General features: G+C 41.6%; 2 protein-coding genes and 1 pseudogene across 2 annotated transcripts; all 3 read left to right on the forward strand.

Moving 5' to 3' along the window:
- Positions 1-1,706: 1,706 nt before the first annotated feature.
- Positions 1,707-16,715, forward strand: IL36RN (interleukin 36 receptor antagonist). Its single transcript, XM_036751854.1, has 4 exons — positions 1,707-1,918; positions 13,475-13,560; positions 15,795-15,922; positions 16,240-16,715. The coding sequence occupies exons 2-4, from the start codon at positions 13,491-13,493 to the stop codon at positions 16,456-16,458; spliced, it is 417 nt and encodes a 138-aa protein (XP_036607749.1). The 5' UTR covers positions 1,707-1,918; positions 13,475-13,490; the 3' UTR covers positions 16,459-16,715.
- Positions 16,716-32,197: 15,482 nt separating this feature from the next.
- On the forward strand, positions 32,198-36,923 carry IL1F10 (interleukin 1 family member 10). The gene is made up of 4 exons (XM_036748149.1): positions 32,198-32,229; positions 34,585-34,670; positions 36,154-36,281; positions 36,711-36,923. The coding sequence occupies exons 1-4, from the start codon at positions 32,198-32,200 to the stop codon at positions 36,921-36,923; spliced, it is 459 nt and encodes a 152-aa protein (XP_036604044.1).
- A 31,782-nt stretch (positions 36,924-68,705) lies between these two features.
- LOC118842706 lies at positions 68,706-70,598 on the forward strand (annotated as a pseudogene).
- The last annotated feature ends 1,491 nt before the right edge of the window (positions 70,599-72,089 follow it).

Below are 72,089 nucleotides of genomic sequence, written 5' to 3' on the forward strand. Positions count from 1 at the left end.
ATTGGAGTTGGGCTCTCCGCGGTAGAGTTTGAATTCCTGGCAGTTCATCTTGAGAAAGAACCTCGGTACCCAGTGCCTTTTCTTGCCAGGTGACCTTCAGAATCTTCCTAAGATAGTTCAAATGGAAGCGATTCAGTTTCCTGGCATGGTGCTGGTAGACTGTCCAGGTTTCATAGGCATACAATGATGAGGTCAGCACATTGGCTCTGTAGACCTTCTGTTCGATCAGCAGCCTAATGCTTCTCTCCCACACTTTCCTTTGGAGCCTCCTAAATGCTGAGCAAGCTCTGGCAATGTGTGTATTAACCTCCTCATCTATGTGTACATCCCTGGAAAGCATACTGCCAAGAAAAGTAAACTTATCCATAGTATTCAAATCCTAAACATATTGGAGTGTGTAAATATATTGGAATATTCCTATATGCAATAAATTGTAAATGTTAGGAATACAGAGAAATATAAAAATGCTTATGTGGACTGATACAAAATGAAGAGTCAAACAAACACATACACACAACAACTCCAAAGCAATATCCATAAAGCCAATAACAGTGTAAATGGAAAGAACAACCACTCTAAAATAATCAGAAAATGAATGTTGCAAAATTACAAAGGACAAGCTTGGCCCCTGTAGCCAGAATGGACTTTGTTTTCTTTGAATGACTCAGCTTGCCTCGTTGAGCTTCCCTGGACACTGGGGCTTGCTCTTCCAGGGCAGGACCAGAGCTTCCTGTGTGATGAGTCGTGGGGCTGGCTGAGGGGAAGTGTGTTAACGTGGTCTACGCTAGGGGGAAGGGCCAAGTCAAGAACCAATCGGCCCTGGTCATTTAGGCGGCAGTTTGATGATGTCAAAAACTCTATAAGAGGGGAGAGGACAGCTTGAAGATCCTCCTTTCCTTTTCTGGTTGGAGCCAGAGACACCTACAGCCTGAAGCTGAGCTGCCGGTAGCAGGGCTGACTAGAGGCTAGTGGGTAATCTTCTTACCGTAGAGGGGAAGCATGTATACGATTTTGCCTTATACCATCTCGCTTCTCTGTGGCCTTCTGGTTACCCTTGTAAGGCGGACTTATTGGGCCTGGAAGCTTTTGATGAAAATATCAAAATGGGGACGCTGGTTTGTGGGCTTGTTATTGTGGAGTGTAAATACATGCTTTAGTTCTCCTGCCTTCTGCCTAGAGAATTCCTTGTATCCTGCGGTTCCGGACCTTTTAGGCACATATGAGATTCTCTTTGAAATCATAAATTCTGCCTTCCTAATATAGCCCCAAAGAAGAGATGTGAGAAGATACCTCTCCACACTCACTCTTTTGCAGAGGTGGGTGGGATCCAGGAGTAAAATGTAGTATTGATCGTTAGATTTTTTTCAATGTATTGATTTTACTGATTTTATTTTTTCCCTTTTAAAGTTTTTTCTTCATAAATACGTTATATGGAATGATTCTCTAGGAGAAGGGAGGACAACAGAGACAGAGTGAAAATGACATACAGAATCAAAACAGAAAAAATCAATAAAATTTAGTTTAAAAAATCAACATGATAGTAAGAACCCTTCTGACTTTGTGTTACACGTGGAGAGATTACTTCAGTGGCTGGTCATCAGCGGAGTGGTGGATAAGGAGAAGATGGTTAATATCAGGGTGGTACAAATGGCTTATTGTTTTTGGTTGTGCATTAAAAGTTTTAATGCTTCTTAGGAAGAGGCTGCTATCTGATAGAAGCTCAGCAGGTGGCAGTAGAGAGCAACCAATGGATTTGAAGAGCCTGAGGACCAGCAGATGGCAGCAGAGAGCAGTTCTACGTAGCCAAGCCCAGACACAGGGCAGGTAGAAGAGTTGCCCACCCACTCAGAAGGGATGATGTGACTCCCTACAGAGAGGAGCATAATGCTATCCTTAGGGGATAATGCTGCAATCACAGGTAGGGTTCTTAAACTTTTTGGTGTCATGGTTGTTGTTGTGTTTGTTCTTCATTCTCAAAGAGGCCCACGATATCAGGGAGATGATGACACGACTTGCAGTTGCCTTAAATTTGAGTGAGGGAGGGTTTTGCAAGGTCACCAGCCTCACTTTCTCCTCCAGAGCCATCTGGGTCCAGTGACCAGATATTCATCAGGACGACTGGAGATGGTCCAGCTGGTGTCACGGACCCCTTTAGCAGTTTGGTGAAACCTATGGACCCCTCCTCAAAACAGTGCTTTAAATAAATCAAATATAGAGAATTACAAAAGAAACCAAATATATTGAAATAACTATTAAAGTATTTTTTTAAAAAATTCACAGAACCCAGATTAAGAACTCCTATTCTACAGCATCAGAAATGTGAGTTGCCCCGCTATTTCTGCAATCCAGCCATATACCTGTGAGCCTTCCATGTATGTTCCCTGGTCATATGTGTTCTCTGTGTGCCCTCCCCTACTAATGGCCAGTGATAGAGTGTACCCCATGTATATGGGGGGGATCTTTATCCATCATTTAATTTGCCTTAATTGATTAAATGTCTTTTGTTTGAAGCCCTGTGTCCTCTGGGTGGAAGGAGCTCCTAAGCGATGAATTTGGGTGAATGCTTATCAACTGAGTGCCTCAAGCTTGGAATAGATTTCTAAGGGCCCATGTGTGAAGGAAACCCCAGATTCTACATATAAAGCTGGGTTGTTTTTACATAAAACTATCTTTAATTTTACATTCATATATATACATATATATAATATTATACACACATATATGGTCAATTATGTATAACTGACTCAAGACGCTATTTGGGGTTTTCTTGGCAAAGATACTAGAATGGTTTGCCATTTCCTTCTCCAATATATAATATTAGATCCGTATAATTAGAGAAGCAAAAGGAAACACTCTGGACTTTGTGGCAGAAGAAGAGATCTATTCCCATCACTACCACTTATTAGTTGTGTAATCTTAGGCAGCTCCCTTAACTTTGCTGAAACTGTTTCCTCACTTGTGAAATGGAGGCAGTATTATCTTAGATTACCTACTAGTTATTAGAATAAAGTAAAATGGCTGTATAGAAAGGACTTTGAAAATAACAAAATGCTATTTGATGAAAATGGCTGTCTGGTTATCACCAGTAAAATGCAGGATAACTCCGGAATCATTTAGAAAAATGCAGCAAAGCAATTAGCATTTCTGTGAATTTCAATCGGGAGAAAGAAGGGAAATATGCTCAAAGTACTTCTTTCCTTATCAAATATTCCTCAAGTACTTGTTTTTTCCCTCTGTTCTGACTCTACAGAATTTTCTATTTGTGTTCTTTGGTCACCTGTGTTCTCATCAGCCTTCATCATCCTTTTCTCCCTGGAGGTGCCTCTGCTTCTGGGACTCTCTCCTCCTCCAGTGGATGAGTTCTTGCCTGAAACCTCCATTTAGAGGAGTTCCCAGGCCAGCCATGCTTACTCCTGTCCCAGGTCTGCTTCTATCCCTCCAGACTTTCCTACATCTGCACGTATCTTCCCCATCTCCATTCTCTGACCCCTACCTCTTGTTCTTGTTTCTTTCTACATGTTGGCTCCCCCCATTTGAATGTAAGCTTCTTCAGGGTAGAGAATGTCTTTCTTTTTACTTGCATTTATATTCTCAGTGCTCGTAACAGTACCTGGCACATGGTAAGAGCTTAATAAATGCCCTATCTATCCTTCAGCCAGGTCTTAATTAGTGAGATTTAATTGGATCGAGTTCACACAAAAGTCAATATATCACCCTGTGATGTCATTGGTCCACTTTGAAAATGAAGGACCAACAACAATTAATGAGAATAGAATTCCCTGAAATGATTGTAAGAATTAGAATATACAGTATTCAAAGTCATAATTATGTAAAATATGATAACTGGTTCCAGCCCAATGAAAATATGACATGTAAATTCCAATAATTCGGTCACTTCAGAGGATTTTTTATTTGCACTAATTGAGATCTCTCTCTCTTTCTGTCTGTCTGTCTCTCTCTCTCTCTCTCTCTCTCTCTCTCTCCCTATCTGCCTGTCTATCCATCCACCTATGCATTTATCCATTCATCTATGTATCTATCTATCTGTCTATCTTCTATGTATGTATGTATCTATCCTCTATGTATCTCTCTCTCTATCTACTTTGTCTTGATCTCTTTTGCCTCTCCCTAATTGCATGTTAGATTATTCTTATCTATTTACCTTTTACGTGCATCTAACCACCCCCCCAGCATATTCTAAACTTCTTGAGGCACATATTGTTTCAATATTTAATCTTCGTAAACACTTATTGACTAATGTTTGTTCACCTGGCTTATTTCCTAAGCATTGTTATAGTTTCTAATGTCATTTCCCAATTCTCATCATGAGTCAGGACTGAGGCTGACAGGCGGGTGTAGGGGACAAGGAAGGCCCTAGCTAAGGCACTCAATATAAGGCTGGTTATTATATTCTCACCTAGCAATGAACCTGGAAAGAGGAATCTAGTAGGAGGAAATCTAAATTGGGAAGAGGTACAGAAATATATGTGCAGCCTGAAACTAAGCAGGAAGCTAGAGAGCAGTTAATAGCTCCAAGTCTCAATAAGGAAGTCAATTATTCAGTCAATCTACGAGCATTTTTCCAATAGCTCTTATATGTCAGGAATTCTGTTAGGCAACAGTGGTACAAAGATAAAAATGAAAATGTTCTTGCCCTCAAGGAGCTTGCATTTTACTGGGGGAAAATGACACATACATCTATAGGTATAACCCCCTCAAGGTGGTGAGGTGGTTCCCCAAAACCATAGCTACTCTTCCCCCACACCCTGCCCAGGTATAAGGTACTCTGTGAGTTCTCGCTCCCAAAACTATAGCTCACGCATCCACCACCAATGTGCTTACGTGTTAATAATCACCCAAGAAGACACAATTAGCTCACAACAAAGAATTTACTGAGATGACATAAGAAACAGTAAGAACAAAATGTTCCCTCCATAAAAGTGGGTCACACTCTCCCACAATTAGCAGTGTCAGTGGAAGGATTGGAGTGTTCATCGAGTACATCAATAGGTGTGACCAAGACAACTCACCCCCCGACATTGTAGCTCCCGATCATCCTTTCCCTTGTTTTGGCATCCTGGTGGTTTTCTCTGTGGGTGGAGTATCTCTTCTGGGCAGCCTGCTCAGCTGGTCTTCCTGGACCTATTTTTTTTCAGAGCTCAAATTCTAATAATAATAATGACTAACATTTCCGTAGTACTTACTGTGTGCTACGCTCTTTACAATTAGTGTCTCATTTGATTCTCACACCAGCCCCGGGGGCAGGTGTTATTAATTATCTCCATTTTACAAAGGACGACTATTGCCTGGCTCTCTTTTCTACTCCCAGAGGTCACATTCTTTGGAACCATCTCCTGTCTCAGTGGACTCCTTAAGCAGTTTGTTTCAGTTTTTAAAGGGCCACCAAGAGCAGGACTGATTTTCATTCTCTACTTCCATCAATTCTGATGAGAGAAAGTTTTTCATATCTTGTAAAGGATTAACATTGCCTACACTTATTTAAAACTTTAAAGACTTATCTGTTGTATAGAAAGAAAATCTAATGTGAGTGTGTATGTGAGTAAGAGAGAGACAGAGAGGAGGGAAGAGAGAGAGAGAAGACAGAGAGAGAAGAGACAGGAGACAGAGGGAGAGAGAGAGGAAGGGAGGGGTAGGAGGGAGGGAGGGAGAGAAGGGAAGGAAGGGAGGGAGGAAGGGAGAGAGGGGGAAGGAAGGAGGGAAGAAGAGGGAGGGAATGAGGGAAGGAGGGAGAGGGAGGGAAGGAGGGAGGGAGAGAAAGAGAGAACACTCTAAAGAAGTGATGGTTTGGTACCATTTTCTCTATTGTCAGCCTCACATCTGCTGTGAGAACAACTGGGCTGGGAGGAAATTAATTAGTCGATGATTCCCTGGTCTACTATCCACACCTCCCACCACCATTACCACAACATATATACAAAATTAAGAACAAAAACAAAACAAAACAAAACAAAGCAAGGATGTGATGTGTGGGTTAGGACCTTTTCCTGGAGAATGATGAAAGTTACAGATTAATTTGGCCTGGACAGTTGGGATTAATCTGCTTTGTGGACCAATTAAGGCACATCTGGGACAGAGGCATTGGTTTTAGCCTCTGTTGCTTTAGGGAACTTGATAGCATTCTGAAGCCTCTGTATTTTTATAACTCTTTCCCACATAACTATTTTTAGTCTTATAGCTTTAGTCTATTTTGATGATTCTCTAATTTTGTTGGCCCCTATTCAAATAGTTTTTGCCTTGAGGAATTGTGGGACACTGAATGATTAAGTTAACAACACTACAGGAGAGTAAGGACTCATGTATGCCTAGTTCCTATTTGATATGAGGAGCCTGTTCTATTGAGTTCTTTGAGAGACTGAAGGTCTGAAGCATTTTAAGGTTAGTATATGTAATAAGCGAGTTAATTTACTTTTCAGAACTAAACTTATGATAGCATGCTAGGTCAGTAAATTTATATTAAGCCATAATTATAATGTTTAAAATTTGCAATACCATAATTTCCAAAATTTTATGGCACACTTAGCAGTGCTCGGTGGTTTGAGAACCACTGATTTATTACCTTTATGGCTTGGAGTCATAGATTTCCCTCTTTCCCTCCACTAAAATTATCCTCTGATGACTCATAATGATGGGCAGTTAAAAAGTTTTTGCACAAGAAAACAACCAATGCATCTAAAATTAGAAAGAAAGCAGGTAATGGGGGGGAGGAATCTTTACAGCAATTTTCTCTGATAAAGGTCTCATTTCCAAGTTATATTTCCAAGACACCTGCAGCTAGGGAGCTCAGCAGATAAAGTATTGGGCCCAGAGCCAGGAAAGCTGCGTTTAAATCTGGCCTCAGACGTACTAGGTGTGTAATCCTCAGCAAATCATTTAACTTCTTTCTATCTCCATGTCCTCTCATGTGAAATGGGGGGAAAAGGAAATAATATTTGTAAAACATTTTGCAAACCTTAAAGTACCATGTAAATGTTGGCTATCATATTATAGATATTTTTATATGAGGAACTAATTCAAATTTGTAAGAATAAGAGCAATTCCCCAAGAGATAAATGGTCAAAGGATAGGAATAGGCAATTTTCAAAGAAAAAAAATCAAACTATCATTATTCATATGCGAAAGTACTCCAAGTTATTTAGAGAGAAATTCAAATTTTAAAAACTCTCGGGCTCCACATTGTACCCTTCAGAGTAGAAAAAGGACAAAAAGGGGAACGACAAATGTTGGTGTAGCTGCAGAAAAACAGATACAGTTCCTGCGCTGTTAGTGGAACTGTGATTCTGGAAAGTAATGTCTAGACTATGCCCAGCAAATTACTAAACTTTACATAACCATTGACTTAGCAATACCACCACTAGGTATATATCACAAATAGAGCAAATAAAGATGGAAAGGACCCAAAGGTACAAAAATATTTCTAGTAGTTCTTTGGGGGGGGCACAAACTACAGGAAGCTAATATCCATTAATTGGGGAATGATTGAACAAATTATGGTTATAGAATAATAGAATAGAAATGATAGAATACTCTTGCTGTAAGAAATGATGAAAGGAGGGACAGTTAGGTGGTGCAGTGCATAGCACACCAGCCCTGAAGTCAGGAGAATCTGAGTTCAAATCCAACCTCAGACGCTTAGTAGTTGTGTGACCCTGAGCAAGTCAGTTAACCCCAATTACCTCAAATAAAAAAAAAGAAATGATGAAAGTGATGGTTTTAGGGGATTGGGGGAAGAGTTGTGTGAACTGATACAGAGTGAAGTGGGCAGAACCAGGAAAACAATTCGTATGATAACAACATTGTAAAGACAAATAATTTTGAATGATGTAAGAATGTAATTGACCAACCATGATCCCAAGGAGCCAATGATGAAGCACGCTGTCCACCTCCTGACAAAGAAGTGACCAACTCAAAGGATGAGCCATGTGTTTTTTGGGATATGACCAGTGCAGGTATTTATTTTGACTATGCAAATTTGTTACAAAGGCTTTGTTTCTCTTTCTCTTTTTCCAATGATGAGGAGAGGAGAGTGGGAGAAAGAAAAAAATGATTTTGTTGATTGAAAAAATTAAATTTCAAAAATTCATACTACCCTCTTAATTTTTGTTTCTTGAAGGCTTTGCTAGCAGTAGGCTTAGAGTAGGAGGATACCTTGGAAGTTGCTGCATTTGGCCTACTCATTTTACATATGAGAAAACCGCAGGTGACAGAGATTAAGTGATTTGCCCAGTGTCACATAGTAAGTGTCTGAGGAAGGAATTGAACCTCAGGTCTTCCTTCCTCTAAAACCAGGGCTTTGTCCACCGTTGTCTCTTTACCAAGCTGACTGGCTTTGAGTACAACTCTAAGAATGGATCATGTATCTCCTGTCTGAAGACTAGATTAGCTAAGTTGAGGGGTTCAACCCCAGATTGACCACAGGTGATTTTCCCCCCACACTTTTGGCCATTCTTGTAGTCACAGGAGGGCTGTGATCTGTGTCAATGGAATGAGGATCCACTCCAACAAAACCACTTAGACCATAAATTATCAAGGAGGATGTAGGTTAAAGTGCAGGATAAAATATATTGTAGTGAGCCCAGAAAGCTGAGGGGACAGAGGGAGGTCAGGTCCACTTCCTGCCCCTTCCCCAGCCCCCAAAGGCTATGAGGGAGCTTGCCCAAAGAGGTTGAGATTCCAAAGTAACTGGGAAGGAAAGCACCCTGGACAGATCCCAAACTAGGGTTGTTTCCTTAAGCTATACTAAGACATTTGGGTTAAAAGAACAAAGGTTGTATCTCTGGAGTCTGGTCAAATGAGTGGATCTCCTTGGTTACAAGATCAGAGATTTAGACCTGGAAGTGATTATCTAGTCCAAATTCTTCATTTTATAGCTAAGGGAGACTGAGTACCAGAAAGATAATAAATAGCAGTGCCAAAATTCAAACTGTCATCTTCCAATTCCAGTTCCAAGCTCTTTCTCCCATGTCACAAGCCTCCCTGTCCCGAGCTGTTCTCCACAGGCAATGCTCTTCTAACCTACCACTAACACTGACTCACTAGGTATTCTGGAGAAATTGGTAAGTCCTTAAATTACTAGGAACGTTTGTGGTATTGTAGTGACATGTTCCAACTTGGGACTTCCCTTTACATGGAAAGGGGTGAGTCAGTGATTTTCCTCCTCCCCTTGTATCTTATATAGCATGAGTGGATCTCTTTTGGGAGCTGACGGAGCATTGACTTGGGGCAGAAGGCAGAAAAGGTATGGTCAGGGCAGACTGGTGTTTCATAGCTTTACTTTCTAATACCTTGATGCTTCCCAGGTGGCTTTGGGAACTGTTCTAAGTGGCTCCATTCCACCCTTCCTTGGTCTGGGAAAACATTTTTCTTTTCCTTCTTGTAGGGAAGAAGGGACAAAGTTGGAAAGGGGATGTGGGGTCAGGTTCCTAGAGGGGTCTCAACCTTCTGCTTAGCCTCAGAGGCCTGCTTCCTCTCCCTTTTCATGACAACTTAGACCCTATCCCCTATTAGGGCTTTTTTTCTAGAAGTCAGAAGATCTTCCAAACTGGGGAGCTCAAGATGGTTCTAAGCAAGGCCTTATGCTTCCGGTGAGTCTTCCCTGAATCAAAACTGTTCAAATTCTATGTAAAATGCTGCATGATCAAGGCAAAGCCTAATTCTAGAGGAAAGGTCTCCCACACCCATCGCATCCCTACTCCCTGTTGTCCCTCCAGAATTGGTGGAGCTCAAATGGGTGAGTTTCTAGGGTTTCTCTGTTTCCCTTAATATAATGCTTGTTTCCAACAGCAGGTGACAGTAACTATAAGCAAAACCTCTTGACCTCTTGCTACTGCTTCTTAAAATTTAGTACCCCCACTTCATGGAGAATCGACTTTTGTGGTTATTTGCATGCTGTCTCCCCAACTTGGAATGTAGATTCTTTGAGAGCTGGGACTGTGTATTGCTGCTTTCCTTTCCTCAACGCCTGGCTCACATAGCATGCTTCTGTGCTTGTTGACTGACTGCATGATTGCCCTGTTTCTTTAGGGGACCATAGGATCCTAGATCTAGAGCTGGAAGGGTTCTTTGGGATCATTTAGTTCAACCCCCTCATTTTACATATGAGGAAACTGAGACAGTCTTCACTGTGCTGTGAGCTTACGTAGTCTAGTGCTAAGAAATCTCCTGAGTTCAGAGCTCTAAAGCTAGAAGAAACCCTAGAGATCAAGTCCAGCTCTCCCATTTTATAGATGAAGAAACAGAGTCTCAAAAAACTTACTCAACATCACAGAGGCAATAAGTGGGATTTGAATCCAGATTCTCAGACTCTAAATCCTACGCCTTTTCCACTGCACCATAATGCCAGTGTGGAAGGAAGGAAGGGAGGGAAGGAGGAAAGGAAGGAAAACAGGGAAGGAGAGAGGGAGGAAGGAGGTACATAGGGAAGGAGGGAAGAAAGGAAAGAAAAAAGGAAGTCAAGGGAAGGAGGGATAGAGAAAAGAAGGAAGAGAAGGAGAGAAAGAAGGAGAGATTAGAGGAAGGGCGGGACAGAGAAAAAGAAAGGATTAGAGGGAAGGAGAGAGAGAGGCAGGGAGACAAGGAAGAAAAGAAAGGAGGAAAGAAGGGAGAGAGGGAAAGAGGGAAGGAAGGAAGGAGAAAAGGAAGGAGGAAGAAAAGAAGGGAGAACAGAAAGAGGAAAGGAAAGAAACAAGTAATCATTTATTTAATGCCTACTATATGCCAGGCACTGTGCTAAGCACTTTTACAAATATTATTTCATTTTATGCTCACAACAACCCTAGGAAGTAGGTGATATTATCAACTTTATTTTACACTTGGGAAAACCAAGGAAGACCGGATATTTTTTTAAGTGATTTGTCTAGGGTCATGCAGCTAATAATTGTCTGAGATCACATTTGAACTCAGGTCTTCAGGCTCAGTTTTATCCACTGTTCCCCCTAACTGGGGAAGGAGACAGAAGAACAGGATGTCTTTGCCATTAACTAAACTGTGTGACTAACCACAAAAAAACTTCTCTGTGTCTTAGTTTCATAGAATTCTAGAATGTCAGAGCTGAAAAAGCTTCTAGGTTTCATCTAGTCTAACCATTTCCTTTTTTAAACTTTAAAGACATAGATATCTTTTGTTTTAATGCAGTAGAGGCTTTCTAGCAAACATCTAAATAATGCCCCCGAAACAAAAACAGTGAACTTATTATTTTTTAAAATGAGGGATATAACTATTTTAACTTTGACAATATCAATCTCTGAACTTTAAAAAGGAGGAAACAGGCCCAGAGAGGTTAGACAACTTTCCCAAAGCCACACAGCTAACTTGTGGTGAAGCCAAGTGTTGAAATTGGAGTCTCCTGTCTACTGGTCTAGTTCCCTTTTTGCTTTCTCTGTCATCTCAGCTGTGAAGTGGAGATAATTGTCTCACCTCCAGTATGCGAATGCTCTTTATTAAGATAGGATCTTGTCTAATTTAATCTGAGCTTCTTTTTACTTCCCCCCTCATACTTTGCACAGTCCATTACACATAATGGGCACTTAAGAAACATTTGCTGAATGCTGTGGGCATCACATGAGGTAGTAGGTGGCGAGTGCTTTGAAATCTCAAATATATGAAATTGTTATTAGAGACACAGAGAAGTAATGGCAAAGAGGAGGAAGAATAAGGAAGAAAACTTGCTTGGAGAGAAACTTTAGAGAGCATCTGGTCCAACACTATCATTTTACAGATAGAGAAACTGAGACCCAGAGAGGTGATGGGGTTTGTGCAGAGCCACACATCTAAGTGATGGCAAAGCAAAGTCCAGAGGTCAAAGTTCCTGACTCCTGGGCCCTTCTATTCTACCTCTCCCAGGAAGCTGGTTCTGGCAAAAGAGATAGAACAGAAGAGGGAAGGAAAATAGACTTTGGTGTCTGGCCAGGGACTTTGAGGTGAGCCCATTGGGTTGTGCATGAGCTCAGAAGAGCTGGGAGAGAAATGTCTCATTTGGTGAAACGGGCACAGAAATGGGAGTTGGGGGGAAAGTCGGAGGAGCTTAGTAGCGATAAAAGTAAGGGGGGAAGTAATGGGACAAATCTTGAGGAAAGCAAAGAATCATAAGCTTCAGAGATCAAAGGGACTTTACATCTGTTTTTAATCCAGGGGTCCTTAACTTTTTTGGGTAAGGTCTGATGAAGTCTTTGGATGCCTTTTCAGAATAATTTTTATATGTATTTAATATTTTATTCTTCCCCAATTTACACATAAAGACTATTTTTAAGATTTATTCTTAAAATTTTTTGAATTCCAAATTCTCTCCCTCCCTCCCCTATCCCCTCATTGAGAAGGCAAGCAATTTAATATAAGTTATACATGTGCAGTCATGCAAAATATATTTCCATATTAGTCATGTTATAGAAGAAAACACAGCCCCTTCCTCATTAAAAAAACCAAGAAAAATAAAGTTTTTTAAAGTATCCTTTGATCTGCATTCAGACACCGTCAGTTCTTTCTCTGGAGATGTATGGCATTTTTCAATGTAAGTCCCTCACAGTTGTCTTGGGTCATTGTGTTTCTGAGAATAGCTAAGTCATTCACAACTGGTCATCATACAATATTATCATTCCTGTGTACAATGTTTTCCAGGTTCTACTCTTTCACTCTGCCTCAGTTAATGTGAGTCCAGGTTTTTCTGAGAGCATCCTGTCCATCATGTCTTATAGCACAATGGTACTCCATCACAGTCATACACCACAACTTGTCCAGCCATTCTCCAGTTGATGGGCCTCCCCATCAATTTCCACCACAAAAAGAGCTCCTATCAATATTTTTATACAGATAGGTCATTTTCCTTTTTGTTTCTTTTCTCTTTTAGATACAGAAATGGTAGTGGTATTAACCCTTTGGCCATAGTTTCAAGTTGCTTTACAGAATGGTTAAATCAGTTCACAACTCAACCAACAGTGCACTAGTGTCTGAATTTTCCCACATCTCCTCCATTTGTCATTTTCCTTTTCTATCATATTATCCAATCTGATAGGTGTGGGGTGGTACCTTAGAGCTGTGTGAATTTGCCTTTCTCTAATCAATAGTGATTTAGAACATTATTTCTTATGACTATAGATAGTTCTGATTACTTTGTCTGAAAGCTGTCTATTCATATCCTTTTTCCCATTTATCAGTAGGAGAAGGATGTTGTTAAGTGCATAAAAGAAAATACATAGGAATACAAATGAAGCAAGTTATAATGAAATAGTCATCAAAATATTTTTAAAACCAAGTTCATCTCCTGATCCTCCTTCCGCCTTCTGTACTGATATAGAGGAGGAAACTGAGACTCAGAACCTTTCTCCAGGTCACAGAGAGAGCAAGATGCAGAGCCTGGATTCTGACCTTGGTCCTCTGATTTGGAATCCGAGGCTGCTTTCACTGCACCATGGAAGGGCCTGTTGCTGTCTTCACCAAACTTAAATAGACTCTTGTATTTCAGAATAAAAGATGCTTCAATGAAGTTCATTTATGTGCAGAATGATCAGCTTCTGGCCGGAAGAGTGCAAGCAGGAAAAGTTATTGATGGTTAGTTACAAAATCAGCCCCGGTTTTGCCAGGCTTTCTCCACATTGCCTCTTGGGAGCACAGAAAGGTCCATCATGCAGATTAGCACTGGCTCACAGGCTCTGGTCCCAGAAATACTCGTTATATTTAAATTAGAATCTTAAGAGCTGGAGAGCACCTTGGCTCAAGACTTCATGAAGTCATTTATCATGACAGAACAAATCAAAAGTCCCTAACAAAGAAACTATATTTCAACAGGTCCCCAAATATTCTTATACGTTGTTGCTATGACATTGGAAGGATTAGGAACATTTTCTCACATAGAAGGACTTTTCTCCATATTTAGGTTTTGTCTTGGCTGAGCCCTCTGTTTTCCTGGGAAGAAGAGATTGGTTAGGGGCAGCTAGGTGGCTCAGTGAGTAGACCATCAGTCCTGGAGTCAGGAGGACCTGAGTTCAAATCCAGCCTCAGATGCTTGACACACTTACTAGCTGTGTGACCTTGGTCAAGTCACTTAACCCCAATTGTCCTACCTTCCCTCTTCAAAAAAAAGAAAAGACTGGTAGTGAGGTCTTTGTTTTTCTACTAGCTGATATAGATTAGCCTTTCAGTATCATAGTGGGGCATATTCCTGCCCTTCCCCTAATGTCTCCTAATGGCTGAGAGAATCTGGGTACAGGTAGGCATGTCCTCCGGAAAGAGAGGATATAGCTGAGCAATGCAAGTACATTTTTTGCTTTGAGAAGAAGGCAGAGTTTTATCTTCCGTGTTTCTCTGGCCTCTTGTGTCATCTGCTTATCCAAATATCTGGTGTATTCCTGGATGCTCAGATTCTGTAACTCAGCACCTCACAGGAGGAAGCAGGCACCCATACTCCAGACCTTCCATTCTGCCTTCTACCTTATAGAAACTTATCCACTCTGTGTCTCTAGCTGTCAGGCAAGAAAGTATCTGGATAAATAATTCCTTCAGGGATTACACACACACACACACACACACACACACACACACACACACACACCAGCCTGCCATGGTGCCTAGACTCCATGAAAATGCAAATACTCTCAAAGTGCTAGAGCATTATCAGCCCTGGAGGGGATATACATATATATATATATATATATATATATATATATATATATATATATAGTATGTACATATATATGTACGTATGTGTATATATGTGTATATGTATATTTATAATGTATATGTGTATATATATATGTGTGTGTGTGTGTGTGTGTGTGTGTGTGTGTGTGTGTGTGTGTGTGTGGTGGGAGGGATGTTCAGTAGAAAGAGGACTTTCTCATGGCATCCACATAATATTCTATCAATATTACATATCTTCTAAATGATGCTCAGGTGGCATAGACTCTTTTCACTGATGTTGCGGAGACTGGACACAACTTCAAAGTTATGTCTTCAACAAAGAACTAGAGAATTAAAGACTCCTAGATCTAGACAGATGGATACTTTGAGGTCATCTAGTCTAGCACTTCTTAAACTGTGGGTTGCTACCACATATGAGGTTGTGAAAAATTTGGCAACAATAAAAGGTTTCTGAATGCACAAGGACCAAAAATAGTTCCAAATCAAACACGTAACGAATCTGAGGTGTTTCTGGCAGTGCTTGCCCATACTGCATCATGCAATATCACTGCAGCCTTGGTTCTGAACACAAAGCCTGTTCACTTTGCATTGAGTATGCCCTCAGGCCGTGCAATGCCAACACATGCTGCCGAAACTCAAAAAGGGGTCATGAATGGAAAAAAAAATTTAAGAAGCCCTGATCTAGTCCAACCTGCTCCTTTTCTAGTGGAGAAGTCAAGTGCCATGACAAAAGTCACACAGGTTGTATGTGGCATAGCTGAAATTTAAAATCAAGTCACTTGACTCCAAGTCCAGAGCTCTGTGAATAACACACAAAATAAGCCAAACTGAGTAAATGAGTGGGTGGTACTCAGAAAAAGAGAAGATCCTTTAGTACAACACTCTTCCTCCTTGATGGAGGGCTCTCCTACCCCCTGATTCAAATGAATCCAACCAGCACTTTTTTTGTCGTCCTGTTCAGCCAGACTAAATGGTCTTATTCCTTGGACCAGTTAGGGAGGGAACATTTAATCATTCTGGCCAGGCAGCCCCTTGCCTTCTCCCAGTGCTTCAGGTAGGAACTCAGGAGTCATGCTCCCCAGGTTCACTTGTGGGAAGACTAGAGAGGGAGGTCCTCTTTTTCTCCATCTGGCCCCTTTTTCTAGGTGAAGAGATAAACGTGGTCCCCAATAGGTCACTGGATGCCAATCAGTCTCCTATTATCCTGGGCATTGAAAGAGGATCCCAGTGTCTATCAGTTGGGATGGCTCAGCAGCCTATTCTTCAGATAGAGGTGAGTTCTAACCTGCAGTGCCTCCAGGATACCTGAATCTCAGTTAACAACACATAGTCCTGGGTCAGGACCCAGGACAGCAGTCCACTGGGATTTGCCCCTCATTAGAGGAGTAGTGAGTGGTTGGGGCAGGGTGGGAGGGGGGTGGGAATGAGGAAGCCCCCTTTATGCTAACTTCTAGATGCCCTTGAAATCTACCTCCCCAGGGAATCCTTCAATGATCCCTTCTATCCTCAGGGAGGTCAGTAGGCATAGAAAATAGTCTGCCTATGTCCTCTGCCTTAACTTCTCCTCATTGTTCTTGCCTCCACACTCAGCATAAGAACATCATGGACCTTTATCGCAGCAAGGAAGAATCCAAGAACTTTACCTTCTATATGCATGACACTGGACTTACCTCTAGATTAGAGTCAGCCATCTACCCAGGTTGGTTCCTCTGTACTCTTCATCAGGAGAACCAGCCTGTCACCCTCACCAACCACCCCGAGAACTCTGAATCTGTCATAGTTGACTTCTATTTCAAGCGGTGTGTCTAAGATTTAGCTTCCCCTAGCAACCCATTGGAGGGATGGCTCAGCCTAGCATCTGGCTTTTAGCTTCTCTCTTCCTCGGATGATAGAATTTGAGTCAGCAAAGGACCTCAGCAGCCATCACTGAATCTAGAATCAGGAAGATCTGAGATTGAATGTGGCCTCAGATACTTACTAGTTGTGTGACCTAGACAAGTCACTGAACCTCTGTTTGCCTCAGTTTCCTCATCTGTAAAATGGGAACGATATTAGCACCTAGCTTCCAGGGTTGTTGTGAGGAATGAAGAGATATTTGTAAAGCACTTTGTAAACCTTAAAGAACTATATAAATACTGTTATTACTGTTGCTGTTGTTGCTGTATTCTTTAACATGAATGAATCAGTTATACAACATACCTGCCAAGCTGGCATCCATCTTCTTCTTGATGACCTCCAAGCAGGGGGAACCCACCACCATTCTACTTTTGGGCTACTCTAATTTCTAGGAAATCCACCCATCCAAAAGAAAACTAACTCCCACCTCAATTCACCTCTTGCACCCCTGACCCAAGTGATGACAGAGACAAAGCTAGGTTTTATCCGCTCTCCACTCTGACCTTCTGATCCTTACTCTCTTCTTCATCAGTCACCAACCCATGGTGACCATTCATTCTCTGAACATTGCTCAGGTTGTGGCAATTCCTCCAGCTCAGCCTCTAGAAGGATGGATTTCCTGTGGTTTTTTCATTCACTTCCCAGGTCTTTCTTACTGTTCAGGGAATCAGGGGCTCCTTGAATGTTACCGCATCATGTCAGATTTAGGAGGGTAGCAGCTTGAATCAGCTCTGATAGGCACTGCACTGTGAGTATCGACCTGCCCCTGGACCACACACTAGTCTCCACAGTTTGGTTCTCAAAGGCCAGATGCCTACATAATATATATGATACAGCATTTGGGAACTGAAATGCTCCCCAAGTTTTGGCACCATCAGTTTTCTAGGTGACCTTGAAAAAGTCATAAGATCATGGATTAAGAGGTAGGAGAAAACGTAGAGGCTATGTAATCCAATCCCTTCTTTTTACTGATGAAGAAACTAAGGTTCAGAGAAATTAAATGATGCGCTCTTGATCATATAGTATCAGTGGTGCCATAGTACATAGAGCACTGGGCTTGGAATCAGAAAGACTCATCTTCACAAATTCAAATCCAGCCTCAGATGTTTACCAGCTGTGTGACCCTGGACCAGTCACTTAACCCTTTTTTCTCAGTTTCCTCACCTGTAAAATGATCTGGAAAAATAAATGGCAAACTACTCCAGTATCTTTGCCAAGAAAACCCCAAACAGGATCACAGAGAGTCTGACTTGTTAAAAAAAATGACTGAACCACAACAAAAAAAGAACACTTTGCTTCTTCATCTTCAACCTACTGGCAATATGGAACTATAGCTAGAACAAAAGAGATTCATATGGAAGTTTCCAGGAAGTTTCTTGGAGGAGAACAGTATTAAATCAAAGTAGAACATAGTGAAACCCAGATTTCTAAAGAAACCTGGAATGTTTTCTCCCCAGAATCTCCTAGTTTACTCTAAAGTATTTATGTTATTTATTGACATTCACTGTGGCTTTGATCACTCACATGATAATAAGTTTCCAAAAATATTCCCCCATGTGAATTACTCCTCTTTCTCTGGATTCTAATTTCTTTATCCATAAAATAAGAGAATGAAATAGATTATCTTAGAAATCCCTCTCAGTTTTCTCATTTTGTTTCTATGGTTCCTGCATAAATAATTTAATTCCCACAGTTAAGTAAAATGGTTGATTGTTCTTTCAATATTACTTGAAGAAAAAAATTTTAAAAATAACAATAATAGAAAAAATCCGGAACTAATAATGAAATCACTCCAACTAGATAGAGAACTAGGTTCTTGATATTTCAAGGAAACCTATTTTTGATTTGTTTTTCTAGTTTTCTTTTTAAATTTTCATCTACTTATTTATTTGAAGAAGGATGTAGCAAGTCTCCCTCCCACTTCCTCTCCCTATTAACTAATTTAAAAAAGCCCTTACAATAGTTACACACAGTCTGGCAAACAAAGTTGCACATTGGCCATGTAGAAAAATGAATGTCTCACTCTGCATTTTATGTCTATTAGTTCTCTGGCAGGAGGCATCTTCAGTTCTCTGGATTCATGGTTTATGGTTGCCCAATCAGAGTTGTCTTTCAAAGTTGTTTTTCTCAATAATGTTGTTATGATTATATGAGTTTTTTTCTCTTAGTTGTGCTCACTTCACTCTGCATCAGATCATAGAGGTCTCCCCTGTTTTGTCTGAAACTGTCCGTTTCGTCATTTCTTATGGTATAATAATATTCAATTACATTTATTTACCACTATCTGTTAAGTCATTCCCTGAAAGAATCCCCTTAGTTTCCAGTTTGGGGTTTTTAGGAAAAGAGCTGCTATAAATGTTTTTGTACATGTGGGTCCTGCCTAGTGGTGGTATCACTAGGTCAAAGTGTATGCACAGTTTACTAACATTTGAGGCATTATTTTGAATTGTTTTCCAGAATCTCTGGACCAATTCACAGCTTCACCAACAATGCATTAGTATGCCTCTTTTCCAGCAGCCCTCCAACAGTCATCATCTTTCTCATTTAATTTTTGGCAATCTGATGGGTGTAACATGGAACCTGAGCATAGTTTTGATTTTAATTTCTCTTGTCATTAGTGATTTGGAGCATTCTTCATATGAATATTGGAAGCTTGTATTTCTTCCTTTGAAAATTGCCTGTTCATATCCTTTGGTCAGTTATCTATTGGGGAATGGCTCTTAGTCTTACACATTTCAATAAATGCTTCATATATCTTGGATAAAAGACTTCTTTGAATTCTGAGTACTTAGCACAATGGGTGGCACATAGTAAACTCTTAATAAATGCTTTTTGATTAATTGATAGAATGCCTGCAGAACTGTAAACTCAACAGAATTCTAGAGTTGGAAGGCATCTCAAAGGCTATGAATGTGTGGTATCCTTCTAAAATAATATAGGTTTTTGAGAGCAGGATTTATCTTTTTCTTGTATCTGTATATATTGTCTGATGTATGGTAAATGCCTTAAAAATATCTGGTGATTAATTCAAATTTCCCACCTATGAAATGAGTCTTATCTATACCATCCTTGGGAAGGGATCATCTAGCCTCTACTTTAATACTTACTTCCAGGAATAAGGCTCATTATTTCATAAGGCATTCTCAGTTGTGCAGTGGTTAGAATGCTGGGCCTGAAATCAGGAACACCTGAATTCAAATCTTATCCTCAGACACTTATTAACTATGTGACCCTGGGCAAGTCACTTAACCTCTGTCTGCCTCACTTTTCTCAACTATAAAATGGAGACAATTGTAGCATTTACAATTGTTATGAGGATCAAATAAGATAATATTTTAAAGCACCATGCAAACCTTAAAGGACAATACGAATGTTAGCTATTATTAGTGTTGGGAAATTCTTCCTTATGCTGATTTGAAATTCATCTTCTCGTAACTTCTACACATTGGTCTTAGTCTGCCCCCTAGAGTCATATCATGTAAGACCATTCATTATCTTTTCCCCTTGAAAGCCTTCACATATTAGAAAACAGCCATCAAGTCCCCTTAAATCTCTCCTTTAGACTAAACTGTCCCATGTTCTTCAAAAGTTTCTCATATGAATAGCATCAAATACTCTTATTGTCTTGGTTACTTTCTTCTGAACATGCTCTAGCTTGTCAATGTTCTTCATTAAAATGTGGTTCTCTGCCTTGGATTAATCCAGTCACGCTAGGTAGCAATTGGAAATTTTATCAAATAAGTTGCTATACTAGACATACCTTGTGACTGATTGACTAACAATGTTAGGCCTATACCTCAAAGCAATGAAAAAAGAGAAAAAGGTCTTATATGTACAAAACTTAGAAGCTCTTTTTATGTAGAGGCAAAGAACTGGAAACAAAGGTGGCACCTACCACATGGAGGATGGCTACACCAATTATGGTTTATGAATGTGATGGAATATTATTGTTCTGTAAGAAGTGATAAAGGGAATGGTTTTAGCAAAATCTGGGAAGACTTGCATGAACTGATGCAGAGGGAAATGAACTTAAAAACTCTGATCAATGCAATGACAAACCAGGATTCCAGAGGACCAGTGATAAAGCCTGCTACCCACTTCCTGACAGAGAGGTGAATTCAAAGAGCAGAATGAGACATACATTTTTGGACCTGGTAAATGTGTGGGTCCACTTTGCTTGTCTTTGCTTGCTTGTTACAAGGATTGTAGTTTTCTTTTTTCTATTTGGGTTTGGGGAGGCGTAAGTTGAGGAAGTGGAGCTAGTAATAGTTTTGACACAAAAAAATCAGAAGAGGAAAAAAGAGGGTCATTGAAACAATCTTTAGAATGTACAGATAATAGATAAAAGTTTAGAAGGAAACACAGTCAAGCAGGACAGCTTTGAAAAAGACAAGTTGAATTTACTATATACTTTTAAAAAAGCAATTTGTACAGAATAAAGACTTGCAATTTCACATGAAATCTTTTTCTTTTCTATTTTGTATATGGAAATCCTTTGTTTGGCATTTTGAAATTCAGAATAAAATTTGAAATATGGTGCTAGATTTAACACTCCTGATGTTGTTTGATCAGTACATAAGATTATAGGACCAACTATTTTCTTGTTTGGAAAGTTATTTGGGGGACATAAGAGAGGAGGAACGGGTATCCCATTAAGGAAGCTGAACATACCTGAATAGGAATTCCCTCTAAAACATACCAAAAAAATGGTCATCCAGTCTTTGGTTGAAGACATACAGTAATGGGGAGCTCACTACTTTCTAAGGAAGTCTCTTCCATTTTTGCACAACTCTATCAATCCAGAGGACCAGGAGACATCAACAAATCAAATAATAAGAATAGTTAAAATATTCAAGTATTCAAATGGTTAGGGATTTGGGAATTCCTACATATCATAATTTATCCATGTCTGTCCATCGGGTACAACTCTTGTTGTGGCTAAGAGTTAAGGTGGTGAGTGGTTAAAGTACAAAGTCAGTAAATTTTATAAGGGAGAGATTACAAATTTAGAGGCCAGGGAGACCAGCACAATTCAGAATCTCTAGTTGCCCCAGATGGTATCCACACTGTACAAGTATTTCTGAGAGTTTATGATTTCAGGATAAACCTCATGGAGCTTCTATTTGTTACCACACAGGCCACTGGGTACCATGTGTGCTACCAATCATCTATATGGCATAGTGGAGAGAACCTTGGCCTTAGAATCAGGAAACCTGGGTTTGAATCTCATGTTATACACTGGACGATCGTGAACAAGCTGGGTGAGCTTTCAGAGCCATGGTTTCCTCATTTATAAAACAGGAACTGTGGTACATATGGGGATGTGAGTACCTCTTTACAGGGTTGTTATGAAAAGAGACTTCATATATCTTAAACATTATATAAATGTGAGTTATTAAGTAGAATTCAAAGGACACCTGAAAGTGTCTTCTCACATGAAAATATCCTATAGGCCTACTGTAGTATCTGAAATTTCCAAAGGTTAAAGTCATCCTTTTTTATGAAGGAAGTAAAGTCCTTTCTAAAATGCAGACATAACCTGGTACCAACAACAACAACATCTCATTTTTATATAGTGCTATATGGTTTTCAAGATTTTATGTACATTGTCCCTTCTGACCCTCGTAATAAGCCTATGAGGTAAGGGCTAATATTATCCCTATTTTACAAATGATAAAACAGAGGCTCTGACTTGTCCAAGGTCACATAACTAGAAAGCATCTGTGGTACAATTTGAACTGAGGTCTTGTTGTCATTACATGCAAGCACTCCATCTACTCTGCCAACCTGCCTGTTATGGTATTGTACCGCTGGTACCCAGTAACATATTGATAAGAATTAATCCATCTAATTAGGTCCCTGTTACTTAGCAAAGAACATTTCCTGAGGGAATAGGGCATAGAACATGAAACTTTTATGGAAGGAAGGATCATAGGATCAGAACTCTAGAACTAATACTATCCCCTCATTTTATAGATGAGGAATATGAAGGCTAGAGTGTTAAAATGTTTGCCCAAGGTCACAAAGGCAGTAAGCATCAGAGATAAGATGTGGATCAGGTCCTCTGGCTCTGGAGCTAAGATGTTCATAAAATGTTGGTCCTAGGCATGAGATACTGTCAGGGATGACAGGCTTAAGTTAGCTGGTACTGTAAATCAATGGACTCTTTCCTGATTACCCCACATATCCAATCAGTTGCCTAAATATTTTAATTTCTTTTCTCTACAACGATTCTTGAATATATCCCCTTCTCTCTATTCACACAACCACTACCCTGATTCAGAAAAGTATTTGTTTACAACATTTAATAAATTTGATGACAATATATAATAAATTTATAACAAACAGACTTTTATTTTTGCCCCATCCTGTTAAGATTCATGTCTTCTTCCCAACTTTTAGTGACCCCAAAGGAAAATATATTCACATTCTTGTTTAGCAGACATGTATTATACACAGTTGAAGGGATAGGGACTAGAGTTCATGATTTCATTTGTGCAGGAAATTACAATGGTAGAGAGAGAATGTTGCTTTCCACCCAATCTCTATCTCTGGTAGAAAGGGAAATTCTTTCTACTGGTTCAGGGTGGCACTTAGAATGTAAGATGTTTTCAAGTGTTTTGGAAGGTTAGGTGATCTGCCCAGGGTCACACAGCTAATACGTGTCTGAGATGGGACTTGGACCCAGGTCTTCCTGGTTTCCAGGTTGGTTCTCTACCCACTACACTATGGCTGTCAGGCAATTAAAATGTTATGAAATATGGTATTGAGGCTCCCCCATGTCTGGACTGATGCCCTTCTAACGATGTCTAAGCCTTTGATTCAGTTCACAACTTTCATTTCCTAAAGTAACAGCAGTGGAACTCTTCATGAGTCTCTCACCAATGTGCTTGGGCATGCTCTCAACTCTACCCTATCCCCACATCCCTCATGGTGCCCCCAGGAAGTCTTGCCTCTCTAAATTCTAACTATTCTGTTTGATGGGACAATTTCATAGCAATCCCATCACTTTGCAGTTTGGGGTACTTCGATCATTCAGTCAATTTTCAGATGTTTATTAAGTACTTGCTTTGTTGGCTGGTTCTGTGCTAGGTATTAGGGAGACAAAGATAAGGGGATAGAGCACTGGTCCTGGAGACAGTAAGGCCTGAGTTCAAATCCAGCCTCAGACACTTACTAGCTCTGTGACCCTGGAAAAGTCATTTAAGCTTTGTCTGCCTCAGGTTCCACAACTGTACAGTGGGGATAATAATAGCCCCTTCCTCCCAGAGCTGTTTTGAGAATTAAATGAGATAATATTTGCAAAGCATTTAACACAGTGCCTGGTGTGATATGAAATGTTAGTTATTGTTATCCTGGTCATCTGTTTCTCATCGCTGGTCTGAGCAGAAACCAGGAGAATGTGAAAAATAAAAGTAGATGTGTCTAGGTAGGTCTTATACAACAAACATTTATGAAATACCAACTATATTCCAGACATGATACTAGCCTCAGTGACAAATAAGACACAGAATCATAGCAACTCAAAGTTGTGAGGGACCAAATAAATCTAACCTGCAATGGAAGGAGAATCCCTCCTTTGAGGTCCCTAAGAAATGGTAGTTTAGTGCAGTATTGTCAAACTCAAATAGAAATGGATCCATGCCAGCAACATATTGACTCTGAAAACCACAAATTAACATTATCTATGTTTTATTGTATTTGTATTCATTTTGTTCAACATCTCCCAATTACATTTTAATCTGTCTCAGAACTCACTCAAGAGTTTTGCTGGCAGCATGTGGCTGGCAGCAGCGAGTTTGACACCTCCAGCCCAGTCTAACCTGTCCTGAGCCAAGCAGCACTTGGCTCTCTCCAGCATCACTAACAAAGGTTTATCCAGCTTTCGCTTCAAGTTTTCCAGAAAGGCAGAGCCCATTTCTTTTTCAAGTTTTCCATTTCCTTTTTAGATAGCTCTAATTAAAGAAATTACTCCTTACCTGTCCCCATACCTTCCACCCACAGCTCATAGTGTAAGACTTTATGTATATCCTGATTAAGTTTCACCTTATTTAATCTGACCCAACGTTCTAGCCCTTTGATCTTTTGGAATCCTGACCCAGTCATTAAATTGTAAACTATCTGTTTTAGTTTTATTAAGCAGTCTATGCCCTCAAGGAGTGTACAGCCTCAGAGGGGAGCTAAGACTTGCAAAGAGAAATATAATGCCAATTAATATATACAGAGTTTAAAAGAGGAGTACAAACTACCCTGAGATTAGATGAAGGAAAGATTACTTCCAACAGAATAAGTATACTTCAGGAAATTCCATGGTCCTCCTCACACAAGGGCCATGAGAACTCTCTCTACCCCATTCTAATTTGATCAGAGGGCCTATCATAAACAATTTCCATAGAAAATTCATTCACGATTGATATTATAAGAGGGCTGCCTCACAGGTTTTGCTGTTTCTGCCTATGATAGCATCTGGGCTTACAAATCGAGAGCAATATCGGGTCCTCCGCCCACCATCTGTCAGCATCACCACCTCCAGTCCTAACATGTTTGTTATTTGAAAGATGACAGGTGGAGATACCAAGAAGTCTATCTGTCCAGGACTCTAGCTACTGGATCCGGGGTGAAGCAGGACAGTGGATGCCAAGGTGCTGGTCAGTGCTAAGATCTGGATCAGCTGGTAAGAGAAGAGGTATAGTTTTGCTTTTTCCTTTCTCTCTTTTAAATCTTTGTTACAAGAAATGGTTTGCTTGGCTGGGAGGAGTGAGGGATGGCTTGGGAGATAGGGAAGAGTGAGAGAGGCAGGGAGGAATGAAGGATATCTCTTCAAACAAGGGCAATATAAAAACTAAAGATAATAAAATAAGGTTTAAAAAAGAGGATGTACTCAGAGGCTTCATCTGGAGAATATTTGTCGAGCCTGAAGTAACAATAGAATAGTAAGGAAAGATCATATATGTGTGCTCACGAGTGTGTCTTGTAAGTTTGTTTCTCATTTCTATCTCTGGCAAGGGAAGTTCAAGAGTAATCATGGGAGGTGTAGATTCATATTCTGAATAAAATGTAATATACCATGGTCCTTAGAGAACAGCTAGGCAATGTGGTGTAGTGAGAAGAACTTTGGAATTAAAATCAGGTGACCTGGCTTCAAATCCTTGCTCTGATACTTACTAGCTATATGACCTCAGACTGGTCACCTATCTCTGTGAACCTCAGTTTTCTAATTTGCAAAATAGTAGGGGGGGTTTCATTCAAAAAGTACCTACTGTGTACAGAGCATGGGTTGGACACTGGAGAAGATGCTGAGTTTAAATAAGGCCTGGTCCCTACTGTCATAGACCTTGTAAACTCACAACAACGTACCTAGGAGATATAAGTAGTCACTTCAAGATTTTTATTTTTATTTTTATTTGTTTTGGGTTTTTGTGCAAGGAAAATGCTTTGTAAACCTGAGAGCAGTATATAGTGGTATTATTAACCCTTCCTACCTTTCCAGTCGTCTCGGACCTTACTTCACCCCACATTTTCTATGATCCAGTGACACCGATATCTTTGCTTTCCCACACAAGATCAGCTCTGGGAATTTTCACGGGCTGCCTCCTATGCCTGCAATTCTCTCCCTCCTCATCCTTGCCTCCTGGCTTCTTTCAAGTTATCACCCCAAATCCAAGAAGTAAGAAGTCTTTCCCCATCCCCCTTAATACTAATGCCTTCCCTCCAAGACAGCTCCAATTTATCATGTCTGTATCTTGCTTGTACATAGTTGTTTGCATGTTGTCTTCCCCATTCTAATGTGTGCTCCTTGAGGGCAGGGACTTTTTATCTTGGATCCCATCTTCAATGCTTAGCACAGTGCCTGGCACGTAACAGGTCCTTAATAAATAAATGTTTCTTGAGTTGATGTTATCTTGGACATGCTTGCAAAACAAACCCCCCAAAACCCTATGCTGCTCCCCTCCCAATTGGGCATTTTCCCTTTACAGTGTTTAAAAGAATCCTAGTGTCTTAGAGCTGGAGGGGACAGCAGAGGACATATACTCCAACTTATACCCAAACAGGAATCCACTGTACATCATTTCCCCTAGATCTATAGTTACTACATTCCTCTTCCCTTTTCCCTGTTCACCCTCCACCACCTCCATCTTTCCTTCCACCTCTTGCTCTGAGAACAGTGATCAAATCAATCACAATCAGTCAGTAAACATTTATTAAGCACCTACTATGTGCCAGGCTTTGTGCTAAGTGATATTACCATGGTAACTAGAAAGGACATGACAGTCCACCACCTTAAGACTCTCCTCATAACACCTATGACTCCCAAGACCAAAGGTCCTATCCGTGGCCACTATTGCCTTCTCTGCATTGTATCCCCTTATTAGAAGGCACGTTCCTTGAGGGCAGGGGTTATTTCACTTTTGTAGTGATATCCCAGTACCCGATACAGTACTTGACACATAGTAGGCATGTAATAAATGTTTTCTCATCCATCCATCCATTTGCTATCCTCTCACTGAGACCATGCAGCACTGTTTAGGACTTATAGAAAAAGGTACAAATTTCGCTCTGTGTCTGCCTACTGGAACAAGGCTAAGTTAAATGAAATCATCACCCATTCCTTGCTTGTGCCTTGGCACCAGCCTGGCCTTGAGGCATTCAGAGATCGGTCTGCCCTCTGCTCCACTCCCAGATGCTCCCTGTTATTCCTCGACCTCTTCTGTCCCAGTCTACGCAGCTGCAATGGATGAGGAGAGAGGGGTGGGGCTGGAGGCTTAGAGATTACCTGACTGGCCAATGACACCCAAGCCTAAGACAGGGCAAGAGAGGGCACAGGAGTGAGACTGGCTTGGCCACGCACCAGCCCATATTTGTGTATTTGATTACTGAAGCCACCAATGACAACAACCATGATGGCAGTGGCAGCGGCAAGGACCTAAATGCTTGGGATCTCAACCCTCATGGCAAACATTCATTAATGCTCCCATCCTGCTTATTATCCCCAGTGACCCAAAAGAGTTGGGAAACCCTTGTGCCTCTTCTTTTTGTTACCCTTCCTGAACCAATTATAGGGGGAACAACTGGTTTGACCCACATTGACCGGGACCTATAAACACAGGGCAGACCCTGGGACCAACAGACTGAGTTTCCAGGCCCCAGGATTTAAGAGCTCTACATAAGGACATACAGGTCAGTGATGATTAAGTATGTGGATGTGGAGGCGTGGGGGTGATAGTAACCTCTCAACTCACCTCTTTCTGCTGTTTCTATTTCTCTGTCTCTTTTCTCTTATTTTTCTTTTTTCTTTCTCCTATTTTCTCTCCCTTTCCTCTCCTTTTTCTATTTTTTTTTGCTTTTTTTTTGGCAGGGCAATTGGGGTTAAGTGGCTTGCCCAAGGTCACACAGCTAGTACATGTGTCAAGTGTCTGAGGCCAGATTTGAACTCAGGTCCTCCTGACTCCAGGGCCGGTGCTCTACTCACTGTGCCATCTAGCTGCCCCTTTTTCTATTTTTCTATCAATTCTCTCTTCTGTCTTTTCTTTCATTTCTACCTCCTCTTATTTCTTTTCTAACCCTATTCACTCTCTCTTCTATCTCTGCCTCTCCCTTTTACTCACTCTTTCTCCTTCCTACTCTCTGTCCCTTCTTTTATATTTCCCACTCTCTTACTGTATCTCTGTCTCTGTTTTCCTCCCTCTGTCCCTCTCTCCCCTCTTTGCTTTCCTCCCTCCTCTATTTCCTTCTGACTTTTCCCTCCCTCCTTCTCTTTCTTTCCTCCTCTCTCTCTTTCTTCCTTCTCTCTTTCACCCTCCTACCCATTTTGTCTCTCTTCCTCCCTCTCTCCTTCCTTCCCTCCATCTCCCTCCCCTCTATCTGTCTTCCTCTCTGTGTGTGTCCGTCTTTCTGTCTGTCTGTCTCTGTCACTCTTTCTCTCTATCTCCCCTCTTCCTAAATACCCATACTCATTGTCCTCTTCTCCTCATTCTCTCCAGGTAAATTTTTGAGCTCTCTATAGACCCCCTTCTAAAGACATGATTGAGTTAGAGAAAAGGTTTAAGAATTATAGGAGAGAGTGAGGACAGGTCAGAAATCAGTTCAAGTCTAATCTGGCTAAAGTCATCAGACATCCTTTTCCTGGGAGGCAGCAGAGCACAGTCTTTGGCAGGTACAGCCAAAGTAGAAAGGTTTTGAGTAATGGGTATGGATTATATGTTTTTGTCTAAGAGTGACCCTAGCAAAGCTAGAAGGGACTCATCTCCAGACTGGCTACAGAGTGAGACATTTTTTGACCAAAACTCAGAAGGTCTCAAAGACCTTCTACTAAATTGTGGAGGGGTCAGGAAGTGCCCACAGTGACAAAATTATGAATCTGTGACATATTTGCAGGATAGGAAGATAAATGCTACCAGCAGTAAAGGGTATTGTTTAGGATTCTATGGCTGCCATGGAAATAGATGGGGAAGGATGTGTCTGAAAGATCCTTTGAAGGAAAAATCAGCAGGGCTTTGATGAAAGCTTAGATCACAGACACAAAGACAGAGTCAAAGCTCTTGCCTAGAGTTTGAGCTCTGTTGACTAGGGGAGAACAGTGTGACCATTGAGAGAAGCAGTAGTATGGTTCAGTCGAATGAGCACTTACTCTGAGGCTGAAGAACCTGGGTTTCAAATGCTGCTTCTGACAATTACAACCAGTGAGACTCTGGGCAATTTGCTCAACCTCTCTGGGGTTTGGTTTCCTCATCCATAAAATGAGAGAGGCTGGACTCAGGTCCCTTCCAGCTTTTGATTCATGCTCTCAGGAGTCAGGTGCTGCAGTGGAAAGAGTGCTGGGCCTGGAGTCAAGATGACCTGAGTTTAAATCCAGCTTCAAAAACTTATTAGCTGTGTGACCCTAAGGAAGTCACACAATCTCTGTCTGCCATGGCTTCCTCAGCTGTAAAATAGGGTCATAACAGCACTTACCTCCCAAGATTATTGCAAGGATCAAATGGGATAATACTTTTAAGCTTCTTAGCAACATGCTTGGCACATAGTAGGCAATTAATAAATGCTTCTTCCCTTCCTTTCCCTAAAATGGGGAAATTGGGGAAAATTTAGTTTTAGGAGGAAGATAATGGGCTTGATTTCTGGACACGTTGAGTTGTAGGTATTGGCAGGAGACCCAAATGGAGATTTCTGGTAGTTAAATGAGTAAGAAGGCATTAGTGAAAAAGTTTCAGTGGAAATGATAAACATTGAGAAGTGGAAGACGGCACCGAAGTGTTCATGATAAAACTATTAATCACACATTTATACGGCATTTTTACAGCTCACAAAGCACTTTCATAGACACTATCATAGCTGATCCTAACAACAGCCCTGCGTGGTAAGTAGCCAGTAGCCAGGAAGCTATAATTATACCTATTATATAATGAAGACAAGGAAATTGGTGTTCAATGGTTTGCCTAAAGTCACAGGGCTAATAAGAATGAACCTAGGTTCTAGAGAAATCTGTCTAATCTGGCTAAGGTCATCAGATGTCCTCCTATGGGAAAGTCATTCCTGGGGTCTGACTTCCTGTCCCTCCTAAAACATCCCTCAGTGACATGTTACACACATACACACACACACACACACACACACACTGAACCTTTCCCTCTTTTTGCTTTCTTTCTGTCCTTGCTCATGGGGAATGGGATATACTTTCTAATCCAGGCTTCTTTTCTTATATTTCTGCTTTGTAGGGCAAATTTGCAGGTTGGGACCATCTTCCTCTTCTGACTGGTTGATCCTCCTCTTTCTGGCCACACCTACTATTCTTAGTTGGATCCCCTACCCCCACACTAACACCAATTTAGCAGTTTTTGTGAACACCTAAAGGGTTTGCCTAAATTCCCTCTCTCATGTGCCCTGCCTAGGTCCATCTGAAATCTGAACACTTTAGAGAAAATTCTGAGGGTGGGACAGAGTTTTAAGTTATATGGACTGGGGGAAAAAGCAGAACAGAAAGAAGGTAATGTGTTTGGGGGTTAACAACAGGATACCTTTGCAGCAAGGAAAGCTGGAGGCTGAGGGAGGAGGGTTGGCCAACCTTGTAATAGCATAATAGTGCTAAGGCTGGAAAGGATCTCAGAGGTCATCTAGCCCAATCCCCTAATTTTACAGATGAGGAAACTGAGGCCCAAAGAATTGAAGTGACTTGCCCAAGATCACACAGCTAGTGGAAGTCTTGCCACAGGACTTTCATGACTCTGGAGGAGAGAGTGAGGCTGTTGACTTTGGCAGCTCTGTCTCACATTCAATTCATGTGCAAGTCAAGACATCACCCTCATGGTATTACTGGTCTTCTTTGAGAAGGAAGGATGAACAACAGTAAACATCAAGGACAGGATCTGAGCCCATGAACTCTGACTCTAGAGACAGTACTTTATCCAAGGCATCACGGTGTCCTGTTTGGGTTCCTTAGATTCGAGAGCTGAAACGGAGCTAAAAGGTCACCTAGATTTTAAAAAGGAGGAAACTGAAGCTTGGGGAGTTGATATTACTGACCCAAGTTTACTTAGAACAGTCAGTTCAGTCCTCCTGACTCCCCCAATTTTAAATCCACACCAATCAGGGCCAGTCACAGCACAGATTCTCACATATCAAGCCCTCTTGTAGCTCTATGGTCTTCTTTCTGAGACCAAATGGAAGCCACGTGGATTTCTTTTCTTTGAAAACCTTAGGACAATTAATAGCCATCTCCAAGTTCATCTCTTGTAATTTACTAATTCCAGCCAAATCCTTGTATTTCAGTCTATAAAAAGCAGAACTCTCATCACCCCACTCCTGTACCTTTTTCCCTCCCCATAACCAGGGGCTAAGGGATGGGCCCCCTTCTTCTGGATGATACAAAAAGCCAGGACCTGATCAGAGAGGAAGAAGATAAGATTTCCAGCTGTGCCTGGCACTGCCCCCTCCCTAACTCCACTCCTGAGCTATATTCTCCAGGAATTTGGAATTTTAGAGCTAACCAGGGACATGGGAGAGAGGGCATCATGTTCCAACTTTCTCACACTACAGGTGAAGAAACTCAGACTGAGAGAAGTAAAGAGACTTTGTCCAAGTTCACAGAGCTAGTATGTGACAGAGTAGGGTTTCATAGTAAGAGCTCATATTTCTCTGATAATGCCTTATGACTTACAAAGGGCTTTCCTCCTAATTCTGTGGGCAGGAGCTCAGGTATTACATTCCCATTTTACAGATGAGGAAATTGAGGTTCAGAGAGGGTTCCAGCCTTGCTTGTGGTCGGGTAATACGTTCCTGTTTCAGCTGGTCCTCAAAACAAGATTTTTAGACCATCCACTAAACTGCACTGTGTCTTTTCTAGTGATACCAAGACCGAAGAGTAATGTGTATTCAGCTGGGGGAGGTCAGTCAGAGTCAGATTGTGAAGGGCTTTGCACGTTAGAGTTTGCGTTTAAAGGCTGTCCATTCTCCAGTTTCCAGGAACTATTAACATGGAATACATGTTCATTAATCCCTCAACACTGCCAGCTGATCTCAGTGTAAAGGGAACCTAGAAATCAGAATATGAAGATTGTCAGATCCATAGACTTCCCAATGCCTTCCTTTCCTAACCAGAGAATTCTCTTCCCTTCCTTTCTCAGCAGGGCTCAGGTGCACTCCGCCTTAGACTGCAGAGATGTGTTCCCTCCCCATGGCCCGGTACTTTATGTAAGTTTTTCCAATTTCCTGGCAGGGGCCCTCCTGACAATCCCTCCACCTTCCTTAACCTGCTGAAGAGAAGATACAGGGGGAACAAGAGAGCTCTCTTTATGTATTTGAAGGCTGCCACATGTAGAAGGGATTAGACTCATTCCATCTGGTACAAAACGACAAGAGCTTCAAAAAGGAAAATTCAGGCTTCTGTGTCAGGAAAAATTTCCTAATGAGATCCGCCCCAAGTGTAATGGGCTACTCCCAGGAGCAAGGGTTTCTCCCTTCCTGGAGGGCTGCAGGCATGGGCTTGATGACCATTTGTCCTATATCTCACAGTAGAGCTTCCTTTCCTGGATGCGTTGGATTAGTGGCCATTTAACTCTCGGATTCCGTGATTCCATCATAACAAAAGAAGCCCAAGGTGGAGCTCGGTGATGGCTCATAGGGGAACAAAAGTGTTACACACATAAATAAATGGAATAATAACTCTCCTGAGTCTATGAATGAATCACACAATAAGGCCTCTACCCAAGGTAGAAAATTCTAAAGGGAGAGATTCCGAGTCCTGACATAGGACTTTGACCCAAATTGGGTAGATGAAACTGACTTTGGCATACCTAGGTGTTAGCCAGGGTCCATACCTGCTTAGAGGAACCTCATGGGGAAATGGCTAGAATCTAGCTTTAGCACCTTCAGAATGAATGAGGAGTTCACAGGTCCTTAAGAGGTATGATTCATGCAAAGTGAAACCAGCCCAGTGGCCCAAGGCAATCATGGCATTACTTTGATGTCGCTCACACCCCTGTTTCCTTTCCTCCCCTCCTCCAAAGCCCCATATTTATCTCTAAGCCTATCATTATAACACAATGCTGGCCATGAATGATGATGAAGGAGCCTTGGCCAACTCGAGTGATCTCTTTTCAGCCACAGGAAAACACCTGGCCAAGCAAAGCTGTGACAGCCGTGGTCTTGTCCTATGTGAAAACACCGTATCCCCATGACTAGAAAACTAGGGACCAGGCTAGAAAAAAGCTGAAACTGACTGATGGGGGATGATCAAACCAGTCCCAATTCTTATCACCTCTGCAGTGACAGTGAATTTCTACCCTAGGGTAGTTCTAAATGTGTGCATAGATGGATGAGGAGGGGAGGAATATGGCAGAAAGTTCAGTCCCTGTAAAATGTCTCCATTAAGAGAAGCAGGCTTGGAGGAACAGGGAGGTAATAATCCTCTTCTACTCTGTAGCTTTATAATTGATCATTGTGTTTGGTTCTGGTTACCATATTTTAGAATGAGCATGGAAAGGGTGAAGACCTCCCAGAGGAGAATGACCTGTAGAGTAAAAGGGAAGCTAGGTGGTACAGTGCATAGAAGGTTAGAACTGGATTTGATAAGACTTAATAGCCATGTAACCCCAGGAAAGTCAATTTAACCTGTTTGCCTCAGTTTCCTGATCTGTAAAATAAGGATGATAATAATAGCAACTACCTCCCAGGGCTGCTCTGAGGCTTATTATTTGTAAAGTGCTTTACAATGCTTAAAGCTCTGTACAAATTCCGGCTGTTATTGTTAATAAAGGTCCTTGAGTCCTTGACATGGGAAGATCAATTGAAGGAACTAGGGATATTTAACCTGGAGAAGTGAAGCTATTTTGGTCCTGACTTTAGCAAAAGCTTCCTAACAATTGTTTAGTCAATTGTTTGTGTTTGATTCTTCTTGACAAAGATACTGGAGTGCTTTGCCATTTCCTTCTCAAGCTCACTTTACAGATGAGGAAAGTGAGGCAAACAGGTTAAATGACTTGCCAGGGTCACACAGCTAGTAAGTGTCTGAGGACAGATTTGAACTTAGACCTTCCTGACTCCAAGACCAGTGCTCTCTCCATTACACCATCTAGCTGTCCTCCCAACAATTAGAGATTCAAGTCAAGTCAAAAGTAGAGTGTGCTGCTTCTCAGAGTAGAGGGTTCCCCCTCATTGGAGGTGCTGGAGCAGAGACTGGAGGACCAATTGTTGGGTTGATTATAACGAGGATTCCTTTTCTAGTGTGGGTTGAATTAGATGGATTCCTTCGTCTGTAAAATGAATAGGTTGGACTGGATAGCTGCTGAGGTCCCTCCCAACTCTAGACCTCAACTCCCCATTGTACAGATGGAAAAGCTGAGACACTAGGGAGGTCAAGTGATTTGTCCTTGGTCACATGTTGAGTCAGAACACGAACTCCTGTTTCCCAGTAACATTCATTTTGATATTTTCTTTAGTGTATGGGGAAAAGGAGAGGATGACAGGCTTTAGGGCGGAGTAGTGTGTGTAATTGTGTATTCAGGAGGGTGAGATCTGGGGCCTAATGCTAACCTGAAGATCTTTCAGAATCAAGGATGCCCAACAGAAGCCTTTATACTTGAAGAATGACCAACTCCTAGTGGGAGACCCAAGCTCAGAACTCTGTGGTGCAGGTGAGCAGCAACTAGGCCTTCTAGGTCACCCACCTGGACTTCCCTTTCTTCTCCCCACCCTATTGGTGCCAGAATTGGGCCCCATTGGGCAACATGATCCTTTACCGGTACAATGGAGCAGCTTCAAGGGGCTATAAAGATGTGGATGAAAAATTCCATATTCTTTGGGGCATAAGTCTACTGGGGATAATTTTGTTAATTATTTAATAATTAAATTATTCTAACTCCAGAGGGACAGAGCAACACAGACACAGAGAAATACAAACATTGACAGATAGACAGGCAGAGAAACAGATAGACAGAGACAGAGAAAGACCAACACGGATGCAGACACAAAGACAGATATCAACAGAGACAAAAAGAGGGAGAGAAAAGGAGTGAGAGGGGCATAGGAAGAAAGAGAGAGAAGGGAGGAAGAGAGAAAGACAGACACAAAAGACTGACATAAGCAGTTTTGGATTAAATTAAAAATATCCCCAAGCAATGACATGACTCCATGATAAATAAAACAATTACAGAGATCAGGTGAAATTTTATAGAACTATTGTTTATTTATCCAATAGAATAATCACTTAAAATACCAGGGAATCTTGGAGAATCGTTTCCCTGAAACATTCAGTCCAGCAAAGTGTGGAGATAGGTAATGTCCTTAATTAGATTAAAGTGTTCTAGCTTTAAATCTGGTTACTCACCTGATCTGGGGTAGCTAGGTAGATAGTCAGGAAGACCCATCTTCCTGAATTCAAAGCCAGCTTCAGACATTTACTAGCTATATGACCCCGGGCAAGCCACTTAAGCAGTTTGCCTTAGTTTCCTCATCTGTAAAATGAGCTGGAGAAGGAAATGGCAAACCACTCTAGTATCTTTGCCAAGAAAAGCCCAAATGGAGTCAGTACCACTCCCCTAATCCTTCTTCCTTCCTATGCTTAGTTTCTTCCTAAACTTTGACCCAATTTTTCTCTTAGAAATTGATTAAGCCTTTAATAAGAATGAAGTAAAAAGATTTCCCAGTAGAACATTGATTTGGAATTGATAGTTAAAGACAGACTGATAAGGATGTCTCCTTCCACTTAGAAAAAGGATTTCAGACAAAAGTATTTTCCTAATACTCTTTTGTAAGATATAGCCTAAAGAGAGAATGGTGTGTGAGGAGCTCAGAATACTCCCTCAACTAGCTTTGCAGGACAGTAGCTAATAACCCCAGCAGGGTCCACCTGACCCATCAGGTTGGGCTGAACAAGGACATCTATGTCAAGAACACAAAGCCCAGAAAACAATGCCTCAACCTTTCTACCTTTAGTGGGCCAGGAAAGCAAAGGGTTAACTCTAAGGCTCGGGCTCCCCACCCAGACTTATGAGGCAGATGCCAGCAAATGGCCCTGTGTCTGAGGGAAGGGCCATGTCTGCCTAGATTCTTGCCTTTTTCTTGGTGATTCTTTTAGGGTCCCCTCAATCTCCAAGTTTATTTTTTCTCTTCTCCTAGAGAAGGTCTGCGTGCTTCCCAACAGATCCCTTGATCGAAACAAGTTCCCCATCATTATGGGAATTCAGGATGGAACTCGATGCTTAGCATGTACGGAATCAAGAGAAGGGCCCTTGCTACAGGTGGAGGTGAGAATGCTCTAGGTGCCCTGCCATGAGTCATCTGGTGTTGATATGGAACTCCAGCCTCCCAGTCCCACGTTCTTCTTCTGATGTTATGATACCTCCTTTAGTATATGGAAAAAAGGAGAATGTGACAAGCTTTGGAGTAGAGGGTCAGCATCCCTATTCCTAATCTTCCCATTGCCTATGCTCCAGTGGGGAAGGAAATGCTTGTGCCCTCATCCTCTCCTGCCTGTCTCTCTCACCATCCACACAATAGCAACACCTTCTTTCCTTAAAAACTAGCCCTCTCCCCTTCCCTAAAGAGCCCCTTCTTTATTTCTTTCTCTGAACCCCAACTCTTCTACTCTCCAGTCCAAAGAGACCTCGGAGGCTAATACTCCTCACTCTACCCCCATAACCTCCCTGTGATCAAGTGTCCCTTGTTTCCCATAGGACGTGAACATCGAGGACCTGTATAAAGGTGGGGAGGAGGCCACCCGCTTCACCTTTTTCAGGAGCAGCTCAGGTCCTACCTTCCGGCTAGAGGCAGCCGCCTGGCCAGGTTGGTTCCTTGGGGCTCCTACAGAGCCCCAAGAACCAGTCAGACTTATCAAGGAGAGTGAACCTTCCCCCAGAACGGAGTTCTTTTTTGAACAGAGTCGATAGGGTTGGGGAGACCAATGGCTCGGAAGCCCCAGCCCCATGTCTGGCTTCCAGACCCTGCTCGGTCTCCAGGCAATGCTCCTCTCTGGGCCTTACTCTGTGTCCCTTTGTATAATGGGAATGAGTCAGTCTCCTTCAGGGGTTGTGAGGGGTAGTGGGGGCAGGGTTGCTTATATCAAACAAGAAATCCTTGGAGAGATGAACCCAACATCTCCTCCCATCCATTTGGTTCCATTTCTCTCGGCATAAGTATCCACTGAGATTCAGAGTTTTCCAGACAGATCAAGGTCTTCCAGTTCCAGGAAGAGCAGCCTTGCACCCTAGAATTGTGCCTTTCTTATCCAGTACTACTCAGAGTCTCACGTTCTGTCCATATCAAACACTTTTGCCGATCAGTCAATATACTAATGACCAAGTACTTTTTGAGTGTCTGTGGTTTGTGGGAGAGGAGGATCTCTGCTATGGGTGGGTTGGATTTATGATGATGGTGAAATGTCTAATTGGGTTCAAGTCCTTGCCAGACTCAAGAAGGAATTTGCTAGGAAAAACTGGAGGTAGAGAAATGTAACCCAGGAGAGAGGGCAGGGCCAGAGAGACAGATTCAAGGGTCACTAGCCCAGAGGTGATAGTGAACCTAGGGGAGTAGAGAGGAGTAGAGAGCCAAAGATAGTCTCGGGGAAGGTGCATGAGGTGAGAAGGATAGAGCAGAAGGAGCCTTTGGGGAGGAAGAAGGAAAACCAGTCAGTGATCCCAAATTAGCACGTCCATTTTTCCCAAGGCCAAATAATATTCTGCTCCTCCAATATTCATTAAGAAGATGAGACAGGCAAAGGATAAGAGGATCAGCCCAGGCCATGAAGCCAATCAGTTAGAGAGCTTGGTGAATGATCAAGATGTTCATTTTCAACATTGTTGTTTTGGGTCTACACCTGTGACTTTATATACGTAGGCAACTCGGGACATGAAAACTCCCTTCGCTGGTACTGACCAGCAATTCAATAGAAAGAGAAGCTAGGTGACCTTCTCATGGTCATCCAGCAAGTACATCTCAATTAATAGAATATAAGTCCCTTGAGGGTAAATATTGTTTTATTTTGTTATCCCCAGCACCTAGTAGGCACTTAATAAATGCTTGTAGTTCGATTGATCAGAGGCAGCCCCAAACCCAGCTCTTCTGACTGTCCACCATGCTACACCATCTCTCCAGGTCAAGAATTAATATAATGAAAAAAGTGAAGCCAGAGGACCTGAGATCAAATCTTAACTCTGACTTACTTTCTGCATAAATTTGGGCCCTTCTCTGGGCCTCAGTTTCCTCATCTGGAAAATGATCAGTTAAGCCTTAATGACCTTTAAGAACTCTTCCTCTAGGATCTAAATCCTTTAATTATGGATGTTGATATCATTGCCCTTCTCATTTCCACACAATCAATATGTATGGGGTATCTACTGTGTACCCACCTCTGTGGCAGACAATACTTGGGGCACAAAAGAATTGGGAGGACAGCCCCTGCTTGCTTGAAACTTATGATCTTGTTGGGGAGAACAGGTAGAGACATCAGGACCAACTAGCAAAGAATTCAAGAGTCACACCTAAGTGATTGTGAAGGAAGGTGGTGGGAAGGATGAGTAATTCCCTAAGAATTTAAATAGTCATTAGGATTAGGTTAGAAAGGCTCCATGATGGAGGAAGAAGCACACTGGGATCCAGGTGAGTCAGTCTGCAAGCATTTATTAAGGACACAAGATGTGTCAGGCTCTGTGGTAAGCACGGGGCATACTAAGAAAGGTCAAAGTCTCTCTCTGCCTTCAAGGAGCTCACAATCTAATGCTGAAGGCAATATGCAAACACCTATGTACAACCAGAGGAAGGCAACTGAATTCAGGGGGAATGAGAAAGACTTCCTGCAGAAGAAGAGATTTTAGTTGGAATTTGAAGGAAGCTGGGGAAGTCAAGAGGCAGAGATGAAGAGGGAGGTAGTTTCAAGCAGAATTCCCAGTTAAAGGTTTGATGTCAGCAAAAAGACAAGATGAGCATGGCCTATGTGGCCTATGTCAGGAGCCTACTTTGATGAGAATGGACAAGTGGTATCAGAGCTGTGGCTCTCAAAGTGTGGTCTATGAACCCTTGGGAGTCCCTGAGACATTCAGGGGGTCTCTGAGGTCAGAACTATTTTCATAATAATACTAATATACTTAACTTTCTAAAGCGGCAAATGCTGATAAATCTAACCCACAAAACCAAAAACCAATAATTTTTTCATACTTGAGAGTAGTCATAAGACAAAAAAAAGTTGAGATCTACTGTATTAAAGAATAGTTGAAAAGTTAGGATGGGTTCAGTTGAAGGAAGGAGGAGAGAAGGGAAGGGAAGGGAAGGGAAGGGGAGCCTTGAATGCCAATCTAAGGAATTTGGACTTGATCCTATACTCAACAGGGAACCATTAGAGGATAGAAACCATATATTAAGGTAGGCAGGAGGACCTCAAATGATATTTAGCTTTGGGCCTTTTGAACTGAGGGGGAAATGTGTACTTTTAAATTTTTTCTAAAGGGTAAGAGAACCCTGGATCTCACTTCTGGAAATTGTCTAGGGGCCCAGCATCCTGGGAATTTGGCTGGCCTGCCTTGTGGATGTCCAACTTCAGCTCTGAAGAATGAGATAATGAACAGCCAGGACTAGCTGCTGCTCTCTTAAGGTCACTTCTCTCTCTGACATTCTCAGACTCTGGGATTCTAAATATGAGGCGGGACATTTCTACTCCCCTTCCCTCCTTATCCTGCTCTTTCCCTTCCTTACCCTTGATCTGAAGAATCTGGATTCAGAGAACTGTGCCCCCTCCAACAGTCAAGGCCTACACTGCTGACTTTGGGCTGTAGGTGGGGATAGAGACTATTTTTAATGAGGTTTTGCCTTCTCCCCTTTGGAAGGTGGGGTCCCATGGGAGTGTGCTTGTGTGTGTGTGTGTGTGTGTGTGTGTGTGTGTGTGTGTGTGTGTGTGTAGAATCTCTTCCATTGGCCCATTCAGGGCTGGCTCAGGGGACCCTGTGGGGTCTTCCTTCCAAGACCCTTCTCCCAAAGTACTAGATGCCACCAAGTCAAATCTGAACCAGTAAATTGTCCAGATTTCATCAAGGACCTTATTCTCACACAGGATGAGTAAACTACTCTACCCTCTTCTTAACCACCTTCACCCATCTCTTTTCTGTGGCCATGGGCTGCTAGGCTGTGGGGGATTGGAGCTTTGTGAGAGAGCAAAGCTGTATGACGGAAGGTGCAGTGTTTAAGAGTCAGAGGAACTGTGTTCATTTCCTGACTCTGATGCCTGCTACTTGTGACCTTTAGCAAGTCACCCCATGTCCTTCCGTTTCTTCATCTGTAAAATGAAGGTGCTTGTCTAGATTAGCTCTGAGGACCCTTCCAGGTCTGGGTCTATAATCCTAAGAGTCTCCCAAGCCTAGGAATATGTCAACAGGCTCATTGTTTCCAGCATCTTCTGCCTTCCAACAAGGCAATGCCTAAACCAATCTAGATAGGATGTATGAACCTTTTCTCCCATATTCTCAGAGAGAAATGATACTTCTGGGGGTGAAACCTAGCAAAACCCCAGGATTTCTTCATCTTCTCCACCTCATGCTCAACCCAAATTCCCCTGAACATACTCACCCCATGCTTCCTGGTCATACCCCACCTTTCCTAGGATACTTTCCCCATCCTCCTAGATATGGAATCATCCAATCCTCATCAAGTCACCATCATTATGTATATCCTTGGCCCCTCAGGTATGTTTTCTCTGCCCCCCTTGGGATAGCCATCCCTTTCATCCTACTGGAGGCCACTAGGTGGCTCAGTGGATAGAGCAATGGGCTTGAAGTCAGGAAGATCTGAGCTCAAATCTGGCCTCAGACTGTTACCAGTTGTGTGACTTGGGGCAAGCCACTCAGCCTCTGCTTGGCTTAATCCACTGAAGAAGGAAATGGCAAAGTACTCCAGTATCTTTGCCAAGAAAACCCTATCCAGGGTCATGAAGAGTGGGATGTGACTCAACAATACCCCACTATACTCTTGTGACATCCCTTCACTCTGGGAGAGTTTCATATTCTCTTCCCTGGAACTCTCTTATCCTGTCTTTGGAAGCAGGACTGTCTGTGAAGTGTCAGCTAGAGTTTATTCACCCACTGAAATTCAAAATTTTCCCCATTCTGTGAACACACACATACACATACATGCACATGCACATGCACACACACACACACACACGTATACACACACACACACACACACACACACACACACACACAAATCTGTGAGCCAAAAGTCTTAAGAGTTAAGATGGTGCAGTGGGATGAGGTAAAGGGGAAATACTAGGGATTCCTAGAGGCCATCCAGTCCAATCCCTTCATTTTACGAAAGAGGAAACTGAGACCCAGACAAAATGACTTGTCCAACATCACAAAGTGGGTCAACAGCAGAGTTAGAATTGGTCCGTGGTCACCAGATCTAGAACTCTCTCGACTATGCCGTGTTGCTTCTGGATTTAATTGGGACCATTTAGGAAGCAGTGATAGAAGAGTGAAAAGAGCGCAGAAGACTTGGGTTCAAATCTGTGCTCTGCTACACATTTTCTGTGTGACCTTGGGCAAGTCATTGATCTTCTGAGTCTCTGTTTTTTTAATTTTGAATGTAAAGGAAGTGAACAAACTGACATCCAAGTTCCCTTTGAACTAGAAACCTTGACCCTAACCCTGCTCTAATGTAGACCATGAACAACCCTCTTGGAGTCAGGATTGCTAACCAGCCAACTCATGGGCTCCAGTGGGGGCAAAGGCTCCCTCTGGGCCATAGGTCAAGACTTGACATGAAATAACTCTCATCCAAGGGATCATTGTTAGAGAGCTTGGGTGTATCTTTCTGTGATTCAACTCTTTTCGAATAAATTCAAATCAGCAAACATGAATTAGGTGTTACTGTGTGCCAGGCACCGAGGGTACAAAGACAAAAAGCAAGACAGTTCCAGCCCTCAAGGAGCTTCCATTCTTTTATGGCATGTTCCCAGTCAGGGAAATGCAATATGTATAATACACAACAATCTGAGGACCACTGACAATGGCAGCTAGGTGATTCAATGGATAGAATGCTAGGCCTGGAGTCAGGAGGACCTGAGTTCAAATTCAACTTCAGACACTGACTAGTTGTGTGACCCTTGGGAAGTCACTTAACCTTGTTTGCCTCAGTTTCTCATCTGAAAAATGAGCTGGAAAAGAAAATGGCAAACCACTCCAGTATCTCCCAAGAAAACCTCAAATGGGGTCATGATGAGTTGGCCATGACTGAAACAACAAACAGACAACTGGGGAGATGAGGAAAGGACCCTGGCAGGAGGTTGCTTTTGAACTGAGCCCCGAAGGAAGTGAAGGACTCTGAAGGATTCGAATAAAGAGGGTTAGGCAAGTCTCTTCTCTGCTGACATCAGCTTAAGTCCAGGTGCATTCAGGGGGAATTCTCCCCACTGTTGGCCACCAGTGACCAACGACCCTGTTCAATTTGACCCCTCCACATGAATTAGCTTGTACAAAGGGATGTTTACCTCACAGCTATAGTAAGGACAAAGGTGCAGGTATCTCATGTCAGCCCTTCAGGGGGCTCTCTCTTATGCCGCCTTGGTCTCAGAGGAGAGGGGTCTCAGAGTTAAGGCCATTTCTAAAGAGCATGTAAGTGCAGCATCCCTGCTGGAGGAGTCCTTGGAGTCCCACAGGTTGATCCTTGCTCATCAGGGCATTGACATTGGGCTGGTTACAAAACATAGCATGCACTTCACTCCTGAACCCCCCAGACTCAAATCCTGCCTCTGAGGTTTACTGCCTTGAGGTAGTAAGTGAGACCTTGATAAAGACCTTTCAGGTTCTGAGTTCCTTCATCTGTAAAATGAATGAGAAGGTTGGAGCACATGCCTCTGAGGTCCTTTCCAGTGAAGGCCAATAAAGCTATCACAGGGAGCCAGAAACTAGTAGCAGGCAGCTTCCACAAGATATTGAGACACACACTGGGAAGGAAGGGGATGGAAACCAAAATGGTGGAAGACAGCAATCTATCAGAGGGCAGGGACACCCAGTACAGCCATACTGTGACAGCTAGATGGCTCGGTGAATAGAGCACTGACCTTTAAGTCAGAAAGTTCTGAGGCACTTACTAGTGTGAGACTCTGGCCAAGTCACTTAACTTCTCTCACCCTCAGTTTCCTCATCTGTAAAATGGGATTAATAACAGCCTCTCCTTCCCAGGATTGTTGTGAGAATAAAATAAATTTGTAAAGCACTTTTCAAACCTTAAGTATTATATTATTGCTAGTTATTGTCATTTTACTATAATATCATATATAGCATTGTTTCCCTCCCCCCATTCATTCTACCAGTCTTCCCATGCTTGGGGCAGACATCCCTCCACCTCACTGGTGGGTTCGAGGCCTATTGGTTACTCTCAACCTGGTTCAGCCCATCTGCCAAGGCAGTTTTACTGGAGTGTGGCTGCTGCACATGCTACAGCTTCTTAGAGCCACAAGGGAGAGGTGGGGGACAGCAGGCACTATGGAGCGTCCGCTGCATCCCAGGCCATCGCCAGTCATCCGGACTTTTGTCCTGCCACCGGACTTCGATGCCTCTGGAAAAGAGAGTGGGGCTGATGATTCTGTGCAGCTGTGCCTTGTTTAAAACCAATTCACACACAAATCAGGACATCACCCATGATATCATTGGTCCTCTTCAGAAGTGAAGGCTGAACAAAAACACCAACAGTATCGTTACACTACCTATACCGTTTGTTCCTGTTCAGTCATGTCTGACTCTTTGTGACCCACTGGGGTTTTCTTGGCAAAGATCCTGGAGTGGTTTGCCATTTCCTTCTCTGGTTCATTTTACAGATGAGGATACTGAGGTTAAGAGACTTGCTCAGGGTCACACAGCTAGTAAGTGTCTGAGGCAGGCTTTGAACTCATGAAGATGAGGCTTCCTGACTCCAGGCCCAGTGCTCTAGCCACTGCACCACCTAGATGCCCATGCTACACTATGCTATACTATATTATTATAGTGCACCAGACAGTAGCCCAGCTGCCTGTGACCAAATTGGGGAGGAATAGTGGCACAATTACCATAAGCATGGAGAAATGCCTCTTGTTCTCTCAAAAATAACTATTTAGGTTAAATTATTGATCTCCCCAGTTCCATGTCATTCTGAGATAAGAACTTGACCTTCCTGCTGGCCTCTACTCCCCTCCCAGTTCTATTTCATCAGTAGCTGGAATGTTGACCTTTTCCCCCAATTACATGTGTGTCTGTTCTATTTGTGTTTGGCTGTAGACAAACGTCATCATGTTGTGATTGTGGATCTGCTTTGGTTAAAGAATGACCTTGATAGTATTGAGGAAGAAACAGGAACAAAGTGGGGAAGAGAAAGGATAAATTTGGCCCCAATATGACTGGGGGAACGGACAGAGGATGGCTACTGAGGGAGTTAAGAATGATCAACTCCAGGTTGAATTCAAAATAGGAGGAGATGGCTCATGGGAGTCAACCTTGGACAAACACTTATATAAAGAGACCACCAATTTGGTATCCATCCCCTCTCTTCCCAGTGTGTATCTTCATATCTTCAGGAAGCTGCTTACCACTGGATTGAGGCTTCTTGAGATAGCTCTATTTGCCTTCATTAGAAGGGTATCTGTTCCAACCCTCTCATTCATTTTACATATGAGGAAACCAAGGCCCAGAGAGGTCAAGTGTCTTTTTCAAGATCTCACTTACTACCTCAAAGTAGCAAACCTCAGAGGCAGGATTTGATTCTGGGAATTCAGGAATCAAAGAGTGAAGCCCATGCTGTGGGCTTGTGTAGACCATGAGGAAGCGATGCAGCCAGAAGGGAGAATGTAGGGTCTATGGTCTATGCCTGGGGATTTCTACTATACCTAGAGCTCAGCCAGAAAAGAGGTGTTTTCCTCATTGACAAGGAGTTAAGATAGATAATGCCAAGCTGATCTAGACTGAAATCAGAGTAGAACCCAGGAGGGAAGTCAGGCTTTTGTGCTAAGTTGTACAAGGCTTGCCTTTGGATCTAGGCTGCGGATCTATCGTTGGCTTACCAAAATGGAGCACCCTCTTTACTAGACTTTCTCACAGTGACTGTAGATAATGTGGTCACACAAGATGATCTCATTCAGGCCTGTGTCATTGATGGAGGGGAAAAACTCATCTTGTTTCTTGGAAATAATAAAGCAAGATGGCCCTGGTAGTGACTGGAACTCCTTCTTCATATGTCCTTGAATGTATTTCTGTAAAGCTTGTCTTCCTTAATGAGTAAATTAATTAGTCACAATAACTGAAATTTACATAGTTCCTGAATGTTTGCAGAATGCATCACCTAAATTGAGAGGCATCATAAGATAGTGGAAGACTTGGGTTCAAATCCTATCTCAGAAACTTAGTAGTGTGACTCAGACTTGAACTTCTATGGACCTCTGTCTCCTATCTGTAAAGGGAGGAGGTTGGACTCCTTGGCTTCTAAGGCCCCTTTCAGATCTAATTCTATGATCCTCTGATTTCATCTGAGATCTCACTTAAGACCAAACCGATCCCATGAGAGCATCGCTGCAGGTACTACTATGCCCAGTTTCCAGGTGAAGAGACTGAGGCTGAGAAAATTAAGTGGCTCTCATGATCATGAGAGAAAATATATTCACACCCAGGTTTTCCTGAAGACCAGTCCAACACTCTATGCCACATCATGGGGTAAACATAACTGTAAATTCACTTGTGACTCAGGACCTCCAAGAAGTCCTGGTCCTGAATGAGAATCCCTGTAAGGCATCACTGAAAGAAAAGCTGTGGCAGCCTCCTGGGCCTGTGAAGGGTTCTCTCCCTCTGAGGTTCCTTTTATCTCTGAAATTCTGTGATCTAGGGAGTTGTTTCTTAGGGATCCTGGGAGATCCTGGGCTCCACTGGAAATGGATTATTCTGTTTGGACTCAAGGACCCTAAACACCATCTTGGCTATAGTCCCATCTCTATGCCCAAGAGCCATGAGGAAGTCCATTTCATTGTCTACAAAGTGGAGATAACAAACCTGAAAGGATCAGTGAGAGAGTATGTGTGAAGCACTCTGCAAGCCTTAGAAAGGGGAAGAAGGGAGCAAGCATTTACTAAGCACCTGGGCCAGGCACTCGCCTGGGTTTGGGCACTGTGTTAAGCGCTTTACAAATATTATCTCATCGGGGCAGTGAGTAGAGCACCAGCCCTGGAGTCAAGAGGACTTGAGTTCAAATTTGGCCTCAGTCACTTGACACACTTACTAGCTGTGTGACCTTGGGCAAGTCACTTAACCCCAATTGCCCTGCCTTTCCCCCATGAAAAAAAAACAAATATTATCTCATCTGAATTCCTATGAGGCTTGGCGCTGTTATGACACCCCTTTTACAACTGTAAACTAAGGCTGATAGAGGATAAAGTGACATGCCCAGGGTCACATAGCTAATAAGTGTCTGAGACAAGATTTGAACCAGTTCTTCCTGGCTCCAGCCCCAGCACTCTGCCATGCCATCAAGTGCCTTTAAAATAAATTTGATCCCACTTAAATGGTTGTTATGGTTGTTCTCATCACTGTTATCGTCTGCCCTCTTACCATGGTGACATGAATAGGATTATCACTGTGGCAAAGCCCTTGTAATTGCCTCTATGACTGTCAGACCCATAAGTGTAATAAGAGAAGAAGGACCTAGGTTTGAGGGACCAATTGCTATGTGAGGAGCCCTCAAAAACATCCCCAAGTGGAAAGGACAGAGTCTTAGACAGGGAAGAGGTCAGTGATAGCTGATTTGAGGAAGACCTTATCATTACGAAATCCCCTCATTGCGTGACTGGCCTCCAGCCACTGGGGAGATATGAAAAAGAGGGAAAGAACATATTGTACCCAGAAGGAAGAGAAACAGCTACATAGGTGGCTCACCTTCCCAAGGATCAGCGTGCCAAGAGACATGCAGAAAGAATCCCACATTGGGGAAAGCTCCCAAAAAAACCCCACTAGCAGCCACATTTTCCCCACAGGAACTTCCTGGGTCTGGGTAGTTCTCCAAAAGCCTCCAAATCTGCCACACCACTACAAAGTAGCAGCCAGCTTATTGTCAGTAGCAAATCCTGCTCTTCCTCCTCCTTAAATCCTTTCCTATGTACCACGTACTCTACCTAAAGCAGCAGCACTACCCAGCTCAGCCACAAGGGGCTCTGCTCCATCTCTTGCCATGATGCTGAACCTGCTTCCTGCTTCCCCTTTTGCTACTTCTGGCCAGGGTGCTGATGACCAGGATGTTGCTGAGCAAGCCCTTGTGGCCCTTACTCCTTCCATTGGCTCTGTCGATGATGCCCAAGAGAGGCATGCTACAGCACATGTTTGAGCATGACTTGCCCTTGCTATGACTTCCTTTAAGAAATAGCTTCTATGTCCACCAATTAGGGGTTGGTTAAACAAATTGTGGCACATGAAAGTAATGGAATATTACTGTATTGTATGAAGTCAGAATGAGGTAAATAGTGAGTTTCCCCTTTGTCGTACAGGAGATTGGAGTCTGATTCTGATTCCCCAATGGGGACCCAGGGCAGTTAGGTGATGTCCTGAATAGAGCGACAGCCCTGGAGTCAGGAAGACCTGGGTTAAAATCTGTCCTCAGACACCTACTATGTGACTCTGGGTAAGTGACTTAACCCTGTTTGCCTTAGTTTACTCATCTGTAAAATGAGCTGGAGAAGGAAAGGCAACACACTCCAAGATCTTTGCCAAGAAAACCCCAAATGGGGTCATGAAGAATCAGAAAAGACTGAAACAACTAAAAAGCAGCAAAAAAAGAATTCAGAGAAGCATGTGAGGACTTTTATGAAGGGAAAAGTATCATGGAATAGTAGATAGAAGGCTGCATGAGAAGTCCTCTCTTGTTCCAGACACTTACTAGCTATGTGACCCTCCCAGGCCCTGTTCTAAGCACTAGAAAAATGAAGAAAGGTAAAAAATAGTCTCTGAGCTCAAAGAGCTCATAGTCTAATGGGGATTACAACCTACAGACAACTATGTACAAACAAGATATTTCAGTCATCGTTGTCCAGTCATTTTCATTTATGTCTGACTATGACCCCTTTTGGAGTTTTCTTGGCAAAGACATTGGCATGGTTTGCATTTCTTTCTCCAGCTCATTTAACAGATGAGGAAACTGAGGCAAATAGGGTTAAGTGACTTGACCTGGTTCACACAGCTATTAAGTATCTGAGGCCAGATTTGAACTCAGATCTTCCTGCTTCCTGCCCCAGCACTCTATCCAGCATACCACCTACCTGCCCAAAACAAGGTGGAGGCAGGATAAATTGGAGATAAGCAACAGAGGGAAGGCACTAGTATTAAGGAAGACTGGAAAAGCTTTATGGAAGGTTGGATTTCAAGTGGGACTTGAAGGAAGCTGGGAGGTAGAGATGAGGAGGGAGAAAATTCCAGGCTTGAGGGACAGCAGGTAAAAATGCCTAGGGTCAGGATATGGAGTGCCTTCCATGATGAACAGCAGGGAGTGTCACTCCTTGCCAGAGTCACTGGATCATATATATAGTATATGAGGGTGAGCAAGGGTTAAGAAGATTAGAAAGGCAGGAGACAGTTAGCTTCTGTAGAGCTTTGAGCAACAAATGCAGGATTTTGTGTTTGATTCTGTAGGTCATTGGAAGCCACCAGACTTTGTTGAATAGTGGGTTACATGATCAGACTTACACACTAGAAAGGTCAATATGATAGTTGAGTGCAGAATGGACTCAAGTGGTGAGAGGCTTGAGGCGGGTAGCAAACTACTTCAACCATCCAGGGGTGAAGTGATGGGAGCTCTCGCTAGGGCGGTGACTGTGTCAGAGGAGAGAAGATATGAGAGATGTTACAAAAGTAAAACCAATAGGAATTGATAATAGATTGGTTATGGGGGAGAAGGGAAAGGGAGAGTGAGGTATTCAGGATGACACTTTAGTTGCATGCCTGGATGACTGAGAAGTTGGGGGTATATTGGGCAGTAATAAAGAAGTTCAGAAGAGCCATAGGTTTTGGGGAGGGAAATAATGGGTACATTTTTGGATATGTTGAGTTTAAGATGTCTATGGGGAATTGGACATACAAGACTAGAGTTCAACGGAGAAGTAGGGCTAGATGAGTAGATTTGGGTGATGTAGTATTTAGAGCACCAGGCTTGGAGTCAGTAAGAGCTAAGTTCAAATCCAGCCTTAGACACTTTGTAGCTGTGTGACCCTGGGCAAGTCACTTAACCCTGTTTGCCTCAGTTTCCTCAACTGTCCAATGAGCTGGAGAAGGAAATTGCAAACTACTCCAGAGTCTTTGCCAAAAAAACCCCAAATGGGGTCACAAAAATTTAAACACTCCTGAAATGACCCAAAGACAACAGAGTAGATTTGAGAGTCATTAGAAGAGAGATAATAATTGAATCCATGGAAACTGATAAGATCATCAAACAAAATAGTTTAAAGGGAGAAGAAAAGAGGCCCAGAACAAAGACCCAGAAGACACCTACCATTATTTGTCCTTGTTTGTCCTTTGTTCTCAAAGAGGACCAAGAAATCAAGAAGGTGATATCATGACTTGTAAATGAATTTGTATTTAAGTGAGGAAGGGCTGTGCAAATTTAGCAGCCTCATCCTCTCTCTTCCAGATTCACCTGGGTCCAATAGATCAGGACAATACAGATCAGGATGGCTGGAGATAGCCCAGGACCAACTATTAATAGACATTAGCTGGATAAAGATTCAACAAAGGAGACTGAGGAAGGAGTGGTCTGATAAGTAGGAGGAGAATGAGGATAAAGAAAAGTCACACTTAGAGAGGAAAATATGAAAGAGGAAAGGGTGATTGAGGGTGACAAGAATTACAGAGAGGGCAAGATAGATGACTGCATTGAGAAAAGACCTTTAGATTGGGAAATTAAGAGATCATTGGTAACTCTGGAGAGGATAGCTTTGGTTGAACCATGATTTGGAAGCCAGACTGTAGAAAGTTGAGAGAGTGAGAGGAAAGAAAGTGGAGGTGCCTATCACAGACAGCCTTCTCAAAGTTACTTTTCCTCTCAGTTTCCACCATTATAAAACGAAAGCATTGAACTTGAGGCATCTAAAGTCCCCTCCATCTCTAAATCTATGATATATGTGAACTATCTACACACACACACACATATATATACACACATATACATGTATGTATATATACATACACATATGTACATATGTGTGTGTATATAGCCACACAAATATGTACATATATGCATGTGCATATGTGTGTGTGTGTGCTGTATGATAAAGTAAACTAAATCAGGAAAACAATATACACAATGACCACAACAGTGCAAATGGAAGGAACAACTGTAACAGTAGCCAACAGTCTTGGTTATCCTCATAACAAGCTTGGTCCCCAAGAGAAGTTGCCAGAATGCATCTCTTCATTGTAGAGATGAGTGGAGAGCAATGAGTGAAGGGAGGATGATGACTGTGGCTATCAGAATTTTTATATGCTCAGAATTTTGACTCTACATGAGAAATGAGGAAATGTACCTCTATCCCCTGTGGAACATTTTATACCATTTTATATCATTTTTGTAATTTCAATCAAGGGCCAGGGCCTGAATTAATGATCAGCTGGAAGAAGAGCCTGGACCTGGGCTTCTTTGTTCTCTAAAGTTTGCTCAGAGAATATCTTTTCTCTGTCAAAAAGGCCAGATCCTGCTGACCTAAGAACATTCTTTTCCCGTTAACCATTAAAGGATGAGACCCTAATTCCGAGAGACTACCTTGCTCAATATTTTACGAGCACATACTATGTTATGGAATGTTAATGAAACACAGAAACGCTGGGTTGTAGTTTCAACTGACCCTTGTCAACACTCTTATCTTATTGTATTTACAAATCTATTCCACTGAGGAAAATCCTCTTCTTGTATCATGGTTAAACATACATGGGGATCATAAAAGTGAGGTAACACAAGCTTGCTGAGTCTGCCAAAAATAATGTATATAAGTTTTCTCATTCCTTGTTCAGGCAGTCAGATTCAGGTCTGACTCTGTGCATGGATGTATCCACTAAGTTTAAAGGGAATGAATATATAAATAAGCAATATGAACTTTTTCTATCACCTAGCTTGTTTGCCTCCTTTAACTAAACTTTCAGATTAACATCCCTCAAAAAAGAAGTGATGGGCTATAGATGTAGAAAAAAGGAGGGAAGGGAGAAAGAAAAGAAGGGAGGAAGGAAAGAAGGAAGAAGGGAAGGAAAGAAGGAGGGAAGGAAGGAGGGAAGGAAAGAGGGAGAGAAGGAAGGAAGGCAGGAAGGAGGGAAGGCAGGAAGGAGGGAAGGAAGGAAGGCAGGAAGGAGGGAAGGAAGGAAGGAAGGAAGGAAGGAAAGAAGAAAGGGAAGAAGAAAGGAAAGAAGGAAGGAGGGAAGGAAGGAAGGAAGGAGGGAAGTAGTGTTTAAAAAAAAGCCATCTCTAGCACCCAGGGTCCCCCTCTCCCATCTGTCTCCCAAACACTACTCTTGGCTCTAGGTAATTTGTAGGTCAATATACTCTCCAAAAAAAATCTCATGAATCCCCACCAATGTGTTTAATTTTACTAATCAGAAGGATATATATGTCAATGAAAAGGCATTTAGAGAAATTACATAGTAATTAAAGTAACATAAACTTTAAGCTCACTCTCCACGAATTTCACCATTAAACTTTAAACTCACTCTCTCCACTCAATGGGAAGAATTGATATGCACAGGGATCACTCATGAGGTTATAAATACAGACATACATGTTACATGTGTGTGTGTTTGTCCAGTTAGTAAGCCCTTTCCTGGTAAGGGAAGGCTACAGCTTGACCAGCCAGGCAATAGCTCAGAAGCTTATCTCATCAGCCAGGCTTCCTCCATAGGATAATACATGTCCAGACTAAGCTCACCTCTTCTCTTTTAAATCTTGTCTTTCTCTACCTTCTTTCCTGATTCCTTCAATTCATTTTTCATGAGACTTGTGGCCAGAGACCTGCTTAACTTCTCATTTTTTTATTTCTTATTATACTGCCAAGCTAAGGTAAGTATATCCAGGATCCTACTTCCTTAAATAGAAAAATAAAAATGGTACTGAGGAAACTGATTTCACACACACCCACACACACACCCACAACCACCCACCCACACACACACCATCGGATTCCTCTGATCTATAAAAAAGACAGATCTGGGCTAGTGAAGACTGAAATGGCTAATGACCTTTGTCCCACTTTAACCCAGAAAATTATAGTCTGATCTCTTCCTGATCTATCTATACATCTTTAAAAAGTAGTTAATTTTTTTTCCAAAAAAGGGCCCCCTCCCCAATTCTGACTTTCTGAGGTCACTCAAAACTAGCCCATCATTCCAGTAGTATTGGTCATACCTACTACCTATGTGTGTTACTCCATTCATCCCTACTAGAAGAAAGCTGAGCCCTAGGGCAATAATGGGAGAGGTAGGATATACAACTCCTTGCTTTGTCCTTTTGCCACAGGTCAGTATTACTATCAGTGTATGAGTAGTGGAATTGATTAAGTCTATGGCTCTTGTTCCTTGAAATCTCTAAATAGTGGGACAGCTAGGTGGTACAGTGAATAGAACACTGGCCCTGGAGTCAGGAGGACCCCAATTCAAATGTGGCCTTAAACTCTTGACACTTACTACCTGTGTGACCTTGGGCAAGTCACTTAACCCCATTTGCCTCACCTCCCCCCTCAAAAAAGAAAAAAAGAAATCTCTAAATAGACTATAATGACAAAGGTTACTTATGGCTCTTCTGCAGAAAAGCAAAAAAAAAATCACTACTTTCAATACAAAAGCTGCTATAGTGAAAAGAGAATCAGGAAAACAGGAAGTCATAATCCAAAGCCAATGTCCCCACAATGGAAGCATGTGCAAACAGCATGCATGAGCTTTTCAATCCTACGTGGTCTTTGTTAGTCACTTTTCACATAAAGAGGTCATGGAAAAATTAGCCTTGCTTGTGGATCACTGTTCATCAGTCTTTACTTCCCTATGCAACTAGTGATAGAAAGTGGGGGTGGTAGTGAAGAGGAAATACGTGAAGACTTAGACCTGGGGATTCCCACACACACTACTTTGTCCATCAGGAAGCTGTGTTCACATCATGCCGTGGTTGGTCATAGCTTTTATTCTTGGTTGGTTAGCTCAGTTGGTTGGAGTATGCTATTAATGGGCCCAAGGTTGAGGGTTTATGATTCAACAGCAGCCTCATCATTCTCCAGGCTTTGACCAGATTAAGGTAACAGTGATGCTAACAGAAGGAAGAAGTGTTTGATACTCTAATTAATCAAAGGAGCTCTAATATACACCTTTGACCAGGTAGAAAAGAGAATCCTTAAAAGGGAGTGGTTAAAGAGAGATTGATGGTTTTAATTCTCTTGGATATGCTGAGATTTTTAAACTCAAATTTCAAATATTTAAACCTAAACTCTGAAATCTTGCTCAATCTTCATCGGAATTTTGCCAGTTATTTGAGAATATTATAAATTGTGACTCCAAAATTGTTTATATTAAAGAGATTTTTCAGAACCATGGGTTAATTCTGCCCATTATTAGTTGAATCTAAATTAATAAAAATTGTTTTTGGCATGCTTATGTCTAAAATGCAGAGTACAACATTTTCTTCTACAAGGCATAGGCTTTCAGAAGTGAGCAATGTGTGGGGGACTGGCTTTCCTGAGAAGGGGCCAACCAGCCCAGGTCAGAAACAGAATAGGTCAAAAGCTTCCATGCCAACCAATAGTGGGATTGAGCTGGTGAACTTTCAACCTAGGTAAAATACAGAAACTAGGTCTTTAAATCATAGTAATAAAAAATAATTTTTTTAAAAAAAGGTGGGTTCAAGCTTGTTTCTCAGAGGCAGCTGGTTAAGGCCTTTTCTAGTAATTCACGTGCAACCGTGAATCATTTGTGCCAGTAATAATGGATCTCAACTGTTCTGTTCTCTGTTATATTAAGACCCCACAAGCTTTCAGTTTCTTGTTTGATCTTACTTCTGTTTTGCTTTTATTTGACTTCTTATGACCGTATAGACCAGACATTTTCCACATCCTTCTTCTTCAAGGATTTCTCTATCAGCTTTAGTTTCTTTACTTCTTAAGCCTCTGTAGTGAATTTTCCTAAGATCAATATTGAATGGTTTATTGCATTCCTTATTCCGCTCTTTCACTTTTTTACTTTAAATTTTGTTATATTATTCTTAACTTTAACACCAAGAAAGAGTATTTAGAATTAGCTGAATCTAAATTAATAAAAATTGTTTTGTTGCATTGCATTGTAGAACACAAAAGAGTATTGAATATGAAACCATGAATCTCCGTTTCATATCTTTTGCTTTTTTAAAAGTATATAATGAGTTCCAAATGTTACTTTACAAACTTTCTTACTCACCTTTCTTTCCTTCTGAACTTCCTTCTTTTTTCCGTAAACTCAAAAAAAGTTTTCAGTGTCCCACTTCTTTTTACTTCATTATTGCTAATCTTTCTCTTCCACTTAAGTCTCTTCCAATTAAAAACCAAGAGAAAGAAAAGAAAATCCTTGTAATAAATAAGCATAGTCGAGCAAAATTAATTCTTGCAGCGGCCATGCCAAAAAATGAATCTCTCTTTGTGCACATTGAATCCATCCCATCTGTCAGAACATAGTTAACCCATTTCATCATAGATCTTTTGGGAGTACATTTGATCATTGTTTTAACTACAGTTCTTAAGTTCTTCCCTATCTCTATTTGTTTCCCTGTTAAGTTCTATGTATTCTACACCAAACTCTGTGTGTGTGTGTGTGTGTGTGTGTGTGTGTGTGTGTGTGTGTGTGTTAAACCTTCCTTTGTCCATTTCAGATAAGAGTGAGGTTCATCCTTCCTCTCATCAGAATTGGCTCAAAGAGGGAATAACTTACACACTCAATAGATAGAAATCTACCTTACTCTAAAGGAAAGTAGAAGGGGAAGGGAATAAGAGAAGGGGGGTGATGAAAGAGAGGACAGATTGGGGGAGGGGGTAGTCAGAAGCAAAATGTTTTTGAGGAAGGACAGGGTGAAAGGAGAGAGAGAGAATAGAATAAATGGGGCAGGGAATAGGATGGAGGGAAATACAGTTAGCAATAGTAACTGTGAAAAAAATTTTGAAGCAAGTTTTTCTGACATAGGCTTTATTTCTAAAACATATAGAGAACTGAGTCAAATTTATGAAAATAAGAGCCACTTCCCAATTCATATATGATCAGAAGATATAATTAGCTTTCAGATGAAGTTATCAGAGCTATCCATAGCCATATAAAAAATTCTAACTCACTATTGATTGGACAAATGCAAATTAAAACAATTCTACCTCATACCTATTAGACTGCCTAATATGAGAAATGAGAAAAATGAGACATCAATGCATTGTTGGTGGAGTTGTGAACTGATTCAAACATTCTATAGAGCAATTTGGAAATATGCCCAAAGGACTATAAAACCAGGCATACCTTTTATCCTAACAATATCACTACTAGGTCTATATCCCAAAAGATATAAAAAATAAAAAGGAAAAGGATCTATATGTACAAAAACATTTATAGCAGCTCTTTTCTGGGGGTAAAGAATTAGAAATCGAGGGAATGCCCATCAGATGGGGAATGGCTGAACAGGTTGTGGTATGTGATCATGGTAGAATACTATTGTACCATAAGAAATGATGAGCCAAGTACTCTCAGAAAAACCTGGGAAGACTTGCATGGACTGATGCAAAGTGAAATGTGCCACGTACAAAGTAACAACAATATTGTAGCTATTCTCAGCAATACAACAATCCAAGACAACTCGGAAGAATTCTGTCCATCCCCAGAGAAAGAACTGATAGTATCTGAATACAGATTGAAGCATACTTTTTTAAACTATTTTTTCTTGAGTTTTTTGTCTATGTTTTCTTTCATAATATGACTATTATGCATACGTTTTGCATGACTACACATCTATAACCTATATCAAATTTGCCTTCTCAATAAGGGTGAGGTGGGGAGGGAAGAAGGGAGAAAATTTGAAACTCAAAATTTTAAAAACAAATGTTAAAAATTGCTTTTACATGTAACTGGGGAAAAATAAAATACTAAATAAATACAAAAAAGAGTGAGGTTCATCTGATGCTCACTCCACACCCAGCCCTTCTTCCATGTTTGTATACTCTTCTCACACACCACAAGTGTAAAATATAGCAAGTTCCAACCCCTCTTTCTTATCTATCCTCATATATTTCTCCTTTTACTCAACCTTCTCTTCTCCCCACTTCAAAACTCTACAACAGAAGAAATCTACTCTCTGATCCTCTCTTGTTGTGTTTTTTTTTTACTTCTTTAACTCCTTCAATACACTATGAAGGGACTGAGATTATGAAGACCTTATTCCCCTATCAAAATGTTAGCCCTACATCATCATACAGTCCCTTCCAGGGGCTCAAATCAAGTTACCTTTCTAGGTTTCTCTGAATGTGTATGTTTGTATTTCAGAATTCCTTTTCAATTCTGGTCTTTTACATCAGAAATATTCTATCAAAGATTCATTTTTTTTTCTTTGTAGGCTCATAGTATGCTTTGAAGGATGAGCTATTCTTGGTAGTAAGCCCTTGTTTTTTGCCTTTTTGGAATATTGTATTTCTAGGTCTCTTTTCATTTTATTTTTTAATATTTAATTTATTTATTTTCAGTTTTCAACATTCATTTCCATAAGTTTTAAATTTTCTCCCCCTGCCTCCTCCCTCTCTCCCCAAGACAGCCTGCAATCCTATATGTGCTCTACACGTACATTCCTATTAAACACATTTTCACATTAGTCATTTTGCATGGAAGAATCATAACAAATGGGAGAAACCATGAGAAACAAAACAAAACACTGCATTCCGGCTCCATAGTTTTCTCTGGATGTGGATGGCAGTTTCCATTATGAATCCTTTGGAAAATTTTTAGGTTCTTGAATTGCTGAGAAGAGCTAAGTCTATCAGAATCAGTCCTTGCACAGTGTGGCCATTACCGTGTACGATATTCTGGTTCTGCTCACTTCACTCAGCATCAGTTCATATAAGTCTTTCCAGGTTTTCCTGAAGTCTGCCTGCTCATCATTTCTTATAGCACAATAGTATTCCATTACATTCATATACTACAACTTCTTTAGCCATTCCCCAATCGATGGGCTTCCCCTCGATTGCCAGTTCTTGGCCACCACCAAAAGAGCTGCTATAAATATTTTTGTACGTGTGGGTCCTTTTCCCTTTTTTATCTCTTTGGGATATGGACCTAGAAGTAATATTGCTGGGTCAAAGTGTATACACATTTTTATAGCCTTTTGGCCATAGTTCCAAATTGCTCTCCAAAATGGTTGGATATGCTCACAGCTCCACCGACAATGAATATGTAATACACATACAATATATATAATAACTATTCATGTTGTCCTTGCGGAAAATTTATTTTTTTCTTTTGATTTGCTGCTTACTCTTTCTTTCATGAAACCTCTCAATCTGCAATAATTTTTTGAACTGTGCGGTGCTTTCTTTGACTTACTCATTTTGCCAGGTTTAGTTTTTGAACTGAGATTTTGTACTAAGGTAAGGTACCACCTCCCCACCCCACCCCAACACTTGCTGCTCTTTTTGTTGGAGTGGTGAGTTCTGTGTGTTCTACTCTCAGGTCCCTTGGGTCTCCTGCACTAAAATTGAACTCTGGCATTAGGCCTCCCTGGGTCTTTGAGGTTCAGAGTTCTGAATCTCCAGGGCTGTCTGTGGCATCTCAGGACAGGTTTGAGTAGGGACAATCAGAAGTCCTATGATGCCTCATCTCTTAGACTTCTTAGATTTCTTAGATTCATATGAGCAATTTAGTCACACTGGATGGTATCATATCCCAAACAGCAGTATCAACAGGACTCCATTGGCTAACATTTCAGTGTTTCCACTAGTCTTTTACAGCTACCATAGCAGTCCCAGTAAATATAGAATCCCCACTCTACATCGCTGTGGCTGGGATTCCCTTTTCCAGCATTTCCCCTTTCTCCCACTTTCACATCCCCAACATGGAGAATATGTTCAACTTTAAATTGGTCATTATCATCATCATCATCATCATTGCCACCAGACACTTGGAGCCTTCATCATATTATGCCATTTGACTTGCCCCTAAATTTATATCCATGGATTACAGAGACATCAATTTTTTGGAGTTGAAAATATGTTCACTTATAAAAAGAAACATTTGGAACTGTTTCCTGGCACACCTTCCTGATTGTTACAGTTAGGTTATCTTGCCTACCACTATTCCCATTCTAGCTCCTGGCTGACCATCACACAAATAGGTTTCAGTGCTTCTGAAGAGGGCTGAGGAAGAGACAGTGCCAACATACTCCAGCAACTGAAAAGCACCACATTGTTCATGCATCTGCGACAGGCTTAGAGAACAGAATCTTTGTGCTACTGTATGAAGGACAGCACCTCAAAGCTGGCAAAGCTAACTAGGGTTGAGGGCTGGGAGAGAGGATGGGGAAGCCTGGGAGCAGGACTCCATCCCTAGTTACCACACTGAGCAATCATGGGAGAGAAGACTGTAGACTTCTCCAGATTGCTTCAGCCAATCAACGCTCTTGAAAAACAACAGTTGCAGGTTGAGATAAGCAAAGAGGAAGTGGTATACATACTCATCGACATCCAGACCTCTTGAAGGAGGCAGTTTAAGAGAAGCAAAACCCAACTTCCACATACAAATGCATGTGCCTCAGTTCTGACAAAACCTGGTAGATTCGGTTTGCCCACATTAGTCATTCAATCCGCGGGAAAATGACCTTCATCTGTGAATGTAAAAGGAAGTTCAGTTTCATAGCAAGTCCAATAAATTGATTCATTTCAAATGAAAGTGCCTACTATGTGTAAGGCAGTGTACTTGGCTCTGAAGATACAAGATGAAAGCAAAAAAAAATCCCTCTCTTCAAGAAACTTACATTCTAAATCAGTTGGGTCAAACTCAAATAGAAACAGGTGCCACTAAACTGTACATAAGGATCTCTGTGAGCCACATATTGACTTAGCTTTAAAATGTAATATTATCTATTTTTGATTGTATTTTCATTTATTTTGTTAAATATTTCCCATTTACATTTGATGTTGTATTGTTAAATATTTCCCAATTATAATTTAATATATAATATAATCCCAATATGATATTTCCCAGTTACTCTGGTTCAAGCTGCACTCAGGAGTGTAGTAGGCAGCATGCAGCCTACAATTTGAGGGTTTGACACCACTATTATTTAATTAAATATAATTAATTAAATATTTAATTTAAATAAAATTTAAGTAAATGTAATGTATATACAAAAAAAATAGCTAGGTAGTATAGTGTACATACAAGGAATATACAAGAGTATATATGAATGGAGAGTCACCTTGTATTAGTGGACAGAGAGCTGAACTTGGGAGTCAGGAAGACACAGGTTCAAATCTTGCCTTTTACACATATTGACTGTGGGACCCTGGGCCAATCACTAAAGCTCTCAGTTCTCTAGGGAACCCTCAAAGACATTGCAAAGCAGATGCTGATCTGCATTGGTAAATGGAGGTTTTGTACCTGGAGACCAATAATATCATGGTCAAGGCTGAAAAATAACAATAATGATATAAAGTAATTTCAAGACAGACAGGGGCAAACTACTGAGGGCATCAGGAAAGGATGCATGTAGGAGGTGGCACCTCAGCATCGTCTTGAAGGAAGCAAAGGATTCCAGGAGGCCAAGATAAGGAAGAAATATAATTCAAATATGGCAGACCATGTGCAAAGACATGGAGAATGGAGATGGAATTCAGTGCCCAGAGAGATGGGAGAGATATAAAAAAATATTGGTTCAAGAACTGTTTAGCTAAATCCATGGGCGAGAGATTAATAAGAGGTTGTTAAGGGAAGTTACATGTGCTTCTTTGAAAGTCACTTATATATTCGTTTGTCATTTACTGTGGACCCACTATGTGTTTGGCATTATGCTAGATGTTGTAGGGGCATACAAAAAGGATTAAGGCAGCTAGGTGATCTAGTGGAGAGAATACTGGGCCTGGAATCAGGAAGACCTGAGTTCAAATTCAGCTTCAGATACTTATTAGCATATGATCCCGGGAAAGATACTTAACTGCCATTTGCCTCAGTTTCCTCAATTGTAAAAAAACTTGAGGATAATCATAGCGTCTACCTTGCAGGGTTATTGTGAGGACCAAATGAGATAATATCTATAAAAATGCTTAGCACAATGTCTGGTGTGTGGTAGATACCATGCAAACGCTTATTCTCTTCCCTTCCCTGCCCACACGGAGCCTAGGACAGTCAGGTGGCACACTAGATAGAGCAATGGACCTGGAGTCAGCAAGATCATTCATTTCAGTTGTGTCTGATCCCATTTGGAGTATCTTGGCAAAGATACGAGAGAGGCTTGTCATTTCCTTTGCCAGCTCATTTTACAAATGAGGAAACTGAGGCAAGCACAATTTAGTGACTTGCCTAAGGTGACACAGCTAGTAAGTGTCTAATGCCAGATTTGAACTCAGGAAGATATGTTTTGCTGACTTCAGGCCCAGTGCTCTATCTGCTGCACCACCTAGCTGCCCACATATTAACCATGTGACCTTAGGCAAGTCGTTTCTGCCTGTATTAGTTTCCTTTTCTGTAAAATGGGTTCCCAGGGCTGATGTGGGGATCAAATGAGATAATATTTGTAAAGTGCTTTGGAAACCTGAAAGTGCTATAGAAATTCTGTTATCATTATGACTCTTGTTATTACCATCTTTATTTTTATTATTACTATCAGGGTGCAACATAGAGTGAGATAGGCCCCATAAGAAAGAGTTGAGCAAAGTACTTTGGGAATTGAAAAGCTCCATGGAATAAGTTGCATTTGGGCTAGATCTTGACGGATGGGTAGATAGAAATACAGGCAAACAGAAGGGTGTGATTTCACAAGTTTGGAGGCAGGAAATCATGTTTAAGGAATAATGAATTTTTCAGCATTGACTGGATCATAGGGTATATTTAGGAAGTTAAAGATGGAGAGGTGGGGTAGGCTCAGATCATGGAGGGTCTTATACATGAGGTTAATGAGTTTGGACTTTACTTTAGAGGCACTGGTGAGCTATTCAGTGCTTCTGAGAAGTGGGCTCTAGGAAGATAAGTCTGGTAATGGTGTGAGGCAATATGGAATTACAGAATGTCGGGACCAGAAAGGACCTCTGAGGTCATTTAATAAAGAAGGGAAGTGTTCTGTCTTGAGCAGCTGGGTCACTGTCTGAGGTTTAGGTACATTTTGATGAAAGACTAGTATTTATTGGAGAGTTTATTTACATAAAAACAGATCAAATAAAAAGTCTTTTTAAATTTCAGACATCTGAACCAGGCCACCAGATTCCCTTTGGGGGAGAGAGAGAGAGAGAGAGAGAGAGAGAGAGAGAGAGAGAGAGAGACAGAGACAGAGAAAGACAGAGACAGAGAGAGACAGAAAGAGAGAGAGAGAGAGAGAGAGAGAGAGAGAGAGAGAGAGAGAGAGAGAGAGAGGGAGAGAGAGGGGAGGGAGAGGGAGGGAGGGAGAGATTCTTTATCAGGCCACCAGAATCCCTTAACTAGACATACAGAAAAGAAGGAAGGAAGAAGCATAGCTTCTCTACCAAGAACTAAAACATTGAGTACTTTTCTTGTCTAAGATCCAATCGCTGAACTGTTCCCCAGGCAAAGAACTTAATTTCATATAAAAAGTACTACTCTGAATAACAAGATGAAAGAGCACTTCAAATAGTTTATAATAAGAGAGATTGCAAATCAAAACAATGCTGAAGTTTCACTTCATACCCAACAAATTAGTAAAAAGTAATAATAAAAATAATTTAGACAAAAAGATGGGAATAGTATTGGAAGGGTTATGGAAAGACAAGCATATTATTGCATTGTTGGTGGAGCTGTGAATTGTGGTAACCATTCTGGAAAGGAATTTAGAATTATGCATATAAAGTGACTAAAATGTCTGTTATCCTTTGACCCAGAGATTCTACTATTAGACATATGCCCCCACAGGGGTCATCGATGAGGAAAAAGTCCCCATACACACCAAAATATTTATAGCAGCCTTTGTTATTGTTGTTGTAGCAAATAATTGGAAACAAAGGAGATGCCATTTGAATGGGGAATGGCTAAACTAATTGTGTTACATAAATCTAATAGAATATTATTGCGCTGGAAGAAATTATGAGTATGATGCATACAGAGAAACATGGAAAGGTTTACACCAACTGATACAAAGAGCCAAGAAAACAATATACACAATGATTACATGGAAACAGCAACCACAAAACAACAAAAATTAATAGTTGCAAAATTACAAAGGCCAAGCATGGTCCAAAGAAGAGGTATGAGAAGTCGACTTCCTTTGCCTTCGACTCCTTTGTAAAGATGGAGAGTCTACAATTGGGGAGCATTGCACATAACATCAGATTTTTTCCCCCCTATATTTATCCATTTTGCTGATGTTTTTTCTCTTCTTCCTCTTATTTTCTATTTTAAAAAATCTTTGTTATAGGAATGACTTTCTGGGAAAGGGTTGGGAAAGGATAAAGGGGGAAATTTCTATAAAAGATATCTTAATCTCTTATTTAATTGATAGAAAAAACCAAAATATATCTGTAAAAATCAACTAAAGTGCTGCTCTGGCATGGCTCAGACTTGCTACTACTCATATCCAATCTATGATGATGAGCCTTCTCTCAAAAGCCAAACTACTCCACAGGGATGTTATCAGGCCTCTGCAGCTATTAGAAGCTTTAGCCCTCATTCACTTTTCTATCACTTTAATGAACTTATTTTTGCTATTATTTTATGGCTTTCATTGACATGATCACCATGATCCCTGAACTTGGGGTCTCCATGGCCCACAGACCAACCCCAATGGTAGCAGAGAAGTTGGCCAATAATCACCAGACTGAAGCCTGTTCTCTCTCTCTCTCTCTCTTTCTCTCTCTCTCTCTCTCTCTCTCTCTCTCTCTCTCTCTCTCTCTCTCTCTCTCTCTTTCTCAGCTATCTCTACCTGGGGAGCAGAGCCTACACCTGCTTTACTCAAAATTGAGTCTGGTCTCTTTTGATCTCTGCAATGCCAGAGTCTGTGTGTAATACAACATATACTAGAAGAGTTTGGAACTCCCTTGGGATAGCTAACACCTCTCTTGGTTCAGATGACCTCCCAAGAATCCTTGAGTTTTCTTTCATAAGAATTGTTTTTCCTCTAGGGTCCCTTATGCTACCTAGGCCTAGGGCTAGGGTTTCATTAGAGGGAACTTTAACCTGGGCCATGATAGCAATCTCCTCTTCAGGTAGTCAAGATTATTGGGGAATGCCAGACCACGTATGTGAATCCTTGCTTCTGGGGAGGCAGGCTGCTGGATCTCTTGAGTTTGAGAGTTTTGAGTTGCAATGGGCTAGACTCTGAGTGTCTACACTATCTCAGACACTAGTATTATAACTCCCTCATGAGCAAGAAGACCACCAGGCACCCCAATGAGGAAAAAACCAGTCCAGATCATAAACAGAGCACTTCAAAGCTCCTATTCCAATCATTGGTGAGATAAGGGTCATAAAATGCTGAGATAGGGAGATCCAGCTTCAAAAAACAAAACAAAACAGAAAGGAAAGCCAAAAACTAGTTAGGGTGTGAGTCCCCAGGTCCACTGTTTGGGCTGAACCCTTTACAGTCTATCAGATACTGTAAAGGTCTCTGTTGTACTCAGTAGTTTGGAGGGGCATAGGCCTGCTTGCTGGGGTATCTTTTGTCAAAATTATATTTAATTCAGCATATTAGATAAGATTTGCTGCTCACCAGAACTTCATCAATGAGGTCCTCTAAGGCACCCAAGTCTATTATAGCTCATGTACAACCTCGCCATTTCCATGGAAACAATAGATGAGCTGCTAACAGGGGATGAGGCAACGCACTGTTATATGTGACTAACTTGACCAAAACGTTCCACCTTGGCAATCTCTCTTCTATTGACAATCTTAGCCTGTTAGAATATAAGATTCTTGTGGCTAATGACGATCTTTCTTTTTCCATTTATATCCCCAGCACTCAACACAGTGCCTTACATGTAGTAAGTCCTTAATAAGAACTGATAAATGGATAAATAGAAGTATATATAGAATTCTTTTACATATGTGTGTGTCTAATGGTAGCCATCTCTAGGGTGCAAGGGAGGGAGGGAAGAGGAAAAGAAATTTACATGATAATTTATTACATATTTAAAAGGAATAGCAAGCCGTGCACAATAGAATTTCAGTTTCATGTGCCAATCATTCTAGGAAAAAATAGAAGAACAAATATTTCTTTCTTTTTCTTTCTTTCTTCCTTTCCTCCTTTCTCCTGTCCTTCCTTCCTTCTTCCTTCCCTCCCCTCCCCTTCCCCCACTCTCTCTCCTTCCCTCTCTCCCTCTCTCTCTCTTCCCCTCTATCTCTCTTTCTCTGTCTTTGTCTCTGTCTCCCTGTCTTCCCTGTGTCTTTGTATCTCTCTGTCTTTCTGTCTGTCTGTCACTCTCTCTCTCCTTTTGGGAATCCCCAAAGTTCTGCTTGAATTCAGGCAGGAAACCCCTATAACCACCCATCAAGGGACTATGTTTAAGCGCAAACAGAGTTGCCCAATGACCCAAACATTTCTTAACCTGACTGATGACAAAGTACATCCTGACTTGTTAAATATAGTAACTGACATTTATATAGCACTTTCCATACATTTTCCCTTGAGTTGCACAGCACAGCAACCTTTTGAGGTAGACACTATAGGCATCATCAGCCTCATTTTATAGGAAACTGAGAGTCACAGAGATTAAGTGACTTGCCTATGGTCACATAGCCAGTGTCTTAGAGACAGAAACCCATCCCTCTTTCTAACATCTTGAGAGATCATCAACTCCCCACTCTCTTTCACCCCACATCCAATCAATTGCCAAATTTTGGCATTTCTTTCTCCACAAGATCTCTTCTGTATTCCTTCCTCTCTCCACTCACAGCACCGATACACTTATTTGGGCTCTCATCACCTTTTGTCCAGTTTATTGCATCAAGTTTCCTAAAGCTCATGTCTCACTGTCTCTCTGTCTCTGTCTCTCTCTGTGTCTCTCTGTCTGTCTCTGTCTCTCTGTCTGTCTCTGTCCGTCCATCTGTCTGTCTGTCTGTCTCTGTCTCCTCCCTTTCTTCTCCCACTCTTCCACATATATATACAGACCACTAAATAAATACCATTGGCTCAATTATGGGATCCCTACCTGTGAGATCAGATATAAATCCTCTATGTCTATTTGACATTTAAAGCTCTTCACAACACTGAAGGTCCCTGGTAGGTGAAGAATTTCACTGCCCACAATTCCATCCAGAGGAGGATCTGAGCGAGAAAGTAGGTGTCAAAGTTTTTTGAGACATGGATAAAGCACTAAGTTCATAAAGGAGGAAAAGAGAAGCAGCAGCTCTCACTGTCAGTGGGCATGCAAATGATTCTCCGGGGTCAATTGTTGGGCATGATCCCACTGGTCCTCGTTGTCCTTCTATAAGGCTGGGCCCTTTGAGTGTCATCTAATTATAAGAGCCTTCATTCCACTAACATGAAACAAGAAAACTCTCCTAGGATGTCACCACCACGGTCTGAGTAGGACCACTAAGGTGAGTAGAAGTAGATGGCATTGGTTTCTTCCAGGCTATTTAAGGCTTGCTAGGGACTATCTCCACACACACTTGTGATACATGTACAATATACTACATGCAACACACTGTACACACAAAATACAACACACGTAACTCACACAATCTGTGCACACCACACAAACGTATCATAAATGCTTTTCCTCTAGATGTAATATCTTGCAGAGTTTCTTGCACATTCAGTTGTTGTTCAGTCATTTTTCAGTTGTGTCTGATTCTTTGTGACCCCATTTGGGGTTTTCTTGGCAGAGATACTGAAATAGTCTGCCATTTCCTTCTCCAACTCATTTTACAGATGAGGAGACTGAGGCAAACAGGGTTAAGTGGCTTGCCCAGGATCACAGAGCTAGTAAGTTTCTGAGGTCAGATTTGAACTCTGGAAGAGGAGTCTTCCTGACTTCAGGTCCAGTGTTCTATCCATTGAGCCCACTAACTGCCCCCAAACTGTCATCTTCCTGCCACCATGACCCTACTTGAATTTTGTGTTCACCAGCTTTCCCTCCCCTCCCCCACTGAAGTTTTTTACTCAAGTGAAAATATTCCCAAAAAGTACTTATACACAGCTCCGCCCCACTGATTCTTTTCATCCAAATATTCTCTCAACAACTAATAAACCACTAGTATAATGGAAATGGCAATACTACCTAATTAATTTATTTTTTCAGTGTCATGCCAATCAAACTACCACAGGATTGCTTTATAGAGCTAGAAAAATGATTATGAAATTTATATATAGGAACAAAAGGTCAAGAATCTCAAGGGCAGTAATGATAAGAAGTAGGAAAGAAGAGGGCCTAGCAGCGCCGGATCTCAAACCATACTACGAAGCTGCAATCATTAAAAATGATTTGGCTGTGGTTAAAAAACAGAGTTCAATGAATGAAGCAAATTAAACACCCAACATACAGAATCAAGCAAACTCAGTGGTCAATGTCTGATAAACCCAAAGACCTTAGTTATTGGGGAAAGGGCTTACTATTTGGGGAAAAAAAACTGCTGAGAAAATAGTCTAGCAGATATTAGGTATAGGCTAACATCTCACATACCAATGTGAATTCCAAATGGATATCTAACTGGGCATAAAAGTTAACACCAGAAGCAAATTAGAGAAGCAAGGAGGAATTTACCCTTCAGATCTATGTATATTGGAAGTATTAATGAAAAATAAAAGGCAGAAGAATCACAGAAGAGGAAATGGACAATTTTGATTGTATAAAATATAAAAGACTTTGCATAAAAAACCAAGGTAATAAAATTGGAAGGGAAACAAGTAAGTAGGAAAAATCTTTATAACAAGTTTCTCTGATAATCACATATGTAAACATATATATGTATTTGTATATATACAGATACATGTGTGTATGTATATACATAAAACTATTCAAATTTATAAGAGCATAAGAATATGTGTGTGTGTGTATAATTGATTCAAATTTATAAGAAGAAGAGCTATTCCCCAGAGAATAAATGCTCAAACGATATGAACAAGTGATTTTCAAAGGAAGAAATCCAAGCAATCATCAACGGAGGAAAATTAATACTGGATTGCCTTATTTAATAGCCAACATGTCCATGTGACCCATCCTTTTCCTCATTTTGACAAACCCCACATCTGAAAGACAGGCGGTTTCTGAAGGGCCTGATTAAGGTGATTACTTTCAGTCCCCAATGCATCTACTTAACAGCCTGGGAAGGGCCCTTGCTTCTATTTCCCTATAAACAGAAGCCAGTTTGAGCTAAGGTCAAGCTATCCAGGAATGACACTTGTATTCTCACTTTCTAATCAAGATTTGGAGCAACTTGGTCTCTAAAAAGGAAGCTAAAACCAAGGGGGAACCTGACTGAGCCAAGGTGACTGGAAGCACCTGCTTTTCCTGGAGCAACTGGTATTGTATATATACATATACATATCCTTGAGTGTCAGAGAGGGGTGTAATCATCCCCACCAGAAGGCCAACCCACCTACCAATCAGGGTTGCCTCACATTTGTCAGGGGAAGTCTCAATGATGTACTGTCTGGTCAATTAGAAGGAACACACACTTGGATTTAAAAGGCTCTGTTGCCCTCGTATGGGGTCTTTGGTAACCAATGACCTCAATTTATTGGTTATTGCTAGCTTAACTAATAAATCAATTAATTATATTTGGAACCTTGTCTCTTGGAATTTCATCTAACACACAACCAAATGAAAAAAATACTCCAAATCATTAATAATTATATAAATCAACTTAAAACAACTCTTAGGCTCCATATCACACCCATCTGATTGGCAGAGGTGACAAATGTTGGTGGGGTTGTGGGAAAACAGGTACACTGATGCACTGTTGTTGGAGCTGTGAATTGGTCCAGCCATTCTGGAAAGCAATTTGGAACTATGTCCTACCAAAAGCCATGAAACTGGGCACACCTTTTGACCTAGTTATCTCACTACTAGGCCTATTTTCTAAAGAATCTGAAGAAAGAGGAAAAGGACTCACATGTACAAAAGTATTTATAGCAGCTCTTTTCATAGTAGTAAAAAAAAAACAGAAATTAAGGTTGTGCCCATCTATTGGCACATAACCAAACAAATTATGGCATATAAATGCAATGGAGTTTTATTACAACATGAGAAGTGATGAAATGGGCAGTTTCAGAGGAAACTGGAAAGGCTTCTATGAACCAGTGCAGAACAAAGTGAACATATAGGAAAACAACTTTGCAAGACTTTGGAACTCCAATCAATGCAATGATAAAACATAAGTCTAAGACTGAAGATGAAGCTCACTGGCCACCTGCCAGAGAGGTGATAGACTTAAAATGCATACTAAAACAGATTTTTGGACGTGTTTAATGTGGGAATTTGTTTTGCTGGACAGTATGCTTATTGGGAGAGTTTTTTCTTTTTATTGTTCATTTGGAGAGTAGTGGAAGGTAAGGACAATAAATGCTTGTAAAAAATTAACTACATTGCAGATGGGGCAGTAAAACCGCCCCGCAACGAGTACCCCATCTTCTTCTTTGGCACTCATGAAACAGCCTTCCTGGGACCCAAGGACTTGTTCCCCTATTAAAATACAAGGACAAGTATGGGAAACCCAACAAGAGAAAAGGTTTTAATGAAGGCCTGTGGGAGATCCAGAATAACCCCCATGCCAGTTACAGGGCTCCGCCACCTGTGAGTTCTTCTGACAGTGAAGTCCTGGCTGGAAGTGACGCGGAAGATGAGGCAGGGCTCATGGCTGTTGCATCAGTGACAGCAGCGAGTGCCAGCGAGAAGATGGAAAGTGATGAAGAGTCTGACAAGGGCAGTGAACACAGTGGGATAAAGCGAAAAGCGCCACCATTGAAAATGCCAGTGTCTAAAGAGGCACGCAAAGCCTCCAGTGACCTAGACCTAGCCAGTGCATCTCCATCAGAAGATGAAAACTCAGAAAGCTCATCAGAATCAGAAAAAAACAGTGATCAGGATTTCACTCCAGAAAGGAAAACTGTTGCCCGAGCCCCACGGAGGGTCCAGTTAGAGGAAGGAAGAAAAAGGTGAAGGTGGATTCTGGTTCTGATTCAGACTCCAAGGCTGATTCAGAGGAAGCTCAGAACAAATCGATGGTCATGATAAAATCAGCCTCTGACTCGGACTCAGACTCGGACTCAGACATCTCTGTCAAAAAGCCTCTGCGGGGCAGAAAACCAGGTGAGAAACCTCCCCCCAAACGTCGGGGAAGAAAATCAAAGGTAGAACATGTTCCCAGCAGCTCCAGCAGCGACAGTGACAGTGATAGTAAAGTGGACCGCATCAGTGAGTGGAAACGGAGGGATGAGGAGCGGCGTCAGGAGCTAAAAGAGGAACAGAAGCGGGAGCAGGAAGAGGAGCTGCGCCAACTGCGGGAACAAGAGAAGGAGGAAAAGGAGAAGAAGAAGGAAAAGTCTAAGAGGGAGGAGACTCACCCCAACAGTGACAGCAGTGAGGCTGAAGTCAAAGACGATGAACTCATCAAGAAGAGGGGCAAGAAAGGTCGCGGCCGAGCCCCTTCATCCTCTGATTCATAGCCAGAGCTAGAGAAGGAGGTGAAGAAGCCAGTGAAGAAGCCATAGTCCTTAGAGCCATCAAAGAAACCGAACTAGAAGGAGAAAAGAAGCCACCCAGAGGAGAAGACCCGAGCCAAGTCTGTGAAAGTGGAGCAAGCCAGGAAGAAGTCGGAGGTGCATCCAGAGAGGAGGGTTGAAAAGAAGAAAGAGCCATCTGTGGAAGAGAGGCTGCAGAAATTGCCCAGCGAGATCAAGTTTGCACTGAAGGTTGACAATCCAGATGTAAAAAGATGCCTCAGTGCCCTGGAGGAGCTGGGGAGCCTGCAGATGACCTCTCAGATTCTCCAGAAGAACACAGATGTGGTGGCTAGTTAAAAGAGATTCGTCGTTATAAGGCCAACCAGGAAGTGATGGAGAAAGCAGCAGAAGTCTACACAGGGCTCCAATTGAGGGTTCTGGGACCAAAGGTTGACACAAACCAGAAAACTAACAAACCTGTCTGGGAGAAGGTCAAAGCGGAGGTAGAGAAGAGTGAAGATCAGTTGGCAGGAGGGGAGGCCCCCAAGGAGAAGACAGAGGAGAAGCCTAATGTCGATCTCTCCGCTCCGGTGAATGGTGAGTCCACAACCCAGAAGGGGGAGAGTGGTGAGGACAAAGAACGAGAGGAAGGACAGAATATGGGAAAGGGGCAAAGATGCAGCTCATCTGAAGACCTGCACAACGACAACGTTCAAGAGGATCCAGAACTGGACAGGCCAGGGAACGACCGGCAGGAAAGAGAGAGGGTTCGGATGGACTCGGAGTCCTTTGATGAGGAGAGATGAGGTCCTGGGGTGTGCTGCTCCCCAGCCTCTACCCAGCCCTGCGTTTGAACCCCTTCACTAAATTACACAGTAGATGATGTATAGGTCTTGTTCCCCTCCCATCCCCAGACTCCTGTGAAAGTCGAGAACTTTTGCCAGACGCTGTGCTCTTCAGTTGTATTTGTCCCCTTGGGTTTTTTTCCCTCACCTAATTTCTGTGATTCCAAAACAACATGAAATGAATATAAAGGGTTTTTTAATGAAAAAAATTAACATTTAAAAAACAACTAATCCACCAAGGCACTGGCTGAGGGCTCTAGCCTGCAAAACACACACACACACACACACACACAAAGAGAAAGAGAGAGAGAGAGAGAGAGAGAGAGAGAGAGAGAGAGAGAGAGAAAGAGAAGCAGTCACCAAGGGTCTACATTTGAATATAACCCTTTCCAACTGAGGACATACATGCCCACCTGAAATCCATGACAATGCCAGCTTAAATGTTTAGGGCTGCCTTCTCCCTACTTGCCCATCCCAAAGCTAGCTGGGAGCTTAATTGGGCTTCACCCATAACTGACTCCCTCACCTCCACTGGGGATGTCAGGGAGTTGAAAGGGTGTTGTTGTATGTGGAGGTTGTCTTGTACACTTGGCAGTGAGGAGAGTCTGATGAAAGTCCCTACAGTATGTGTGAGCAAGGCTAGAAGGCGTAACCTAGTAGCAGTGCCAATGGTATTTGGGCTTAGATCTTTCTCTGCTCTTTTGTTTCCTTTGCCTACTTTTGTGTCAGTCTGAGGACATGACTCATTGCCCACATTAGCTGGATACCAAAATTGGAAAAGTGGGTGGTGACTAGGCTTCAGTCAGAGCTAGCCCAGAGATTCCTAACAGTTGTGTCCACTTCTAACTTCCTATCTCTGGAGAAAACCACTGGGGATGGCCACATGGGGCATATAATAACCCAAAGGCAACAATACTTTTCATGAGGGAAGGAAGGAGAAGGACCAATTTGTAAAAACACCTGTCATGGCATAAAGTACATGTAATACAGAGCTACATATAGAGTGATAGAATTAGATCAGGAAAGGCTTTCTATTTCAATCCCCTCATTTTACACTTGAAGAAACTGAGGACTAGCAAAGTTAAGTGACTTGCCTAAGGTCTCACGGGTCGCAGGCATAAAAGGTAGATTTTAAACCCAGGTGCTCTGACTCCAAAGTTGAAACTCTTTCCACCGATCCACACTGCTCTGCAGAATGAGGGCTGGAAGGCGGCTTATGGATAGATAGCTTCACTTGCTATTAAATCATGGAGAAGTTTCTTTGGGATAAATACCAGTATTAACCCATGTAGAATCTTCTACAGAGGTACTCTGGTCTTTGGTCTGAGAGAGTTTGAGTCAATGGCAGGCATATTTCCCTGGTACTTACCTACTAACTATGATGATTAAAAGGTTCAAGAGACATAGTTTCTCAGTAACTTAATCACTTTACTAACAAGACCAGCATGTTAT

The sequence above is a fragment of the Trichosurus vulpecula genome, chromosome 3 (genome assembly GCF_011100635.1).
Source record: "Trichosurus vulpecula isolate mTriVul1 chromosome 3, mTriVul1.pri, whole genome shotgun sequence".
NCBI lineage: Eukaryota > Metazoa > Chordata > Mammalia > Diprotodontia > Phalangeridae > Trichosurus > Trichosurus vulpecula.

Excerpts from the sequence above, each read along its gene's own strand:
- IL36RN (XM_036751854.1), top strand. The coding sequence starts at position 13,491 with ATGAAGTTCATTTATGTGCAGAATGATCAGCTTCTGGCCGGAAGAGTG. Across the intron at positions 13,561-15,794 it reads AGCAGGAAAAGTTATTGATG|GTGAAGAGATAAACGTGGTC; the intron begins GTTAGTTACAAA and ends CCCTTTTTCTAG. Across the intron at positions 15,923-16,239 it reads AGCCTATTCTTCAGATAGAG|CATAAGAACATCATGGACCT; the intron begins GTGAGTTCTAAC and ends CTCCACACTCAG.
- IL1F10 (XM_036748149.1), top strand. The coding sequence starts at position 32,198 with ATGTGTTCCCTCCCCATGGCCCGGTACTTTAT. Across the intron at positions 32,230-34,584 it reads CCCATGGCCCGGTACTTTAT|AATCAAGGATGCCCAACAGA; the intron begins GTAAGTTTTTCC and ends AAGATCTTTCAG. Across the intron at positions 34,671-36,153 it reads CTCAGAACTCTGTGGTGCAG|AGAAGGTCTGCGTGCTTCCC; the intron begins GTGAGCAGCAAC and ends CTCTTCTCCTAG.